The following is a 72,089-nucleotide window of genomic DNA, read 5'->3' as shown; positions in this document are numbered from 1 at the left end:
ATCTGTCACAGATCTGCCCAAGCCTGTGTGCTGTCCACGTTCTTCATATTTATTTACAGTTGTAACAGCCGACTCCTTACTACTAAGACTATTGTTTGGCTCACGCTGAGGTTTCTTGCTCTAATAACAAGCCGTACTCCTTACAAGTTGTCTTATTTTTTCCCGACTCGACGAAATAACTAGAAAACAGTAAACGGATATGTAAAAATGATATATTGGAAAATGAAAAGACAAACAAATATTAAATAATATTTAAATGTGCACGCAAATCACCACTATCCCAAAAACACCAGTGCCTACCGTAGATACTTGCGTATAAGTCAAAAAATTTATGCCTTAAAATTCATTCAAAAAAACAGAATCGACTTATCCGCAGGGCAACACAATTGTCCATAGAATTTGAGTAATGACATTGTACACTCAACGCTTCACGGTGTTAAGTCACCGGTCATCTGCCGTTTCCCATGGTCTTTGAAATAATTATAAGCCAGCAATACTATTGCTGATTAGCTAGTTTTTTTCTAAATTCATTAAATAATTCTTTAAACTGTGAAATACTTGAATTTGAGCATTAGCTTTTGCAGGTTTTGGATAACAAACATACCATTAGCTGTCACGTGCAACCAGATTTGGAATCAAAAGAACCAAGGCAACGCACGCTATCAATGCGATGCAAGCGCAGCCCGCGATTCAAAAAATTTCTCTGCCTACCTGTTTGTCTCGTCTGACAGTAGCTGAAAAGCATCATCAGGAGAGAGCAGCCTGAAGTAGTCCAGCAGCGGGTGATCTGTCGTGTCCAACAGCAAGCCATGCTGTCTTGTGAAGTCCGGTAGCTGCATCGGCTGCGCGAATGCGTTCAGCTGGCAGCCGATCAACTGGCGCGGCATTGGCTGGTGTCCGATCATGCCAGCTTCTCACTCTCTTGCTCGATTCCTGATCACTGTCAATAAAATCCGACTCTGAAAAATCAGAGTCCGACTCAGCGATAATGTGCAAAACATCGTCTGCCGAGTGTTTTCTTTTCTGCACTCGCTTCGCTCCCTTGTTACATATTGACGCCATCTTGCCTTTGTTTAAATTTGTTTACATTTAGCAACTCACGCACACGCAAGGATTAGTTGAAGAGTCAACGAGTTTAGCATTTCTCCAAGCACAGAGGGAATGCCTGTGACGTGACAGTGAGTTTTGTCGCCATTAACAGCTGATTGTCGCCCTCTATCTCTGCCTACCTGTTTGTCTCATCTGACAATAGCTGAAAAGCATCATCAGGAGAGAGCAGCCTGAAGTAGTCCAGCAGCGGGTGATCTGTCATGTCCTACAGCAAGCCATGCTGTCTTGTGAACTCCGGTAGCCAGTTCGGATCAATGTCTGGGTATTCCTCCCACGCGAACCTTGCCGTAGCTGCATCGGCTGCGCGAATGCGTTCAGCTGGCAGCCGATCAGCTGGGGCGGCATTGGCTGGTGTCCGATCAGCTGATGCCGGCTTCTCACTCTCTTGCTCGATTCCTGATCACTGTCAATAAAATCCGATTCTGAAAAATCAGAGTCCGACTCAGAGATAATGTGCAAAACATCGTCTGCCGCACGCACACTCAAGGATTAGTTGCAGAGTCAACGAGTCTAGCATTTCTCCAAGCACAGAGGGGAATGCCTGTGACATGACAGTGAGTTTGGACGCCATTAACAGCTGATTGTCGCCCTCTATCTCTGATAGCTGTCAAGTTTTACCCTCGACTTATACGCGAGGGTCATAACAAATTTCGTAATTTGCGGCTTAAACAATACACTCGACTTATCTGCGAGATCGACTAATACGTGAGTATCTACGGTAATTACTATACAAGAACACAAATATACAAATATTTACATTAACCCTCCCTTGCCCCTAAACAATAAACAAAAGCACGTAACACAAATACAAACACAGATTAGATAAACACAGCAGTTGAAAATGGGGTGAAAAATGAGTCCAAAATAAAGCCCGGTGGTTTTGAAACTGACTGTAGTGATATTGTGCTTCATCCCGACAACAAAACAACCTCACCGTGAAAAGTCCTGGCAATGGCTGGGATGAATCCGAACCCCGGGGTTTCTCGGCTCTGCCTGTCGTGATGTAGAATTGGTTGTTGACAAAGCAAGCAGTGGAATGATGCAATGATCGTCAGTGATGAGTTGATAGATAAATGGAGGGTTATATTGTCTGCTTTTCCTCTTGATTTGTCTTCTCCCTCCCTCCTCGCCTCGGCTCCTCTTTTTTAAATACAGAATGTCCCTGATGTAACAGGTGGCCCCAACAGGTGATTTCCGTCCTGGGGCTGCGGTCTCTCTCCATCATCCTTCCCCTCTGCACTTACAGGGACAACATTTAGTGACGCATATATAATGGACAGTAAAACGATGAAAACAAAACGCACTCAGCACAAACACAGAACATCTATTATTATGTAGCCCCGCTACACAGTTATGTGAGAAAGTAAGTACACCTCGTGGAAATGGTTGACTTTTGAATATATCTGAACAGGCAGATTTTTGATCTTCACACAGGCAATGCCTACAGATAAAGGTGATAGACTTGAACAAATGACACACAAAACTGATATGGTGCATCTCATAATCTAACTGAACAAAAATGCACATTTGTCTTGTGAAAAAAGTAAGAACACTGCCTACATTTATCAGCACCTCAAATCCATCACATTAATAATAATAATAATAATAATTCATACATTACAATCAGGTGTTCCAGACGAGGTGCCAATAATTAGATCCTCCATATGCAGTATGCTGCTGGACCGGACTGTCTGATTTAAACCACAGATTTTGAGAGTCTGCTGTCGCTTTCCTCTTGACGTGTGTGGTGCCATCATGCCAAGGTCAACAGAGCTCTCCAAGGCCCTAAGAAAGAAGCCTGTGGTTGCCTGTGAGTCTGCCATGGGATTTGAAAAGATGGCCACATTATCTGAAATCAATCATTTTATTGAAAACAAAATCATCCACAAGTGATGATGATTTCAAACAATTGCTCATTTGTCCAGAACTGACCAGCCCAGCAAATTCAGCCCAAGAGCTGTCCATTTGATACTAAAAGGTGTCTCCAAGAACCCCAAACATTCATCGTGGGATCTGCAGGTAACTCTTACAAAAGTTGGTGACAAAGTGCACACGAATCCAATCAAAATGAGACAAATGTGACCTGCATGTGAGGTGTGCAAGGAACAAGCCTTTGCTGTCCAAAAGCAAGATGACAGTTTGCCATTGAATATCCAGGCAAAGACCAGGCCTTCTGGAACAACGTGCTCTAGAGACCTGACTCAAAAGATGGAGTTCTTTAGCCACAGTAAGAGTTAACATGTTTGGTGCGAACCAAAGACAGCATTTCAGTAAAAAGTGGCTGAATTAAAACAATTCTCTAGAGAAGGGTGGACCAAAATTTCTCCACAGTAATGCCAAAGATGGATATTCTTTAAACCGGAAGCATCAGTTTGCACAACCAAGGGTTAAGTTTTATGGGGGCAATCACTTTTTCACATGGATGATACTTACATGTTAGTGATTTTTTTTTCCTTCAAAACATGAATTCATCATTTAAAAACTGCAGGGCCGTCTCCCCAGTCTACACGAGACCCGCCGCGACGCTCCCCAAAAGGCACACATATCGTCAGCGAAGACGTCTCTCTACACTATATTCAATTCAATTCAATTCAATTCAATTTTATTTGTCATTTAGCAGAACATCCAAGATGTGCTGCAGAACAAAAATACGATGCACAAGACATTAATAAAAACATATAGTTAAAATCAGCCTACAATAAAATACTAAAATGCTTCATTTAAAAGACGAACGGCAGTAGGAAAAAAACTGTTTTTAAACCTGGTAGTTGTACATTTCAGGCTGCGGTACCTTCTGCTTGAGGGAATGAGGGAAAAGAGTTCAGAGGCAGGATAAGTAGGGTCTCTAGAAATCCGCACAGCTCTGGCCAGACAGCGTTGTTTTGCCAAATCTTGTACATTTGGCAACGGGGCTCCAATGATCCTCTCCGCAGCCCTCACCACTTTCCTCAATGCTTTCCAGTCCGAAGCGCTGCAGCTCTCCTGCCACAGAGAGCTGCTGCTGGTTAGCACGCTCTCTATGGTCCCTCTGTAAAAAGTGGTGAGGACTGACTTACTGAGATGGGCCCTCTTTAGCCTCCGCAGAAAGATCAAGCGCTGGTGAGCTTTCTTGATGAAGGAGGAGGTGTGCAGGGACCAGGTGAGGTTGTTCGTCACATTAACTCCCAGGAACTTAGTAGACTGCACAATTTCCACAGCAGTGTTCTTAATGTAGACCGGGATGTGTATCAGCTGTTTCTTCCTGAAGTCGATCACCAGTTCTTTTGTTTTTTCAACATTCAGTATCAGATTGCTTTTATCACACCATTCCACAAATGACTTCACCTCCTCTCTGTAATCCCCTTCCCCGTCACCTCGAATGAGACCCACCACTGTTGTGTCGTCCGCATACTTAATAATTTGGTTTGTGCTGAACTTGGCACAACAATCGTGGGTCATGAGCGTGAAGAGGAGGGGACTTAGAACACACCCCTGTGGAGAACCTGTGCTCAAGGAGATGGTATCTGATTTATTCTTTCCTACCCGTACGTACTGTGGCCTATCCATTAGAAAGTCCAATATCCAGTTTTGCAGAGGTATGCCCAGTCCCAATGGGCCCAGTTTGCTGATCAAATTCTGAGGGATGATGGTATTAAAAGCCGAACTAAAATCAACAAACAACACGCGGACCATAGCGTCTCTATTCTCCAGATGTTCCAATGAAAAATGGAGTGCAATAGATATGGCATCCTCTGTGGCACAGTTGGAGCGGTAGGCGAATTGGAGTGGGTCAAATGAGGAGGGTAGGACAGAAGTAATGTGGTCTTTGATCAGCCTCTCGAAACATTTCATCACTATTGATGTTAAGGCTACAGGGCGATAGTCATTCATGGTTGTGACTATGGGTTTTTTCGGAACTGGGATGATTTCTGAGGTTTTAAAGCAAGATGGCACTATATAAAAGAAAAAGGCAAGTTTCCTTTCTTTATACCTTTTTGTCCTTTTTATCCCAAACAAATGCCTTTCTCTTAACACTGCAGAGGACACTAAACAAATTTTCTTTAATTGCTGGTAATGCCAGTAAGGCACATTACCACAAGGAGCCTGCAGCTTCCCACACGTTTTTCAATGTGACATCATAAGAACATTCATGGCCTTTGTGACACAAAGAGGTTGTCATGGTTTGTGGTGTCAGATAGAACCTGCTACGGCCTAATAGTTTTAAGGTTCTAAGGTTCTTTGCCCAGTGGCATATGCGCTCTGAATGACAAATAGGACCTCCAAAAGAGGCCCCTGGAACTTGTCCCAAAGATTCAAGTGACCTGGGAGGTTTGAATGAAAACAGATTGGTAAGAAATTGAGAGGATGAGAGATTGCAAGACCAAAATGGACGACCCAAAGCGGTCCGCTCTTCACCAGCCTGCTCATTAGGAGTTCCCTGCCAAAGTAGGTGGGGCACAGGTCAGTAAACATGGTGGATATATAGTTGGATGGCAGAAAGAGGAGGGATCTTCGGACCGGAACCGGAAATGAGGTCATTGGGCTGCAACTTCTTGGGAGGTGGAACCAGAAGTGATGTCTTCTGGTGTAGAACTGTGACGTCTTCATGGGAGCCATGGTGAAATTTCCCGCATTTGGTCTGCGGGGAGACAAGATAAATGATTAATGCTCTCTGCCACCCCCTGGTCTGATCAGGAATTACCTTCTTTTGAGCCCTTTAGCTGCCTCCCATGTGCACATGTGTGACGACCCCTGTAATTGATCACTTTTAGGTGTATTTAATGAAACAGACTGCACAACAGGTCAGCAGTCATGATTGGACGTACATGTAGCATGGGACTGTGGACGGTCTATAGTTGAAAAGTTGAATACACAATTGGAACCAGTATGCGTAGTAAAAGGCCCACAGGAGCAGAGAGGAGTTGCGAGCAAATGCTGATAACACATTGCCACATCCACCACACCACCTGGATTGGGACCCGAGTGCAGTGGGTGACACAGTGTGAGGTTTTATATGGTGGCTGGAGTTTCAATCCTGCCACCAACTTCCAAGTTTTCCCTGCAAGTCGGAGGACCTGCTTCCCGGGCTGGATGCACATTAATGTCATACCCAGGACGAAGTAATTCTTAAGGGCCTTGCACAAGGACCCACCGCAGTAGAGTCATTTCTGGCGTGCACAGGATTCGAACCAGCAACCTTCCAATTGCTGACACAAACCCCCAGCCTCAGAGCCACCACTCCACCCTACAGGAGCAGGAGCTTTAATTTTGATAAAATGGTCCCCTCAAAAGTAATTTTTCCAAAGACACCAGACTGAAAAGTCACTGGTGATGGACAGAATCCCCCTAGATGAACAGATGGCTCCAGGTACTGATATTTGGGGGTAGGAAACCTGCAGCGTATTACTGAGGGCCTTTGAAGCCTTTAAAAGGGTGCAGGGATGCTGGACTGCCTGAGGCCACCAGAGAAAGCTCTGGTGAGGTGGGACGCGTGCAGGACTTCAGAGGTTGGAGCTGAGAGGTGAGTTGGGTCAGAGACTTGACTGGCAGGGAGACAGAGAAAGAATAGCAGGTGAGTGGAATGGCGTCATAGTAGTGCTGAGGCGCAGTAGAAGGAGGACACAACCACAGAACTCCTAGTCGGAGATCAGTCCATGTGTAGTCAAGGCAGAAGGGCAGCTAGGGGCTTTTTTTTTTGTTTGATTACTTTGTGTTCTCTCTTAAGTCATCCCTCCCTTTCATGTTTTGGTTTGAGTAAACAATTATATTTGAGGTTTTTCTGGACTTTCATTATTCGTCAGGGTTTCTTCTCACAATACGCATACCAAAATCCATCATCTCAGCCTTTTGGCTGGCTCATTAAAACGCTGTTTGTTTGGCCCTTTAGTTTTCCTATTTTTCTGTCTTGTAAAGCTTCACCAGATATTGTCCATCCATCATCCATTATCCAACCTGCTATATCCTAACTACAGGGTCACGGGGGTCTGCTGGAGCCAATTCCTGCCAATATACGGCGCAAGGCAGGAAACAAACCCCAGGCAGGGCGCCAGCCCATCACAGGGCACACACACACACACACACACACACACACGCACACACACACACACACACACCAAGGACAATTTAGGATCGCCAGTGCACCTAACCTGCATGTCTTTGGACTATGGGAAGAAACCCATGGAGACACGGGGAGAACATGCAAACTCCACGCAGGGAGGGTCTCCTAACCCGGGTCTCCTAACTGCAAGGCAGCAGCGCTACCACTGCGCCACTGTGCCGCCCACCAGATAATTTGTGTTCACATAATGACACAAGTCACGTAATGACACAGATCTTGCTGTAAATGGACAGAAGCTCCACCATTTGGGGAGAGGGCTCATTCAGAGGAGTAGTAAGCCATGTCACCAGTTAAAGCACCCACATCCAATGAAGTGTCTAAGCATGCCATATGTAAGAACTTCTTCCAATGAACCTTTGCCCCAAACTGACCTGGTCACCTCAGCCTTTACATTACATTAGAGGCTCATCCTCTGACCCTGAGAGACTGAAGAGACAATGTGGTAAGATGGGCATTTCTCAGTTGGGGAGCCCAGTCTAGTGAGAGACGTCCTCCCAGGGCCATGTGTTCCCCCAGTACGCTCGGTGGCAACATCACTTTGATGGAGCTCCGATTTGGACACTGACATGGCTTCACGGGTGGTGTAGTATCAACAGGCAACAACCCTGTTGGAGCCCATGGGTGTTGCTGCCAGGGGGATTCCCATTTGTCTTGTGGAGGTTTCACCCAACCCAGACGTTCTGGAGGCCCCTTCTGCTTTAGCCAGATGATTTAGAGTTGGGAGCTGGGAAGGATAAAACTCGTGTGTAGAGGAGGAGATGGAGGATGGACGGTAATCATGCAGCGTTAGTTTGTGTGCTTATTTGGTCTTTCTGTAGCGTCTTTGACTTGTGGAAGACATCATTCTGACAAGAACGTGTGTCCTGGTCAGATGTGTCGGCGATTTTTGGGTGCAAAATACCCCGTATAGATCAGACCCCATATGTTTTTTAATAGATAAATCCTCATTAATCTATGAATGTCTTGTTCTTTGTGGATGTGTATGTCATGTCATCAGTTAAATTTTGTTCATTTTCATTTCTGAGTTAAAACTGGTCAGTGATGACCGATTGTAATTCCCATGATCAATGGCTAACTGTCTGGCATGCACTCCATAACCACAACTGCAAACAAACGTTTGCTCAGCACAAATCCCAATATCAGCTTTTAAAGCTGAGCCACACCACAAGGAAGGACAGTCTCAGGAGGTGGATCCTCATGAACAGGGTGGTGGAGCGGTGTCATTATGAGAAGGTAAAAAAATCAATTATTAATGTCCACAATCCAAAAACAGGTAGACGTCCACAAAACCAAGGCAAACAAAGCTATCAAAGGCTGTAGACAAACACCAGAATCCAAAAGGTGGGCAAAAAGGTTAAAAGAGACAAAGCACAGAGGCAAAGACAGACTGCAGTTTGGCATAGTTGGAGAAACCTCAGGTAACTAAGTGCAATGCCAGAGCAGAGCGCTCCCTTTTGCATTTCTCTCACTGCCATTGCACGACTGCAATGTCATTACAGATGGAAGGGGGTGAAGGTTAACTACACAGAAAAGGAGGAGTTGGGTGCTGCCTGTTCACAAAGGCCTCAAAAACAAAACTCAGGTCTGCACTCCGACACAAGCTTGAACTCAAAGCGTAGGTCTAAACAGCCCAGCCCCAAACTCAAGAATCAGGCCTATGGCCTCCACCAGCCCATTAGTGGGGCGAAGGCTTTAAAGGCAAAAAGATCCACAACAAGAGATCAGGAAATGGTAAAAATGTCTGGCACACTGTAACAAAGTGAAGTTTCTTTAATACTTACAAATTCATTCAGAAATCAAAATGTATACAAAGGAGAAAACAGGCAAGAGGAAACAAAAAGTAAATGAAAATACTCATTCCTTATGCAGTGTGTGGCGCTGACGTGTCACCTGTCGTGTGGTGGGTGCAGCAATGCTCTGTAATCAGCGCCCGCTCCCATCCTCTCTCTCTCTCTCTTTTATGGAATGAGGTGGGCATTCTCTTCTAATGCGGGTGGTACTCAGTCCTTATGAAATGAAGTGGGCACTCTATTCTAATGATAAGGGTATTCATTTCTTATTGAGTGTGCTGGGATTTTCTTCTAATACTGGGGGTGCTCTTTTCTAATAGAATAATATAGCCATTCTCTTCTGATGCCGTGAGATACTCGTTCCTTATGGAGTGAGGTGGGCATTCTCTTCTAATGGTGTGGGGTACTCAGTCCTTATGAAATGATGTGGGCATTCTATTTTAATGCTAAGGGTATTCATTTCTTATAAAGTATGGTGGGCGTTTTCTTCTAATCCTGGGGGTATTCTTTCCTAATGGAGTGGTGTGGGCATTCTCTTCTAATGCTTGGAGCATATTCAGTCCTTATGGTGTGAAGTGGGCATTCTCTTCTAATGTTGGGGGATACTCGATCCTTATGGAGTGAGGTGGGCATTTTCTTCTAATGCTGGGGTGGTACTCAGTCCTTAGGGAGTGATGGGGGTACGCTTCCCTTGCAATGAGGATGTTAACATTGTTGGATATTTTGCCTAACTATATGCATGACTTTTCAACGAGCACCAGACCAAAAGTTCCCTTGCATCAGATTCTTCAGATATTCCCACTCTTAAGGTCCTTCTGTCACACTTTGTGCAGTGAGTCAACAGAGGAAATGAAACTTCAGGGAGCGAGAAGCCCTGGATTGCATCATGAGAAGCCAGGGCTGAAGTCAACAGAGTTGATCCTCTGGCGGTGTAAACAGGAAATGAAAGCAACGATAAATATCGAAGGCTGTGCCAATTATTTGACATTCCAAGAAATGGCTTGGATCCAAGAGTAAAAGCTGACCCCCTCGAAGTTTTGAAACAATTACTTTTTCAAGGCAACGTCAGAGGAATTCTTTTGAACTGCTATTTACATTAGGAGGGAATTGAAAAATGAGAGACATCAGGATATGGCTGAGTAAAAATAACTGAAAGGCACAGCTGTGGCATTTAGAAATTATTGGAATCTGAGTCTGAAGAGCACAATAGGGAGATCAAAGAGTGATCCATAGTCTTGGATGGACTGGCATCCTGGCCTAGATGGACCCCCATCCCTTTGCCTGGCCGGGAGGCTGATACAGTGGATGGTCTTTACTAAGAGGCTGCTATCGTGGGTCAGCGTGACCAAGGATTTAACAGGACTGGTATCTTGGCAGGGATGGATGGGATGGTTAGCGTTCCCTTTCCGGATTGAGATGCCAGTACGAATGAGGGACAGTGGGAGTCAGCCTAAGATACTCACATCGTTGTTCAGTCCGCCGGATTTCAGCATCTCTTCTGGAGAGCTCCTGTCTGGACAGCCACAGGACACTGGAAGTTCTCCCGGTTCGAGATTAACAAAGAGCTTTCCATGTTGCCCAAGGGTCATAGTTAGGAAAAGGGAGACAAAGCTTACCTGGGAGTAGATGAGGAAATTGAACTGCGGTTGTACTGACTTTGAAAAGATGAAGCCAGTTGAGAGCCATTTTCTTTACAATATAAACATCCTTTGAATCCCCGGATTTGAGTCAGAGTAGCTGGGTTTGGGGGTCTGTGACGGCACACATTGATCACGCCATGCAGAACGTATGTATCTTTGTTATTATTATTATTATTAATGATATCCAACATTACCAAAAAGGAAGGTTCACCCCACAGGACCATTGCTACTCTTGATTACCTCCTGACTGAGAATAATTAATGAAGAGGAGTGAGAACAGAGTTAGCATTGGAGGACAATGACACCCATAACAGTCATTATTGGTAGAACTGCAAGTATAACCACAATGCATCACTGCGGAGACATCTTCAGAGATCTGGTATGGAGTGGAGTTTGCAAGTTCTGTCCAAGTTTGTTTGTTTGTTGTTTCTTTTCTCAGGTTTAACTAAAAAAGATGTGCAGGTTGGGTGCATTGGTGGGAGTACCCAGAAGTGTGCCATATGATGGGCTGGCACCACTTCCACTTTCACTTTCGCTTTCTGTCAGGTGTCTGATGATGCTGGAATGCGCTCAGCTCTAGCGTGCTTGGAAATCATCCCTGTGAAATCCCAACTGGACGACAGTAATATCGGAATGCAACAGGGAGATGTGCAGGGTCATCAAATATGAAGACCGTTTTCTAACCCGTCTCTCCACAAGACACTCGAGCTATGTGCAGGAAACCGGCGACTTAGTGGAGAAAATTAGGAACATCACACCTGGACTGCTCACAGCAGGTGCCCCTGTCATAATGGGAGGTCTTCTGCACGTGGACCAGCAGGTCACATCTCCATTGTTTAGTTTTATTTTGATCTTGGTTTTGGTTAAAGACTCGTTTTTTTTTTCCATGACGCCATTGGAGGTATCAGGTGACCTCGACTGTCACATATGATGACGTTATGATGGTAACACTACAATGTGCGACATACATATACTGTACAGTATATAAAGGCTCACTCCCAACTGGCCCAAGTGCTCTGCTGATTTCTCGACTCTTGTATAAATCATTGATTTTAGACTTTCATCTCACTCCTCGGTCCACTAATGGTCTGTTCCTGACTTCTTGGTTACGACTCTACTTCTTGCCCATGACTACTTCTTGTTTTTTTTTTATCATCTGGTCTTTTCTTGCTCACAATTCATTTGTCCCTGAACATCACCAATATAGAGACAATGAGGACTCAGATGGGGACTGAGTAAGCCCCTAATTACGACACTCCTGTGGATCAGCCAAAGGATGAAGGACTTTTAGGTTATGTCCACACTGCCAAGTCTTGATTTGAAAATCTTTGTCCACACTGGTGTTTTCACATCGTTTAAGAAAATATCTCTGCCCACATTACCAGGACTAAATACAGTACGTGTATGACTTAGACCTTTGCCTAAACTGCAGAACAGGAAGAGGAAGTGTTCTCCATGACAGACATTTTATTTGCAGCTCACATTTACATATGGAGAACAGCAATGGTGAATGTCAAAAAACAGAATGCTTTGTTTGGACTGACGACAGGGTGGAATTGTTATTGTGAGTAACGCCCGAGTATAAGGCAGGCAAAGTGGCTGAGAAAATGACACGAGCTGAATCCAATCAGAGAATGGCGATGTAATCAGCACAAACCAATCACAGAGTGATTTGAATTTGAGTTTTCAAAACTCTCCGCTTTCACTCATTCACGCTGCAGTGCTGAGTCGGCCTTTTCAGAGCAGGGGTTAAAAACTCTGGGGTAGTGTAAGCAAAAGGCAAAAATGAGACTAATGCCTGCATTGTTTAACTAACATGTTGTAGTGTGGATGTAGCCTCAGTGCAGCCATCAAGTATACTTACAGAGTGAAGGGAACAGCCATGGGACAGGAGAGTCGCACCTTCATAAGCAAACCTCCACGCAGGGAGAGTCTTCTAGAAGGGTGAAAAGCAGCAAACCCACCACTACGGATGTAAGGATGATATTTGGGGCACTTAGACACATAGCATACATGACTTCCGAAACCATTGTGCATACAGCCCACCAGTCAATCAGAGTAAAGTCCACCATCAACAGTACGTAAGTTAACACATTACAATGTTAACTCGGCCAAAAAACTTGAAGGACTACTTGGTTTGGAGTAAACCATCTCAGCTAAACTCAACGGGAAGGCAGGGAATGGGACATTTCCAATAAAAAGTAGTCTAAAAAACAAAACAACCAAGACAATGCACACCATTCAACAAAAATTAAGGAAAATCAATACATACTCACCGGCCTCTTTATTAGGTACACCTGCTAGTACCCGGTTGGACCCTCTTTTGTCTTCAGAACTGCCCTAATTCTTCATGGCACAAATTCAACAAAGTGCTGGAAACGTTCCTTGGATTCTGGTCCATATTGACATGATAGCACCACACAGTAGGATGCAGATTTGTCGGCGGCACATCTATGATGCGAATATCCTGTTCCACCACATCTCAAAGGTGCTCAGTTGGATTGAGATCTGGTGACTGTGGAGGCCATTTGAGTACAATGAGCTTATTGTCATGTTCAAGAAATCAGTTTGAGATGATCTGAGCTTTGTGACATGGCTTGTTATCCTGCTGGATACACTGCGGTCATAAAGTGATGGACATGGTCAGCAACAATACCCAGGTAGGCTGTGACATTTAAATGATGCGTAGTTGATACTAAGGGGCCCAAAGTGTGCCAAGAAAATATCCCCCACACCATTATACCACCAGCAGCAGCCTGAACTCCATGATTTCATGTTGTTGACGCCAAATTCTTACCCTACCATCCGAAAGTCACAGTAGAAATTGAGACTCATCAGACCAGGCAACATTTTTCTAATCTTCTATTGTCCACTTTTGGTGAGCCCATGCAAATTATAGCCTCAGTTGCCTGTTCTTAGCTGATAGAAGTGTCACCCAGTGTGGTCTCCTGCTGCTGGAGCCCACCTACTTCAAGTTTCGATGTGTTGTGCTTTCAGAGATGCTCTTCTGCACACTTGGGTTGTAACGAGTGTTTATTTGAGTTACTGTTGACTTTCTATCAGCTCAAATCAGTCTGGCCATTCTCCTTTGACCTCTGGCATCAACAAGGCATTTTTCGCCCAGAAAATTGCCACTCACTGGATATTTTCCTTTTTTCAAACCATTCCCTTCAAACCCTAGAGATGGTTGTCCGTGAAAATCCCAGTAAATCAGCAGTTTTTGAAATACTCGGAGCAGTCTGTCTGAGACCAACAACAATGCCATGTTCAAAGTCACTTCAGTCCCCTTTCTTCTTCATTCTGATGCTCGGTTTGAACTTCAGCAGGTCGTCTTCACAATGTCTACAGGCCGAAATGCATTGGGTTGCTTCCATGTGATTGGCTGATGAGATATTTGCATTAACAAGCAATTGAACAGGTGTACCTAATAAAGAGGCCGCTGAGTGTAAATGACATATACTGTAAAAAAAATGGAATATGACTTATACAGGGGAAACTAGTAGCTTGTAAGTTCTTCTCAAAGGTCTCTTGATGGCCTCCCTCTTGTCTTCTTATGCACAGATTTCGAGCTCTGCCACACTTTTTCCATTTCTCAATGACTGATTTCACTGGATATTCAGCGACTTGGGCATTTTCTGCTCTCAATCTCATGTTCCTTTGTGCTCATTGTGTAGGGTTAGGCCGCCATGCTGACCCAGCACAAGTTGGGCCTTCAGAGGCTTTTAGACTCTACGACCAACTGAAACCCCAAACAGGTGACCTAATTCTGGGACCTCTAAATCCAATTGGCTGACGCAGGGATTAAAGGGGTAAATATTTATGTGGTCAATTGTTTTCTGTTTTATATTTGTCATTAATTTAGACCACTTTGGTTTCATGTGCACGCTAAAGAGTCTTTTTCTGTTGATCAGTGTCAAAAGAGTGAGATTAAATGCATTGTGATTCAATGTTGTCTAACAATAAAATGTGAAAGGGTCCAAGGTCCTGCTCTTGGTGCTGTACATATCAGCTAAATTCCTACCTTCAGTCCTTCCTGATTCTTATGGTGACGCTTTCTCACTGACTGATGCGTAGAAAATCCCAAGTATGGGAGAGTTGAGGTGAGATTTCTAAGCAGCAAGATAGAGAGGATCTGGGAAGTGTGAAGACAGTGTGGAATTTGAACCTTCCATAGAACGGAGGTTGCCAGTCACACTCCAGGGCCTCACCATGATCTTGTCTGGGCTTGCGTCTGCCTTCCCAAGATGCTGACTCGTTTATGTGCCCCGAGGAAGCCAAGTGAGGGGGATCGTTTTACTCGCGGCTCAGCACAAAACCACATGTCTGGCAGCCAGGTTCTCCTGGACCTTAGCCACCACCACATTTGAGGTCATGAGCCTCCTGTCGTGGTAAAGGACCCTATCGCTGGCTCAAGAAGGGGACCACAGCTGGGGGAAATTCCAGAATCATTAGTCCTGATGTGCATTGGTGAAGCTTTCTGTGGACACTAAGAATAATGCATCCTGGGAAAATATATGGAATTGCTTTGAACTGTGTAAGTAAAGCAAAACAAATTTAGACATAGCGGGCTGCACCGGACCCACCCTGTCACTCGTGAATGCTAAAGCTGGGTGTAGAAATAGAGGGTGATGTGTCAGCAAGGGAAGGAAAAAAGAGTCTGGAAAGACTTAGGCCATCTTAAAAATAAACACAAATATAAATAAAAATAAAGGTAATAAGATCTTGAAGGGGACCAGCTGCCAACCTACACCTGTCAACTGGAATATCACCCTGCAGCTATCAAAGTCAGTGTTGTTATTGCACGTCTGCTATTAACTAAGAATACCAGCAATCAGCCGGTAACAAAACGTCTCAGCTGTCACCTTCAAGTAGTTATGTACCATTCTTTAATGTTTTTAATCCGCTACAGGATCAAGGTGGGTATGTGAGCCAAACCCAAAAACAGCCTTGGTAGAATGGTGGCCCATCAGTCATGCACACCACGTTCAGTTTGCTGTCACCAATCATTCAAGTCTGTGTTGTGTGACCAGAGGGGACACATGAAGACCACATGTTAAATACAATTTTATACGTTGTGGACACCAGAGGGCGCTCCAGCTCCCCAAACTCCCAACACAAACAGGCCCCGTAACAAGGTAAAAGCACAGAGTCTTTTATTGTGGGAAAACTCTTCTTAGCAAGCGTTTCCCACCACCACAGCCATAAGTACAATAAAGCACTGTATGACGCACAACTCTTTGTCTTCCTTTCTCAGTCTCTGCCTCAGCCTCCTCCACTCCTCCTCCTCACAAGCATTGCCCATTTTCCTCCCAACTGAGGCAGGCAGCTCCTTTTATCTTCCACCTGGGAGTAGCTCCGGTCTTCTGCACATGTGGTCTGAAAGCACTTCCGGGTGAGAGGAAAACCCATGACTTAGGGCTCCCCAGTCCCTCTAGCACGCCCTGGCGGCACCCACGGAACCCAACAAGGCTGAGTTGAAGAACTCCATGTCCCATGCTGCCCTGAGGGAATCCGAGACACCACTGCAACTTAGGGGGGCTTCCATCTAGGACAGGGGTCCTCAATCACAGTCCTGGAGGGCCGCAGTGGCTGCAGGTTTTTGTTCTAACCCGGTTGCTTAATTAGAAAGCAATTCTTGCCAATAATTTAATTTCATGGCTTGTTAGTTGCTTTAACTCTGCCATGTCAGGTCTTTCTCATATCCTAGATTTTCTTCCCCTTTCTAAGCATATCATCCAAATGACTTGAAGGCTAAAATGGATGAGTAATTCTCAGTCCTTCACTTTTTTCTCTTCACTTTCCTTCCAAGTATTTAATTAAACCAACTTGTATACGATAAATATACACAGGTGTAAATGGTAACAAGCTAAATAGTGAAATGCTGGTCTCTTTTGTCATTTGCATGTTATTACTAATTAGGAGCAATTGAAAACCAAGACTACAGCTGTTTAAGACTAAAATAAACAGTAAGGGTTCAAAATCTTAACAAGCAAAACAACTAAAGTGAAGCAGAAGTGTTACCTGAGCAATGAGTGCTTCTTATAAAACAAATGGGTTGGAGCAAAAACCTGCCGCCACTGCGGCCCTCCAGGACCGCGATTGAGGACCCCTGATCTAGCACTCCGGGGGAGATAATGCCCTGTGCACACTCTCACCCTCTGTTCTTCCATTCTGAGCTAATTCCTCACAACGTCCTGACTCTTTTGGGGGCCAGCCTTCTATTTGTACATTTGTAAAGAGTCCAAAAGTGACACCGTTTATCATCCTTCAAATACCAAGCCAGCCAATCATTAAACACATGCGTGTTCCCAGTTTCCCAAGACTGTGATCCTCTTCTTAGTAATTTGGAGCTGCAAAGCCCACAAGTGAGCTGTCTTTGTTCTACTGACCCTCTCTTTGTCAAATTTCTTTCTTTCTGGGGTGAAAACCACAGCAGACATCCCTTGATAGATGGAGACACTTGTGGTACGACAGAACCTCCCCATCCTCTGAAGACATAACATCTGAGTGAGTCAACAATGCACAAAGGAGACCTTAATACCCAGGGATCTTCTCTCTGAACCTAAAAATCGCTGTTCTAGCCCATCATGAAACGCCAGACGTTAAGCTGGTAGGCACAAGGACTGACACATTTCTTCTTTGTCCTGACAGACATTAGTCCTGCATCCACAGGGTTGGAGATAAAAGGCAAATCATTGGCTACAGGGTACTAACCTGAGGTTGTGATTGGAGCATTTTTGGAATGAATGTTCTGATGTGGCCCTCAGACTTATAAGAGAGATGCTATCAGGAGGAGGTGAGCAAAGCTGGAGCTGAGAAGAGCTGCAGATGGAGTGTGTTTGTGTGTGTGATGAGAGAGAAGATCACAATGATTGAGCAAAGTATTTGCTCTTGAGGTTTTCTGTCTCGACTAACACTTTGAGAGTTGCGAGTGACTTTGCCTGGTGGTTCGTTTTAAACCTTGAAGCCACTTGGCTTGGTTTGAATCAACACTTTCATTATTCTTAAGATGAAGTACAATTGGATGAAGACGTTTGTCATGACGCTCATTGCTCTTTATTGAGTCCAATGAGAAGTCAAGCAAATGACGCCTTTTATTGGCTAACCGAGCAGATTACAATATGCAGCCTTTCGAGGAAACTCAGGCCCCTTCTTCAGGCAGGTTTTAATCAAATTAATTAATCAAACCAATGGTGTCCAACCGAAATGTCTGCTCCTGATGTTTTCTTTATATTTCATCTTATCATCTTCTTGGCCTTTATTTTTTTTTACTTATTACCTCTGTGATTCCCCCCACCCATTTTCTTCTTGACCAGAAGGATCCATTGTCTGGTTTCAAAACCACTCAGAGTTCTTCACCTCAATTCCTTTGAAAGTTTCTCTCTCTTCATTTGAATTGATACTGAGGATTACGCAGAACAGGACGACAACTCGCTCGTTTTTTTGCTTTCCATGACACGTCTCGTGGTTCTTCCCCCTCTTTACTGCTCCCATAGGCTCCTCGTGATCTCAACGTGGTTCATACAAGCTTCTCACTTGACAGGACACCACACACTGCAGCCTCTCCTGGTTTCCCTTCTTGGATTTTCAGATTATTAACAGTCCCTGAATGTGCTTGTGTATGAAAAGTCGACACCAGACGATGTCCCAGAGTGCCTTTCCAGTATTGTTGTAGTCCAGCTGGCAGGAAGACAGGCTGGTGAAATATTTTGAGGCCTGACTGGAGAATGGGGCCAAAAATGAGAGAAAATAAACCCAAATGAACAGGAAGTCCTATGGCTGGTGTGATATAAATATGCCACATCCGAGTCGGAGCCGGAAAAGCAGCAACGCCCTGCCATTGAAAAAATAAAACAAGTAAATCCATCACTTGGCACTCACCCCCCCACCCCAAAAAAATGTCGATCTTAAAATTTAGAAAAACACAGAAGAGTAAAAGGGGCTTGAAGCAAACGTTTCTGATTTTGTTCATTCGTGAACTTTGCACATTTTGATGTCAGCAGAATTCATTTTTCTTTCTCATTTTTAATTAGGTGATCCAGAAGAAAAAAACCAAAATCTCATTGACAGCACAAATTGCTCCGGCCATCCCATCCTAAAGGTCACCCTGATAGCTTCGGCTCCTTCTTCTCCTAATCGCGAGCTCCACCACCACCAACTTGCGCTTTCCTTCCTATCACGTCGCCATGTCTAAACTTCCGTGCCCTCCCAGGCTCATATGCATTGATTCAGGCCCTCATCTAGTCACACAGACCCTGATGGACGTTGGGGAGCAGGACCTAAGGAAGTTCAGACGCGTGCTACAAGGAGGTATTTTCAGGGCTCCTTGGAGAGTGTTGTGTGTACTCCTGACTGACAGAGGGCACAATTGCTGACAGGATGAAGAACCGTGGCAGAATGCCCCTTACGCTGCTTCTGATGGAGCTCTGCAGGTTGACCAGGGTGACATTGTCGAGCCTTCTTTGTGTCCCTGACTCTGGAGAGCCCGGCTGGTACTCAGAGTGACGTTGGCCATCTGGGCTAACCTAAGAGTGCTGATATCTGTCATAAAATCAGAAAGACCGTTACTGTCCCACATACATTAATATCACATAACAAAGTCAGGATCAGCTACGGGGGCTGACAAGTTACATTATTTATGAGGTTAATCAAACACATCCTGCCCTGGCACTGCCACCCCACTGCGTTAAAAGAATACGACTGGAATCCTGAGTGTAGAAATGTCCTGCCTGCTCCCTCAGACCTTGGCCTCGTCAGTTTATACATTCACCATCTTGGCCTTTCTCATGTGAGCCTTTTGTGTTTGCAGCCCAATCCAGAGAGTCTTATATTCTTCCTTAATCTCTACTCTCTGCGTGGAGGGACGCCATTTTGTTTTGTTGTTGCCGGCCCACAGTGTTTCAGACGTCAGTTAAATGGTGGGTTTAAAGGCCACTCATCTCCGAGACTGCAGATCACTTCCTAAACAAAAGACTTGCTGCGATTCTTTGTTTTCATTCTCTGAGGCACTCAACTGATTTAGGGAAGCTTAGCTGAAGTTCTCCACCACATCTGTTTTGACCTTCTTCTCCCACGCTTCTCCTGTCTCCAATGTTCATCACATTTGTGATTCCTCTTGGTCAGCCATTTTCCGTAGTGTTTGTTATGTAAATTTATTTTCTGATAAACCTGCGGACCACACAAAAGGCTCTGACAAATAGAATAATGAAGGGTGAGCCCTGGAATCTGTCATTTAATGTCACTTCAGTGTCCCTAATCCCACGCACCCAAAAGCTTATCTCACTGATACAGATGTATGTAAAATGTTAAACACACATTGTGTAAATGAGGTCAAAGACAACATGATATATAAATACAGCAACAGCAATCACAGTCACATCCCCTACTGTATAAAAACACCAAAGAGTCCCCAATGACGAGTCCTGGCCTGGGCTGAGATATGATGGCTTTTTCGATCCTCCTTTAAAATGGATTCGCGCCAACCTGAAAATGAACAGCTCACCAGTTCTGTGACTAACCTGGGGCATTGGGCTGGTGGCATCTCCTACCATCGCTGCTCCCAAGAAGCTCAGCTTCATCCTCTCCTCTGCTGCTCTGAGATATGCTGAGACCTCGTGAAGTATCCATAGGTGTTGGGGAGGGTCGTAGGGTCCAATGGCTGCGGGGCATCTGTTGGTGAAGAGAGATTCACTGATCTTGACTTTGCTGATGATGCTGTGATCTTCGTGGAATCAGTAGAGGCTCTAATCGGGGCTCTTGAGAGACTGAGCGAGGTGTTTGGGCTTGCAAGTGTCCTGATAAAAAACAAAATCCAGGCCTTTAATGACCTCTTGGGCACAGCCATCAGCAGTGTGTCTGTTTGCAGAGAGAGTGTCAACCTCATTGAAAGGTTTACTTACCTTGGCAGTGACATTCATGTCTCTGGTGACTCTTCCTCTGAAATCAGTAGATGGATTGGGAGAGCATGGGGGGTCATAAGGTCGCTGGAAAGGGGTGTGTGGCTTTCCTGATATCTCTCTAAAAGAATGAAGGTCCAAGTCCCGGTGCTTCCTGTCTTGTGAGACATGGACACTATCCAGTGTCCTGAGGTGAAGACTGGACTCCTTCGGTACTGTGTTTCTTCAGAGAATCCTTGGGTACCGTTGGTTTGACTTTGTGTCGAGTGAGCAGTTACTCATGAAGTCCCGAATGAGGCACATTATCTGCATTGTGAGGGAGCGTCAGTTACGTCTACCACCTTGTGACGCGATTCCCTGAGGGTGATCCGGCTTGTAAGATCCTCTGATTGTTGAGGACCTGAGTGGCTGGACTAGGCCAAGGGGACACCCACGTAACACCTGGCTGTGACAGATAGAGGGTCATTTACAGAGGGTGGGACTGGACTGCGTATCTGCCTGGGGTGTTGCCAACCAAGATCCTGAGCCGTTTCGTCGTGTGGTGGGTGTAGCAATGCCCTATATCACTGCATGGTCCCCAACCTGACCTGACCTGATCAACTTAACGATGTAACCTAATAAGTAATGAAACAAAAAAAGCAAACAGAAGTTTTTGAAAGGTCAAAGTTTTGACCCACCTCAGGATACTTCTTATGAAGAACTAAACTGGTTAAAAAGAAATAATTAGTTAAATAGATGGTTCTAAAATACACATTGTCCATCACATATGCTAACAAAGTTCCTTCAGAGCCATGTGAAGGTCAGCTCAGAAGCGCCAGGTTGCTCGTTGTTCATGTGTTCTCCTCATTCCTATAGGAGATGAGGCGCGGGAGGAACAATGACATCACATCAGGGGTTACCCCACCCCTTCCAGCCAGTCCATATCTGGAGTCAAACCCAGAAGTCGTCACCAGCCACAAAAGTGCATTTTATCAAGCCTAAATGGCAATATAACTGGATGGTGCAGCCAGCCCCATTGTTTTTGGTTTATTACAAATTACTTCTTTAAGTTGTAAGTTACTAACAGGATTCCAGATGACTCCAACCTTTCAGTTTGTTGTCTCTGCTTTCACTGTATAAAAATAATGAATAAAGTATTAACCAAAAGCATGTGTTGTTTCACTTCAAAATATTTCAATAATAAACTCCACATTATCAAATTTTACTTTAAAATGTTATTTTCTTGTAATGAATTTGCAGTAAAACATAAAAAGTTTTCCTTTACGTAAAATTTGTAAAACTGTGGTGTTTCTCAACCAGTGAAATTCATGAGATGGAAAAAAGGAAGAGAGGCGTTCTGTTCCTGTCTGGGAATATTTTCACATGCTGATTCGACATACATCTGCCTGTCTTCACGTTAAAATTCCTCTAGTTAATACAGAGAACCATTACTGGACTAACTTCCTGTCATGTGGACACCTTTTTTGAACGGTGAGACATGTGTTGTTATTGTTCTGGTAGTTTGATGTTCGCTTTGCCAGTCTGGTGATCACAATCCTAAAGATGTGTAGGAGACAGAAGCGATACTCCCTACATTCCTCCACTGAGTCTGGAGAATGGATATCCTCAACCTCCTCTGCAGGAATCAAGATACATGAACAGCCGGTTGCTAGGTAACAGCAAAGGAGTGGGCTTCCTGTGTAGTGAAGTTTCATGTAATGAAATTGCAGTAATTGGCATGAGGATACATTTTAGTGCAGCTTGGGATGGGAAATATACAGTATTACAGTATATACAGAAATATATTACAGTATATACAGAAATATATTGTCTGACCCATTGATTGCATTGTAGGTGGAAAAAATAAAGTGTGAGTTCGACTTAAGAGGCTGACTCACTAAAAAATACCACAGAGTGAAGTGTAGCCAACTAATGTCTGTTTCTTGAGTTGGGGAGATGTCTTCCACATTTACATTTGGTCCTCTTAATACATGGGAGCTGGTACAAATGGAAGACGTGCCATTCCATTTAATAACTAAAACACTGAACCCTATCAGACAGCCAAGCTACTTCTGGATGGTGGCGAACATTAAATAGTATTCAAAAGAAAGCTGGAAAGGAAAGTCAAAGAGAAGAGCTAAAGGGACTCTCCCACTGACAGGACTTTACAGTTTGTAATGGATGGCACACATGGGCTGGCATCCCGGCCAGGGTTGAGCAGGGATCCTTACCCAGGTGGAAGGCCAGTGTAATGGAAGGACTAGAAGAGATGATGTCTGCTGAATATTTTCTTCCCTTGAAGAAACGCATCCCAGGACTTCAGTACCCATTTGGATACACACAAGGCATGCTGGGAGTTGGAGTCCCAGAGTACAGTCCTGTTGAGTTCCGTGGGTGTCGCCAGGGGGTGCTGCAGGGGTTTACAATCCCAACTTCATGGGATTTCCACCAGACCTGGAAGTGCTTCCAATGGACCGTGTCCTAGCACTGGAAGTGCTCCTGGGTCTGAGCTGCTCCACCCCACCTCGGCGATTCAGAGTTGGGTGGCAGCAGGCGACACTCATCAGGAAATAGTCTATTTATTCTGGAGAGTTTTAGCTGGCGTTTGTATTGAAAAGTGTTGGTCAAAAATAAAAACATTTTATTTGGGTGACATCGTGTCTGTGGTTTGGAGCTCCCTGGTGCCCCCTTGAGGCTACAAGTAGCAGGTTTCTCCTTCTGTTTTTGTGTTGCTCCAGGTCTTATTCTTTTCCCCATACTGAGGGACTGTGTGGTACTATTTGCTGTGAAAGGTACTGCATTAAAATTCAATTGTTTTCTGTTTCCACAATTGTAACATATAAAGTCCCAGAGGAGTTCTGGGTAACCCGTGTTAGAGAGGTGCTGCTGTCCAGAGACTCTACTGACGCCAAAGTTTGTGGCTGGTATCGCAGTTAGGACTGGGAGAAAATGGCAGGCTGAAGCACTGCTGCGGCACAAACCTCTATTGGGAGTACTGGTACCTGGACGAGCTGGGCTTGGTGGTCCTAAAACCACAACACAATAAAGCACAAGGCAAGGAGAGACACTGACTGATCCAGGAAGAGGTACGAGCAGAAGTGGAAGATGAACACTCGAGTGGGCTGGTGGAAATGTAACAGCAGGGCGCATGGACCTAGTGGGAGCAAGAGATGAGTGAGTGAGGTCACTGGGGGCTGAGCCATATCGGATCAAGTTCCTGATTCAATCCATCCTAGCCCATCAAACCTCTGCTACTGGGGTGCCAGAAGAGGGGATCTCTGGAGCCCATTTTGAGCTGCTGTCTGAAGTCCCTGGAAGGATGGCAGTATCGATGGTGACACGATCTGGTGCCGAGGGCAGTAGCAGAGTCCATCTGTTCACGGATCAACAACAGCAAAAAGCAAGTACCAGCCAAAGAAGCCATGCCATTTGTCAAGGCAGGGGAGAACTCACAGCCACAACATAACACCTCATGTGGGCTGCAGGCACCAGCATGGGACTGGCAGCTGAAGGTCCACCTAGGGAGCCTGCCAAGATTTCCAAGCAACATCACAGTAACCGCTCTCAAGCCATTGGTCAGCAAAACAAGTGGTCCTGCTGGGGCTTTATTGTGTCTGTGGTTTGGGGCTCTCTGGTGCCCCCTAGTATAGCGTCACAGTGTGGGGACTCTTTTGCTGTGTCTCAGGACCTGGAAAGCTTGCCGTTATCGAAGGAACCCTGAATTCGGCACTTCTTAATGTCTGCCCATCTGTCTGGGACCTGAAGCTGAAGTGTCATTAGGGATGCCGCTGGACAAAAGCAGGTCTATAAACGAAAGGCACAGAAGAAACAAAACGCATGTTTTTGAGGTGGCCTAGTCAACGTCCTGACTTGAACCCAACACAGACGATGTGGCAGGACCTGAAATGAAATGTCCACACTCACAAACCTAGCAACGCGTCTGAATGAACGCAATTCTGAAATTCCTCAACAGCGACGTGCAAGACTGATCTAAAAACCATAGGAATTGTGGGAGAGCTGTGACTATTATTAGAAAATTATGGGGGCAAATACGTTTACACTGGAGTAACAGAGTAATTTTGTTCCTTGAATAAAGAACATCATGATTTAAAAACTGTGCAGTACATCTTACTGCAGGTTCCCTTTCTCTAATATTGCATTTTGTCTAAAGGCCTGAGGCTGCTCATTGGGTAAAATACACAGAAGTGGATGCCATGAGGAAGGGGGCCAATACTTTCTCACATTGTGTTTTTTTTTTGTTTTCCAGATTTGGAAGTAAGAAGGGGGGGCGGGCAGCACTTTCTCACATTTGGTTTTATTCAAACTTGGCTATGTGACAATAAGCACAGCCACATAGCCCACCTGCTGCCAGCTCAAGACACATCAGTGCCAGTGGGCCAGTGCCAGTGTCAGTCTGTAAGGCTGGCATTGACCTCCTATAAGAAATTGGGGGTGGGGAGGTCACAAGTGTACATTGTAGCCCACTGCTGTTGGTGGTGGTGGACGGACAGATGGAGGAACGGTCCAGAAGCTGCCCAGCCAGGTCTTCACCTCCTGGCCTCATTCATTTGGCACTCCAGCAGAGCTGCCGTCAAAATGGCCCACCAGATTTAATTTACCCATAAAGCAAATTTGACATGAGTCTTCCAAATCATCGAAACCTTTGGTATGACCACGAGTCCTGCAGCCCACGATGGCATTGGCAGGCCATACACAACCACAAGGTTACCAAGAAAACACAATGAAAAATGAAGGCCATTTGTTTATTCAGGAAGGCAGTATCACCTCGCTGCTCATCCTTCTTCAGGGGGCCACACCTAACAAACACAACCCTACGCTGAGGGGCATGAAAAAAAGATTTATTTCTCAACAATTCATTAAAAGCGACTTTGACGGTGCATTTCTGCCAGCCGCAGCACACACCGCCCTGCCTCTCTTTATCGGAGTCATTTATCTCAAGTTCCTTCTGCTCAAGCAGAGCCCGTCTGTAAATAGTTTTTCAGCTTTGTGCCAGCAGCACATATAAGCGGAGCAAAGGTCGCGGCAGAAAGCCATCCTGGAGGTGGCGGGCCTGTCAAGTCCTACCGCGGCCTAGCGCTCGCTTACAAAGCCAGGTGCCATTGCAGTCGTCATTTACCTTTTCCTTCAGCTTTTCTGAAGCTTTTTTCATAGCAGCTCACAATAATTAAAAGGTTTTGAGGCTGGGGATGTAGAAAAAAAAAACACAATTAAACAGCAAAAGGCAAACATCAATTGACAGACCAACAGAGAATTTCAAGAGCGGGCTTATCTGCCTTGACTAGATAATGAACGCAATTAGCCGCTGAGAAGTGTGGCAAGATAAATGGGGACACATCAAGAAAAGACCATCTTTGTTCTTCCACGTCGATTTCTTCCTCCATTTTTTTCTTTCTCACTTGCAATATCTGTGGCTTCAAGTTCATTCATTAGAAGCACTTGCAGTAAAGAAATAGCCTGAGAATAAAGGCTTCAAGTTTAAAACGGACAGGGAGAGAAAGAAAAGAAAGAAAAACACATGCAGAGAGAAATTTTAGAATCTCTCGGCTTATACTGTGAAGAATTCAGCCAGGGACCCAAAGTTCAGAGCATTTAGGCTGCGTCTGCTCGCTCCTTTGAAGCGGTTTTGTAACATTCCTTCAGCGTTTGAACTGGGCGCCGGCTTCACTGGAGCAACACTGCCCTCCTGTGGCCACACTGGCTTATTGCAAACCCTTTATTTCATATGTCGCCCGGTCAGGTTCCGTTTCCCTTACCGTGAGGCATTAACCGGCTATGCAATGATGCGCGTATTTAGGGGCTTGCATCGTTTTGGGGAGTGAATTTCCCCCTAGGGACAGATAAAGATCTATCCATCTATCTTTTATATATAGTCCCTTTCCTCCATGTTTTATATAGTGCCTTACATGTCTATCTATTGTATTCTGCCTTTCACATCTACAGTGCATCCGGAAAGTATTCACAGCGCATCACTTTTTCCACATCTAGTTATGTTACAGCCTTATTCCAAAATGGATTAAATTCACTTTTCCTCAGAATTCTACACACAACACCCCATAATGACAACGTGAAAAAAGTTTACTTGAGGTTTTTGCAAATTTATTACAAATAAAAAAACTGAGAAAGCACATGTACATAAGTATTCACAGTCTTTGCCATGAAGCTCAAAATTGAGCTCAGGTGCATCCTGTTTCCCCTGATCATCCTTGAGATGTTTCTGCAGCTTAATTGGAGTCCACCTGTGGTAAATTCAGTTGATTGGACATGATTTGGAAAGGCACACACCTGTCTATATAAGGTCCCACAGTTGACAGTTCATGTCAGAGCACAAACCAAGCATGAAGTCAAAGGAATTGTCTTGAGGCACAAATCTGGGGAAGGTTACAGAAAAATTTCTGCTGCTTTGAAGGTCGCAATGAGCACAGTGGCCTCCATCATCCATAAGTGGAAGAAGTTTGAAACCACCAGGACTCTTCCTAGAGCTGGCCGGCCATCTAAACTGAGCGATCGGGGGAGAAGGGCCTTAGTCAGGGAGGTGACCAAGAACCCAATGGTCACTCTGTCAGAGCTCCAGAGGTCCTCTGTGGAAAGAGAAGAACCTTCCAGAAGGACAACCATCTCTGCAGCAATCCACCAATCAGGCCTGTATGGTAGAGTGGCCAGACGGAAGCCACTCCTTAGTAAAAGGCACATGGCAGCCCACCTGGAGTTTGCCAAAGGGCACCTGAAGGACTATCAGACCATGAGAAAGAAAATTCTCTGGTCTGATGAGACAAAGATTGAACTCTGTGGTGTGAATGCCAGGCGCCACATTTGGGGGAAACCAAGCACCGCTCATCACCAGGCCAACACCATCCCTACAGTGAAGCATGGTGGTGGCAGCATCATGCTGTGGGGATGTTTTTCAGCAGCAGGGACTGGGAGACTAGTCAGGATAAAGGGAAAGATGACTGCAGCAATGTACAGAGACATCCTGGATAAAAACCTGCTCCAGAGCACTCTTGACCTCAGACTGGGGCGACGGTTCATCTTTCAGCAGGACAACGACCCTAAGCACACAGCCAAGATATCAAAGGAGTGGCTTCAGGACAACTCTGTGAATGTCCTTGAGTGGCCCAGCCAGAGCCCAGACTTGAATCTGATTGAACATCTCTGGAGAGATCTTAAAATGGCTGTGCACCGATGCTTCCCATCCAACCTGATGGAGCTTGAGAGGTGCTGCAAAGAGGAATGGGCGAAACTGGCCAAGGACAGGTGTGCCAAGCTTGTGGCATCATATTCAACGAGACTTGAGGCTGTAATTGCTACCAAAGGTGCATCAACAAAGTATTGAGCAAAGGCTGTGAATACTTATGTACATGGGATTTCTCAGTTTTATTTGTAATAAATTTGCAAAAACCTCAAGTAAACTTTTTTCACGTTGTCATTATGGGGTGTTGTGTGTAGAATTCTGAGGGAAAAAATGAATTTAATCCATTTTGGAATAAGGCTGTAACATAACAAAATGTGGAAAAAGTGATGCGCTGTGAATACTTTCCGGATGCACTGTATCTATATGTTTTATATAGTGCCTTACATATTAATCTATATATCACTATTTTATATAGTGCCTTTCACACCTATCTGTTTTGTATAGTGCCTTACATATTAATCTATATATCACTATTTTATATAATGCCTTTCACATCTATCTGTTTTATATAGTGCCTTTACATTCCTATACTTTAACGGTACCAGTATACTGTAAACCCCAAATGAGACGCCCCTCCATTATGTCACCAGCATTCGGGCAGGCCAGCTATGCACCACAGGATGAGTAGCACAGGCGAATGGCTATCCTATGTGACAACACCCCACGCCATCTCACCTTCAGTTCTCACAGTGTTCTCCAGATTACACTCGTCCATGTCATTGTTGTGTGAAAGTGGTGGTCAACACTGGCAAAAAAGAAGCAGGACTCACCGCTGATGAAGATGGCCGAGTGTCAGGTCACCCCAGACCCCAGGCTACTCTTATTTAACTTCACCCCATCCAGTGTTGATATAAATCCGATTCATGCCCTCCAGTGGCAATGCACAGCATGACAGACACGCCTGACCCCATCGATTCCCTACATTACCATCCTGATCCCTGAAGCCGATTGCTCCCGAGTGAAACTTTTTGCCTGTGAAGATACTGTATAATGGTGTTAAGTTTTTAAACAGGTGCAGCTCTCCTTTCTAATCAGAAGGCTGCTGTACTAAAATGAATTGATGTCAAACATGGAGAAACTTGGAAAGGCAGGTCAATTGCATGCCAGCAAACTGTCACTTTCCAGCAAGCTCTGCATATCCACATTACACTTCATGTCAGGACAAAGTGAGCTGAGATCATCTTGAGGCCATGTCACAATGGACGACTTTTCTAGTGATTTTCTGTTGCAACCTTCAATTACGTAATCCTAGGAACCCGAAGTCAGTCGTTGGTGCGCTCCTTTTAAGTTGGTGGCGTAGTGTGATATGATCAGTCCAAGTAGTCCACAACTCATAACACAAACACTTTACAGTGATGTGATATTATTTGAAATCAATACTAACACCAAAATGCCTTCACACATCTTATAAGAACACAAGAAATGTGACAAACGAGTGGAGACCATTCAGTCCTTCAAGCCAGTTTGTTTAGCTCATAGCTAAGCTGTCCCAACATCTCACCCTGACTCTTCTTAAAGACTTCTGCTTCAACTCCACATCTCGGTAGTTTGTTCAGAGTCCCACCACTCTTTGTGTAAAGAGCTGCTTCCTGTCTTCAGTCCTAAATGCACTCGCCCTTAATGTCCACTGATGTCCTCGAGTATGTGAGTCACCGTTAAACTGAAGGAATTCTGCTGGGTCTCCTTTATCAACGCCTTTGAGGCTTTAAAATATCTGGATGAGGTCCCCCGGCAGTCTCTTCTCCCTGAGACTGAACAGGTTTAATTCTCGGAGTCTGTCACAGTGGGACACGTCCTCAAGTCCTGGGACCCCCCTGTCTACTCTCCTCTGCAGTTTCAGGTGCTGCTCTGTCTATCATGTAGTGTGGTGACCAGAAGTGCACCCTGACCCCCAGCAGGGGTCTTCAAAGTGCATTATACAGTCGGAGCGTAACATCCCTTGATTTATGTTCATTAGTTTTTGTGGTATAACCTAACATTTTATTTGCTGTTAAATTGCTTCTGTACATTGATTGGTCAATGAAAATGTTGAGTCAACATGAACCCCTACATCCTTTCCAGAGGTCTCAGTGTCTCCCATCTTGTGTTTATAACTGATGTTCCTTTTGTCCACGTGTAGCACTTTGCACTTTTCTACATTAAACTGCACGTTCCCTGTGTTCTCCCAGCGCTGAAGCTTGTCTGGGTAATTTTGAATTCTTTTTGCAGCCCCCGCAGTGTCTGCCATTTTTCTAAGTTTAGTGTCAACTTTGAACTTCACAAGTTTACTAACTACACTAGAATCAGTGTCATTAATATAAAAAAAACACACCAATTAGAGACCTCCGAGAGACGTCACCGAGGACCCCACGCCACACGGTGCCTTCTCCTCTTCTCTGAACTCTTCGTCTTGTGCTGGTTTACCAGCTTTAGGTCCAGTTTTGTAGGTTACCTCTAACGCCTAAAGCTTCTAACTTCATGATTCAGGGTCAGTGTCTGACCATATCAAAAGCTTTATGAAAGTCTAAGTTAATTCTGTTGTATGCTTTGCTTTTGTCAGCTACTGCAGCTGCCTGTTGAAAAACAATCCAAAAGGTTGGTTAGGCAAGACCTTCATTTTGACGTGGATTACTAATTATTTGATATTCCCCAGTAGTGACATCAAGTAACAAGACATCAAGAAATTAAACACTTCTACTTGAGTAAGGACCGTTTGGCCAAACAGGGCCAAAGCTTTCCTACCTGAGAACAAGACAACAGACACTTCTTTCTTTCTTTCTTGTTCTACCCCTTCAGTGCTATTAGAAGCCCCAAAATTAGCTGCTGTGGTGTCAGAGAGAAAAGAGAAAAACCAAAAGTTTACAAAAAAAAAAAAATACCAACAAGGCATTGCTGTTGGATTATTAAAATTATTACATTTTGCCTGGACGCCACAGTATAATGTTAATGGACAGCACCCAAAGAAAAAGTCCTAACATTCACCCAGCGGCCACACTTTTTCAGTTTGTGACCCGGTATGAGAATCTATGAAGGCCAGGATGTCATAAAATCCTGTAAGGTGACACAACAATTAAGCAGTCTGCAGAATGACTTCCATGCCCAGAAATTAAGACATCAGACTTTAGGCCAAAAGATGTACAACGATAGAGTGAGCTCAAAAACAAAACAAATAAAACATGGAAATAATCAGGCTTGAGAAAGTCACTCTATAAAGTAACGGTGGGTTCCTCGTTAACTGAATCAGCAGTGTCGGTACTGGAAGACAGGAGCAACCACAGGTTCCAGTTCAAACCAGACTCCTAAATTAGAAACCAGTCCTCGGCAATAGCTGATCTGATTGAACTTTAGGGCTCATTAGAGCCTTCATCCTGCCATGTCAGGTCATTCTTATATCACTGATGTTGTCATCCTAATGACTTGATAAGTAATTCTCAATCCTTCACTTTTTCCTCTTTGGTTTACTTAAAGTATTTAATTACACCAAACAGTTTACGATAAATACAAACAGGGGGTAAATGGAAACGGGTCACATAAAGAACTGCAGTTTCATTTGTCATGTGCATCTTATTATCAACTAGCTGTGCTACCCGGCATCACCCAGGAAATTTCATAAGGCAATGTACTTCATTTATAGTGCCTTTGCAGTACAATATAACTGACTATATGCTTTTCTGTGTACATTATTTGTAATCTTTTAGCCAGGGCTATGATTACCAGCAGGCAGTATGGCATAGTAGTTAAAGCTTTGGACCTCAAACCCTGTGGTTGTGGGTTCAAATCCTGCTCTGGATGCTGTGTGACCTTGAGCAAACTACTTCACCTGCCTGTACTTCAGCTGGAAAAAGAAATGAAACTCATTGTAAGTTGCCCTGGATACGGTTATAAACTAATAATATCATTAAGGCACTGGAGTCGCTTTCTCTTAAACATGCTATATACAATTGCACATGAGTAAAACATTTCTGCATTAGATCAATTTCTTATTTTCTTAGTGACTTGGCTTTTGTTGATGGTCATTGGAAAAACACAATTTTTACAGGAATGTGTATTCTTTCGAATTTAAACGGGTAACCTGTTGTGTTTCCTTTAAGCTGTGCGGGCTTTTGCCCTGCCATCCAGCTGTTATCGCACCCCTCACTCCTGCACACTGGCTTAGAAGAGCCACGCAGCTGTTAGCGCTCCTTTCACCCTTTGCTAATGCACCCGCAGGTCTCAAAACTTCACTAGTGAGTTGGTGCTTCACTGCGGCCAACACACACAGGTCACACGTGCGAGAGTGCTTCGCAGGATCGACACTTCACGGGGATCCACTCACTTATTCATGTAAAGAGTGCTTCACACAAGGAGGTCGACGGTGCAGAACAGATAACCAAGAGGAGTGCCGGTACTGAGCAGCAAAAAACAGGGCTTGCTAACTATTGGAATTTGCCAACTTGTCTCTTCTTCCTGTCCAGGACACCAACCCGTCTTTAGCCATCTGTTCACCCTTTCAGTTAGTGTTGCTATTCGTGTGGCCAGTCAATCACTCCTGCTACATCCTTCATTTGTATAAAACCCACTCTTAGCACAGCACAAGGCATGTAAGGCATATATTAATAAATACCAACCAAAAAAAAAAAGTTATCAGATTTCAATCAAACCCATTAAGGCATTTTTAAGATTTGAGTATTTCACTTTTCTGTCATAGGATGCTCTTTTATCCCTGTATTTTAAATATGTATCAAAATGTCCTTTCTTAGCAGGTGCCTACTGCCCTAGAAAGGGCATCCTAACTAAACAAACAATAGTGTTTTAGTTGCTGAGCAAGTCAGTCAACTTTGCATTATACACATGTACAGTATATAAGGAGACATTAAAAATCAGAATGTAGCTGTGTAATTCTAAAATAGGCAACTAAGGATAGGGAATCATAACAAGCAAGGAAATTAAAATGAAGCACAAAAACATTGAGCAGTAAGACTTCTCGCTAAGAAAGTGGGATGAAACAAAAACTTGCAGACCTGACTGCCTAAAACTGATAAGGTTATTGGAAGAAAAAGGCTCCTAATGGGCCCGGTTGGCACATGTTCTAGAAGTATGGACATTTGAGGACCGACTTTTTTTTTTCTTTTTAAATTTTATCTCAACCATCTGTAAAGTCGAACACAAGGATAAGTATGTGAGCAGCCAGTGGCAAGAGAAGACTCAATTTGACTCATTGGCCTAATTCTCTATTTTCAGGTATGGCTAAGTCTTCACAGCACGGTTCGGCAAAATGCCATTTGGGAGGTATGAATGGGTGCTTGATTCAGTTCCACAACTTTCTCTACATCCCTGTGTGCTCAACCCCATTCCAACGTAAATACAATAATCTAAAGGATTATTATTCCTCACAATTCATTTCTGGCCTAAAGGAACACCCTAGGAATCAACTGCAATGTTGCTGATGTGTCAGCAGTAATCAGACACCTGAACCTCAAGCAAAGAGAACATTTATCAAAAGACAATGCTCATGTGGAAAACGAAAGCAGCATTCATCAGCTCAGCCTGCCAGGTCCAGACCCTTTTCCAGTCAACAATGATTCCCTACATAGTCTACCTCCCAAGTTTTTGGCGTTAACCTCTAAAATTCTGCGTTCACGGCTGTCACCTACTTTTAAAGAAATGTTCGTGGTCTCGCACTCCATGGATCAGAGCCACAAACCCAATCCTCCATGAACTTGTGCGTGAGTTCATGGAAAATGCACAGTGGCATTTTGACATTTCTGGGCAGGGACTCAAATCTTTATATTTTGCTCCTGGTGAACAAAGTCTTTTTTTTTTTTAAGTTAGAAACTCTGGCAGGGGTTCCTGCCTGCATTGCCTTGCCAAGAGAATGAAAAAGCAGCTGCAGACCGGGGATAAAAATAATTAGACCTCTGTTCACCATCCAAGGAGTGGTTCCAGCTCGGCTTCTGCGAACTTCTCACGAAATGTTATGAACTTTACACATGATTATACAGCATCGCCGTGCATTTACTCACTTCGGACAAGCCAGACTTTGTTTTTATAATAACGTCGCTCTCTTCCCTGCCAAACTACATTTTTTGTTGAATAAACAACAAATGTTCGAAGTCAAAGGAGAAACTGGCAGCCTTTGTGCAATGAGCTCAGCTTCTCCCACGTATCTGTCCAGTTTCAGACAGTCCACGCACTCCAGATGCCTTCACACGTGCGGACAGGCACAGGTGTTGCCATAACTCGTGTGTTTTCTGAGACATGGCGGTTAAATTAACAAACCATGACTATGAAACTGAACAGCCATGTCCAACCCAGAACAATACACCTACAAACTCACCATGTATGCAAAGCTGCCCTAAAACAAACAAGTTTGCAAATTAAATACAAAATATATAAATTAACTTTGGGGAAAAAAAGCAGCACTGACCATTGTCGCCACAAAATGCTTTAGATTCTAATCGCTTGAGGCCTTTAACATTACATATGAAGGTGAATTTGGAACCATAAGAACAGTTTAATGTATAACAATAAAGAAACCAATCCTACCCAAACACCAAAATGAATGAGCCCGATGTGGTAATGAGATTGGCACAAAGACTGCACAGAAATTCAAAGTGAAAGCTCTGCTGCCTCACTCCTTCCTGTCTTTAAATTTATCCTGGTAATTTTGGATAACTGCCTACAATCTATTCCTCCTATGGGACTAAAATCAGCATTTTGTAAGACTTGCATCACACAATTACGGCAGACTCAGAAGAACAGCTCAAAACCTACTACATATATTCATGTCCCACTCCATTGCTAAATTACATCCGAGGCACCTTTCATCAACCATAACCCACTAATCATGAGATACAGAGATTTAAACGTCAACAAATTGTATCCTTCAATAATTTTCACTGAACATTGGTTATCCAGGTCTCAGAATCATGGGCAGCTCACTTGCGGTGTCATTACCAAAGCTCCATCAAATTCCCAGTGACCCCGGTTCAACTGCAGACTCAGTTACTATCATCTAGAATTTGGACATTTACCCCTTTTCTCCAGATATTCTGGTTCCTTAAGACACACACATTCAGACATTTTTGCTCCAATATGTACACGGGTGAGGTCATGTAACTGGTGAGAAACAGGACAAGGTAGTGCTGCATCATTGAGGTTTCTATGCTCCACTTAGGCGCAAAAGGGAAAATAAAAAGTGAGTAAGACTCTGCCCCAAGACACACTGGTGATCCAGTTCAGCACATACTGCTGGGATAGGCCCCAGCTCCAAAGAACATGATCATGTAATATAACAGTTCAAATAATTGATTAATGCAGGAGTTCCCAAGTTCAGTCCCGGTGTACCACTGAGACTGCAGGCTTTAATTCAAGCCAGTTTAACAAATCAGTGGGGCACTTGTGTGTCTCACTGATCCAATTGTTTAGCTGGCCTTTTTTCCCCATTTGTAATTCAGCATTCAGAAAAGTTCTCTTGTACTATATTTACATTTAGACGAAATTCTAAAAATGTATTTTGTCATAGATTTTAAGCACTTAACTTTTTTTTTTTTACCATTTCTATTTCAATAGTGTTGGCTCTTTAAATTGTATTGTATACTGAGTGCCGCATTTGACACCATTTGATCACAATATTTTTAGAAATCGCCTTAGTCAATGGGTGGGCCTCTCTGGCAGTGTCTTAAATTGGTTTGAATCCTACATGGCAGGTATAAAATTCTTTGTTAGTTGTGGTAATTACAACTCAAAGACGCATGATATTCTATATGGTGCTCCATAAGGCTCTATCCTGGGTCCGCTGCTCTTTTCGATCTACATGCTTCCGTTAGGTCAGATTAACTCGGGGCATAACATGAGTTACCACAGCTATGCTGATGACACGCAACTGTACTTAGTGAAACAAGAGGTGGGGTCGTCAGGCGCTAACACAATGTCTTACTTGTATTTCTAAATGGATGAATAGTAATTTTCTCAAGCTAAATAAAGAGAAAACAGAAATTTTAGTGATTGGCAATAATGGATATAATGAGGTTATTAGAAACAAACTTGATGCATTAGGATTAAACGTCAAGACGGAGGTAAAGAATTTAGGGGTAACTGTTGACTGTAACCTGAATTTTAAAATCGCATATTAAATCAGATCAGTAGAACAGCATTTTTTCCACTTAAGAAACATGGCAAAAGTTAGACCTCTTATATCATTGAAAGATGATGAGAAATTAGTTCACGCTTTTGTTTTCAGTCGACTAGATTACTGTAACGCACCCCTATCAGGACTACCCAAAAAAAAAGACAAATTGTTTGCAACTAGTGCAGAATGCAACTGCTAGAATCCTAACTAGGAAAAGAAAATCCAAGCACATTTCTTCACTTTTGATGTCACTACACTGGTTACCTGCGTCATTCAGAACTGACTTTAAAATACTGCTTATTGTTTGCAAAGCCTTAAATAATCTCGCTCCGTCTTATATATTGGAATGCCTGACACCTTACCTGTATATTCCAAATCGCAACCTTAGATCCTCAAACGAGTGTCTGCTTAGAATTCCAAGAGCTAAACTTAAAAGAAGTGGTGAGGTGGCCTTCTGCTGTTATGCACCTCAAATCTGGAATAGCCTGCCAGTAGGAATTCGCCAGGCTAATACAGTGGAGCACTTTTAAAAAAAACGGCTAAAAACACATTACTTTAACATGGCTTTCTCATAACTTCAATTTAGTTTAATCCTGATGCTCTGTATATTCAATTAATTATCATAACTATTTATGGTGGCTCTAAAATCCGTACTAACACTTACACTCTCTTCTGTTTGCGATCTGCACCACCACCTAATCAAAGCACCATGATGTTCCTACATTGATGGATTAAAAGCCAGAAGTCTACATGACCATCATCATCAAGTCCTTCCATGAGAACCCTAAATACAACGAGGACTGTTTCATTTATGTTAGGCAGAATGCCCAGAGGGGGCTGGGTGGTCTCATGGCCTGGAACCCCTGTAGATTTTATTTTTTTTCTCCAACTGTCTGGAGTTTTTTTGTTTTTTCTGTCCTCCATGGAAATCAGACCTTACTCTTATTCTGTTAATTAGTGTTGTCTTATTTTAATTCTTACTTTTGTCTTTTTTTCTTTTTTCTTCATCATGTAAAGCACTTTGAGCTACATTATTTGCATGAAAATGTGCTATATAAATAAATGCTGTTGTTGCATCAAAATAAACACTGTTCAATTAGTGATGAGCAGTGCAGACACAGGTTCAGATGAAACTGAACGTTAAAGCAGAGCTGCTTCTTCAACATTGTATTTGTGTGCTTATTAAAAAATAAAAGACTTAACTAAGGGGTCCTCAGGTTCAGACCACCTTAACTGCATGAGTTCATCCCAAGCACCTTCTACTTTTAACTGTAACCCTGCCTTTTTTAAACAAGTTGTTACTTTCCCAGTATTCTGCCTGTGAGTCAATCCAGAAATTAAAAAATGGTTTTGCCTAATTTTTAAGGGGAGAGCAGCAAGCATGTGTGTGTGTGTGACATTATTGCTCGGTTTCTTGTTTTTTGACATTTTGCTTTTTATGTTTTGATCATTTAAGTCATTTTTTTATTAGTCAGCTCACATTTCAATTTCATACTGAAGTGGCTGCTTCCCTGTCATATTCAGTATCATTAGCACAGTGTCTGAACAGCGCATTATTAATCATCAGTATTTGGATACAATTAAGGGAGAAAACAAAATAGGAAAAGGGCAATTAAAAAGAATATAGTAAAAGAAATTTAACAAAGTTATGGCAAAACATGCAAAGTTCTGAATTTTGTTTACATGTAAACACACTACCTCCTATTTCTGAATACAAAAATAGAAGAAAAAGACTAAACAATTATATCATTCAGTCAGACTGAACCATTTATTTGTGAAACTGGGTTGGAATGAAAACCTGCAGGCACAGCGGGAACTTGGAAAACCTTGGACAAATTGATGAATAAAGAGCTACCACTAAATACTCAAGAATATGAACACAAGCTGGTTTTGTATCGAGGGCAAAAGAACTTTCATATCAAGGGAATCGTGTGAAGAAAGAAGAGATTTTTTTCATAACGTTTCCACTAAGGGTGCAGCTCTGAATCTGTGCTCAAATAGTCATTATTTAGTAAACAACAAATAGGTCACTAATAACAGAAAAAAGTGGAACCATAGTTATAATATTTATTAAAAAAGGAAACTGATACCTCTTTGAATGACAGACAAGATTTTTAAATGCACAGACACATTAGTGATTACCACTAAAGTCACATAATTCTTTTTTTTTTCAATCATATATACAATTTTACAGTTCTGTGTCAGATTTTCAGATACAACTTCTATTGAGGGGGTGAACATTTGACAAATGTATTAGTATCAAAATACAGGCAAGTGAGAATAATAAATAAAACTGAACCTAAAAAAAAATTGAGAGATCATGAGACTAGGGTCATTTACTTAGCATCTTCTGCTTAGGAAGTGGTCTGCCTTCTTTGTGCCACTGGCTCCGACAGAGCTGGGACAGGCGGATGAGAGAATCACCATGGCTTTTCACTCTCCACCTACTCAATGTCATCTTCCACCAGACTCTGTGCACTGACAATACGCTGAAAATGGAGAAAAGGTAAATGAAAATAGTAAATCACCACCTACAGTATATAAAGCAAAAGCTTTCAAATAGCATTCAAAAGTTAAGGCAGCAGGAACTTGACAACAAACTATGTATCAAAAATATAGCGGATATTTTAGGAGATCTCTAGATTAGCAAAACTTGAATTTCAGGGACTAATTAAAATAAAAACAGACTCATGGGTACAGCTAGAAAATGCACATCTTTCAAATTTTGCAACCACACACTTTAAACTGTCATTTTAGAAATGGTAGATCTACATGTGGAGCTTATAAAGGTGTGGTTGAAGGATTTTCAACGCCTGTACCATTTTCAGCCCACATTCATAATGCATTGTGCTACTGAAGTGACTTATCACCAGAATGGATAATTGGCCGGGATAAGTAACATTCTTCAAAACTGCAATTCTACTGTGGTAAACTGCTCATTAAAGACTGTGGGTGGAGACAGAAAACAATACAACTCCAAAAAGCTACATGAAGCAATGAGTCATGGGCTTAGGAAATACAAAAATACAGAGAGAATCTACACGATGTGCTTCTTAAAGGCAGAATATTTAAGAATAAATCCCAATACTTTGGAATGTTGGACCAGGACTGACAAATACAGAAACCTTGACTCACAAACAAAATAAAAAACTACAAGCCCATCGGTCTTCTTCTTAAAATATATGTTTATGTAAAACCCTATACACAATATACAAATGCATTTTTAAGGTACTCCGCTAAAAAGTGATAGAGACCGGTAGTCATATGGTCCAAAATTGTCAGAAGAGCTGGAAATTTCTGGGCAAAGGATGGCCTGGTCTGTCCAGCATAGTGTTTTGCTGCTGAAGCCCACACAAAGCAAAGTTTATACAAGATGACAAATGTATTTTCAGCAGAGATTACAAACTCAATGGAAAACATTGCACATTCCACATAAATACTTTGCATAAGAAACTAAAATTATTATTGGACATACCAACTGAAATCTAAAACAACATTATAAAAATTTTTGAAAAGTGGGTCAGAAACATTCCAGAATGTCCTCTTCTGTTTAAATGACACGGATACTGAAGGCAGCAATCATACTGACAGCAGTGCAGAACACAAACAAGGCCTACAAAGAAATGGTTCAATTTATGGAATAAAAGCTACCCACCTTGTTTGGGTACTGTATGTGGTAGAAATAAACTGGCAGAATGTAACAAAAAAGCAGACATCTTCTGCAGAGTTTATTATGAGCTGCATGTACCTTACAGAAGTGATTGCACGTTCAAATTTTCCGATTCATTAATTTAAAAAACCATAAATCAAGAATGTCTATTGTTGAGTCTAAAGCTTTGTTTATAAGTATAGAAGTTTAACCATTCTGGAAATTAAAACTATACGAGTAGTTTTTTTTCCAGAAATTCAATTTTTTTTTTTAAAGTTTTGGTTACTGCAGCTTAAGAGAAACTGTCATTTCCAAAGTTTACATTTACAACCACATTTGATTTCTTAATTTTTCAGTTGTGGACAGGTTTCTTGATTCTAACAGTGGCTCAAAGCCACACCTTGTCTAGCTCACAGCCACTGATGAACAGCCATAAATAATATATCTGGCTCACAGGTTTTATGGTTTAGGAGCCAATGGATGGTCTGTTCAGCATTTTGGCTTAATTTAAGCATAAACCAAAGCACTTATCCCATTGCTTTACAGTCATTAATAAATATGACATATACAATTGCATGTGCAACAATCCTTGAGCACAATATTTCTATAAATTTGCTAGCCTTTTTCATATTTATTAGGGTTAACTCTTCTTCCATTAAGGTAAATCACACACTGCCAATTCAGGTTGACAGTGAGAGAACACGACATGATTAATATACAGACTAACTTAAACTCTAACCAGTTCCAAGTCCAAAATGTACAGATAAATGTGAACTGGGCAGGTATAAATTGGTATTTTAGAGGGAAAAACTGGTTCATAGTACATATGAATGTATAAATTGTAAAAATAACCCCAAAAGTAATTCATTTCAAGCAGTTTGGGCTGGCATTTTTAACATCAGGATTCTGGCAGCATGCTGGCTAGGGAATCCATTCCCAGGCTCCCGGACATTTTTCATTCCCGCATTCTCAGGAATGAAACTGCTGTAATTCCCAGGAAAACGGGAATGGCCAAGCTCGCATATATAGCGTGTAAAAGTGTAAGAATCGATCAAATAATTAAGGTGGCGCCATTGCTGCAGCTTGCACTTCATCAGACAACAACTTTGAACAGCAACTTGAAATTGCAACGCGTCAGTCTATTGCATCCACATTATCTGTGCCAAGAAACTTGCCATCACAGAATGATGGCAAGAAACTGGATGCATCAGTAAAAGCTGAAAAGGCGGTGTTTCACAGCAATGGCAAGCGCGGGCGTTGTTTAGAAAAAGTATCAGTATCTGATGACTGTGCTGCCTACTTCTGTGGAGGCAGAGCGTGCTTTCTTAGCGACTGGCGTACTCTGCATGAAGGTGAGCTCTAGCCTGGACGACTGCACGCTGGACATGTTGTGCTTTCTACACTCTTATTACTGCAACTAACTGGATACATGTACTTATATGACAGCAAGAACTGCTTGTAGATAAGGTTAGTCTTATTTGTGTCAACATATTGCAGTAGTTTTATTAAAAATAAGTGTCGGTCGTTCTAAAACCGTTCACATGTGAGATGCCCGTGCACTGTGTAATCCCAGGGAGCCCGGGATTCCCGATTCCTGGGAATGGATAAACCCATCTGGGAATAGATTCCCTAATGCTGGCAATACATAAAAGAGTGATGACACAAAAATGTCAGTAAAATGTCGGAGTAAAACTGCAAAAGCACTCTGAAGATAAATGTATTGACAAAATTTAGCAAGCCTGATTACAATACTTGCAATAAGGGTTAGGCACTCAAAGAACAGAAATGTGACATGACAAAAATTCTGTAATCCATCTTTGAGGTGTTTAATACTGTGAAGAGTGTTTTGTAAAAAACACGGCCATTTCAAACCACATTTTTTCTTTTTTAAATTACAGGCAAGAATGGGTCATATGGAAAAACCTTGCTCATCACTTCCCAAAACCATTCTCATAAAAAGGTACTGTATTTAACGAGCTGCAGAGAAAAGTGAAAGACAGCTCTGTACAAGCTATGCTGCATTGACAAAGATAATTGTGGGCGGCAAGGATTGCTTATGAACCAATCGGTGCTTGATTGGGCCCCATACTAAAGCTCAACTAAATGGACTGTCTTCATGTTTAATGAACTTCCATGCACTCTCCTTCTGTCCAGTTCATTGGTTTTGAAATAATGGACTTTGCCCAGGTTTTCTTTAGGCTGTTATTCTACATTACTGCTCTGAATTGTTATTTGTACATTTGTATAATTGTACTAATCACCAGTAGTTACGTCTTTATGGCTATTTATAGAGAAAGCTGTACAACACAAGCACACACATTAGGTTACACAGTGTAAGTCAGGTTTCACAAGCATCAGCAAGCTCCCAACTCTGCTAGCTTGCCTTGGACATCAGAGCCAAATTTTTACTTTTTATGAGTCCTTAATAAGGAAATGCAGAGCCTCAAGAGAAAGAAGCTAGATGCACAGTAACTGGGTAATAAAGCGACAAAGAGACAGAAGGAATATGGAAATATTGCTTTTTAAAGTAACAATGCAATATTTATAATTATTGCAGTAAAAATATGTTACCAAAAGTAATACTATGCTTTTCTGACCTCTGCTTGAAATGAGGCAGACGTAAAGAGAGCTTGACATACAGGGGGCAAAGACAGCAAATGAAACACATTTTTCATTTTTTTTTTTTTCAAATAAATATTTCAGACATTTTTATTAATGATAAATTTCCTACACATTTTTGGCTGCGTATCATATCAAAATGGCTGTTTCACAATTGAAAAATGTACTGTGTGGCCAAGGGGCAGAGTTTAAAGGGAGCCCGGGGCGCCCGAAGCCACCAAAAGATGCATCTTTAGTCAGGGGTTTCCAGACAGTGATCCATGAAGTCTTTTCTACTGGTCCACAAGAAATTAATATCTATTGTTTTATTATACTCTTTATGCTGTCAAACTACACATTTATATTTTATGCAGCTCGTTTGCATATTAAATTATTTAGAAATTGTAATACAGGGTGCTGCTTTGAAGTGTCATCAAGAAGGCATAATAATTAAGATTGGCTTATTTTATACTATAGTGACAGGCTGCTGCTGTGCTCGCTGATGCCAAGTGCCGATGGATTATTGCTCTTTAGGTAGCTTGCTCGCCATTGTGGCTCTAGTTGGAATTCCTGTGCGAATTTGATAGGCTTACTGTTTGTATCGGCTCCTCTACAGCTCACACTGAAAACTGCTCATTTACTTGACAGAATGCCAGCTCATACTATGACTCATCCTTTGGCAATGTAAAAAACAAACTTTTTCTTCTTTCAGCACATGAAAGTGCATTTTTTGTGCTTGCACACAGCAAAATATTGGCATGAGCGGGTTCTGGGCCTAGAATTTATTAACTAATGCTGGCCCATGAAACGTGCAGTTTTCATACAAAGAAAAACTAATGAATTGTTGTAACACATTACATTTTATAATAACTCTAGCAGATTTAGTTACTTTGTTTTACAAGTACAGTAATCCCTTATTATATCGTGCTTCGACCTTCGCGGCTTCACTCTATCGCGGATTTTATATGTAAGCATATTTAAATATATATCGCAGATTTTTTGCTGGTTCGCGGATTTCTGCGGACAATGGGTCTTTTAATTTCTGGTACATGCTTCCTCAGTTGGTTTGCCCAGTTGATTTCATACAAGGTACGCTATTGGCAGATGGCTGAGAAGCTACCCAACCAGAGCGCGTATTGCGTATTAAATAAAACTCCTCAAATATATTGTGAGCACGGGGGCTGTTCGCACCCTTAGAAGATACGGCCACTCCTCAAAAAACACTGAAAGATCACCTTCACATTGCTCTCTTTCTTGCAGCTGGTTTGTCAAGCGACATGCTTCCCCCACAGTGCTTCGCATACTTAAAAGCTCAAACAGCACGTATTGATTTTTGATTGTTTGCCTTTCTGTCTCTCTCTCTCTTGCTTTGACATTCTCTGCTCCTGACGGAGGGGGTGTGAGCAGGGGAGCTGTTCGCACCCCTAGACGATATGGATGCTCATCTAAAAATGCTGAAAGATTATCTTCACGTTGCTCCCTTTCTTGCAGCTGGTTTGTCAAGCGACATGCTTCCCGCACGGTGCTTCGCAATACGTGCTCGAACGGCACGTATTGATTTTTAATTGTTTGTCAGAGAGAGAGAGAGAGAGAGAGAGAGAGAGAGACAGAGAAAAACATTCTCTGCTCCTGACGGAGGGGGTGTGAGCAGGAGGGCTGTTCGCACCCCTAGACGATACGGACGCTCCTCTTAAAAAAATGCTGAAAGGCTACCTTTACATGGCTCCCTTCCTAGCAGCTGCGTTGTCCGGCGGTGCTTCGCATACTTAAAAGCCCAAACAGCCCTATTGATTTCTGATTGTTTGCTTTTATCTCTCTCTCTGACATTCTCTGCAACTGACGCGCGCTCCTTTGAAGAGGAAGATATGTTTGCATTCTTTTAATTGTGAGACGGAACTGTCATCTCTGTCTTGTTATGGAGCACAGTTTAAACTTTTGAAAAAGAGACAAATGTTTTTTTGCAGTGTTTGAATAAAGTTCCTGTCTCTCTACAACCTCCTGTGTTTCTGTGCAAATCTGTGACCTTTATATGACAATATAAAAATAACCATATAAACATATGGTTTCTACTTCGTGGATTTTCACCTTTTGCGGGGGGTTCCGGAACGCAACCCCCGTGATCGAGAAGGGATTACTGTAATGAGTAATGTAACTAAGCTACTTTTAAAAGCAACATTCCCCAACATCACTGATCTGACAAACAGCAATGAGGATGCTGTGCAGCAATCCAAAGACTTGAACTGTTTGGAATACTGACTGACAAGCGCTGCCAAGTTGCAGGGTGTGGATTGTCAAGTCTTTATTGCTCTTTCACTTTGGCACATGCAATTATAGAGTATTGACATTCTAAATGTTACAAGATTAACTTTAACTGTCCCCTACACCAGCTTGCATATTCCTTTCCTCACCTGCCAAGAACTGTATATTAGTCAAGTCAGTGGGTGAAAAGGATGCTCCAATAGAGTTTCATAGTAGAATAACAGAATAAAGTGTGGATTATACACCCAAGTTCTGCTAAAGGTAAAAGAGTTGGACGTTGCATTTCCACATTAAAAAGAATCAACATATTATCAAACAGTGGTTTACGTTTTAAAGTAGAGGAATCTTTCCACAATAAAACACTGCCATACAAACATTAAGAAACACTACCCAATCTTCAATTAACATTTTCACAACCAACAATAAATTAAGCGAAGAGAACACTAGTGGAATACTTTAAGGTGGTTTCTTTTCCAGTTTCAGTTAATAGGGTATATATTAAAAATGCCTAATAAACTGTGGCAAAGGCAAAGTCTTTACAAATGACATGGGTAGAAAAAAGGAACGAACAGTTGTCCTACTTTAGCATCAATTAAACAGAAAACCCAGACTTCCCAGACTTTAGGAAAATTTAATGTTGCAGCTAAAAACCAAACAATTGTAGGTTTAGTTTTCTTTACAGCTATCAGCTTTGTGTTTGCCTTGTGAGAGGATGTGAGGGAACCTTTCAGCTCTCCCACTAAGGATAAAACTCACTTGCACTTACTCTTGCATTCATCCTTGTCCAGGCAGCTACTGTGCAAGCTGTCTGGGGGTTTCTAAGAATGCACAGAATGAGGAGTACTACCACTGCACACTTTTGCATGACAGTCAACTTTCAATGGCCTAAGAAAAAGCAAATGAACTGTATACACACTGAGTGCCACTGCTCTGTCATGGTCAGCTAGACACAGAAGAGATGAACACCTACAGAGAGATCATGGCTGTTAATGAAGAGTAACAAGAGTAGAGGAGTTACACACCTGACTGATGGTTGGAAGTTTGGTCAGAAGCATCTGGAACACTGGAGGAGGCAGCGTTTGCTGAAGGACATGCAGTAATTGTTGAGGTTGGCCACAAACAGCTATGGCATTTGTCAAGTGGTCGACTCCCTTCTCATAGTCACCTGTGCAAAGCAAATTAAACCACAAATTAATTAAAAAAAAAAAAAAATCACAACAGTACTTACAGACCAACAAGAACAACAGGCAGGATCAGCAGATATAACCATCATCCTATTCTGGAACTGAAGATATATTTGTGCCATTTGCGTGCTTTCCTGCTAACTTGTAGCAGTGCTAGTTAAAATGGACTACACTTCAGAGCAGCTCCTGTAGCACTGAGCCACTAGGAATATTAGGCGCTGTATTTCAAAGAAAGTCATAAAAAGCCAGCAGGATTGAGACTGTCCCCACCCCAAAACTGGATTTCAATTAGATCACGCGGTAGATTACAATTTTCACTGGATTTGTTTTCTTGTCCCGTGTCTCCTTGTCCATGTGGATTTGTCTGGGTTGGAAAACATCTGCTCCAAACTTCTACAAAATCTTCATTAAACACGCTGCTCACTTTGGATCTTGTTTTACTCACCACCATCATTCACATTTTTGAAACTGAACTGTGTAGAGTGTTTATAGTTTGTCATTTAGTACTTAGTGTTTCATCTGTTTCGTTAGTAGCAGTGTTTAATCAGTTAGTGCCACTGTGAGTATTCTGGGTGGGTTTTAAGCATATGTGATACTTAATTGTTCATGCTTAATTTTTTTTTTTTCTTTAAATGTTGAATGAACCGCTTTTGTGTGTCTCTGTGTGAGTTTGTGAGCCAAGTGAAGGCTGGGTGCATTCCTAGGATCCCCAAAAATAAAACAAACAAAACATTATAGAACAATGTGAATGTGAGCACTTCATGGCTGCTACAAAGTTTTTAGTGTTAAACACAGAAAGCTGTGTGTGGAGCTAACCTAGGTCTACAAAATCCTTTAAAGACACCTATAAACCTGAGATAGGGGGAGACAAAAAATTCAGTTTATACACAGAAACCTAAAATTAGGGCACTAAGGTAGATACCAATAAGTCATTCTTCAAACAAATTCTTTGTGCTTGTGGGAAGCTGGTACAAACTATCAAATCATGCAGGTGAAATAGAAGTTCAATACTATAGATTTTAAAAAAATACCTTGACGAAATATTGGTACAAAATTAGTTAACCAAAAGAGCATGACAGAATGGCAGCCTCTCGTTTGTCAGATTTTAACAGTTTGGCAGTGCACTAGTTTTACCAGTCCATCACTAGAAAACAAGAAACAGAGCGCTGGAAAGATTTAATAACATTCTTTTGTCAATAGTAGCAGCATTAAATAAAAGCACGTGGGCCTAACTATTTTTGGATACTTAAAAATATTTTTTAAATTTTGTTTCAAAGAAATTAACAAGTGGCATGGTAAAAAAAAAAAAAAAAAAAAAAAAAAAAAAGACACCAGCATATCTTAAGCACATACAAGGGATTACTAACAGTAGCTTGTAAGCAAATGATAAATGGATTTGACGCTGTCTGTGTACAACTGTGGTGCTTAGTGCTGATCTTGGGTTGACTGTTGCTCTGGAAGGAATGAGGTTTTGGGCAAAGTTTAGGGTCGAGCTGAATTGCTGTCCATTACCTGCATATCATGTCTTAAAGAAGCAATACCTTTGCATTTACTGAAAGACATTTGTCACCTGTCCCACACCTTTATGTCACAAAGGGAGTGGAGGACAGATAACATAACCATATAAAACTGGAGTCTGATCAAACACCAACCACTGTGTCATGTCCTCTATGGTTGTCAACAAGCTGAAAAAGCATTTTGAAAGAACTGTTTATTATGCACTTTGAAAGATATTTTTATTTCTGTTTGCTGGCAGGCTACAACCCTTTAGACTGCTTTACCAGTAGGACATGCATACATATTATAAGAATCAAAAGAAGTGTTATTTACCAATCTACTGCCTGCGGAGAGTACTAAACAAGTTTGTAATTAACTTGTACTTTATTTTAAAAGCTGTGCTGGAGGAGGACAGAAAGGAAACAAAAGTGGAATTTATATAAAAAGCAAGGACAAGTAAGTGAAGCAGTGGATGGCTTCTACCATCATTCTAATGAAGACCTCTGTACTCTCTTGGTAATGTTAGGGATGTTAAGGGCCAAGTTGCTGTCACTATATCACTTTGACAGAAGTAACTTCATTATTACTGCATCAGTATTATTTTTATTCACCTTAATGCTGTGGTGTCATCATAAAACTTAATGTGACCCCTTGTCTCCCCTACCTCCCCAGTGCATTAAAGTGGAAAACGGTCAGTTGCTGATTGAACAGTGTAAGGAATTTCAGGTGCTTAAAATCTGAATGAAATAAGGTTGTTGCCCATTCTCCCACCTACGGTATATCAGACTATGTGTGGGTTGCGAGTTACTGTTGCATTTAATGTGAATGGGTCACAAATGGTTTGCAAAGTGGGATGCAGTGGGTTGACTGAATTGACACTGCTCTCATGATAAACAACCCACCCCTGCACGGACAAACAGCAGCAAATCTCCAAATTGGACTCCAAGCTCTAAGAATCATCCATAAATCTCCAAGGGGAACTCCAAACCCCAACACCTGCTCTGTGTTTTGAAGACATTACTAAGACAGACAAGATTCAGTAGCTGTAAAATATAAAAAAGAACTCCTGACGCATTACATTTGCAGAATGAAGGGGTGCTAAGGATTACAAAAGTCAATATTTAAAACCAGCTGAAAGGAACCAATTTGCTAAGGTCAGTGCTAGCAAAACCGTAAAATGTGTGTCTCATATCTTTAGATATTTCCAAGGCAGTGTGCAGCCCTACCAAAGCAGCATCTACAGTCTAGCCCTAGAAACTTTCTACTTTCAACTGTTCATATCCATATCATACTACACCAAGTTCCTTTCTGCACTGGTAGCTTCTATGGAAGATGCTGGATTAAGTGTTATACAACTGGTTTAAAATATAAAAGAGCTATTCAATGGTCCGCTCGTAAAATCTAGAAGAACTTGATACGCAAATCGTGAATCAGTACTCTCAGTGTGCACGTCAAGTTCATCGTTCTCATACTGAACTGTATAAAATGTCCAGGGTATGTGTAGAATCAGAATGGATTGCAATAGTCTAGCTTTACATTTAGATGTGATCATTAATCTAAGATTCGAGATTTGGACAAAGTTTTACATTCTTGGAAGGTGTTCAGCTACAATCTAACACAGGACACAACTGCCAGTATATACTAAGATACGAGTGAAAGTGTAACGTACTCCATTCAGCTGTTTCAAAACCATCTACTGTTTGTAATTTAGAAAAAAAAAATCCAGCATTGTTGTATGCAATTTTAAAAGCAGTTTTCAATGTTTCAGTTAAAAGAATAAAGTGGGCATGCAATTCAGCATTAATCCCAGGAGGACTGACATAAAACACAGTTAGAACTCCAACTGGCTATGAAAAAGCTACAGTGCATATGACATTTACCACACATTTCCTTTGCATAAGGAGAGTGGTCTTTGTTTATAGCCTGATTTTTTGTACTAATCACATTAGAACAGTCACCAACAGCCTAATGTTTTCAAGTTTATCTATACTTTTCTTTAATGTATATTAAAAGACAGTACGGTGGCCATACCAATTTGAAATAAGGCCTAGTGTTCTTTTGTTTTACCTTTATTTACAATATAATCAAACAAAAAGAGTAAGACTGTTTACAGGAAATCACAAGCGCTGCCAAAATAGCATATACTGCTGGCTCAGTGATTCAGCCTGGTGCTGGTGGGAAAGACACCAAAAGTTACGGCGCTCAAGTCACATTTAATGCACTTTAATTAGACCCTGATGCCAAGTTCTTTATCCTTAAGATTAATGAACAACCTGTCGTACAAAACAGCAAGAAACAAGGTAAACAAGGTACAGTAGGGTAGGAAGCTTTGAACAGTTCAGTAAAACAATTTAATTCAGCATTTTAAATGAATGTAGGAATTCAGTATTCAAGCCAGGAGCCATCTTCATTATGGAAATGACAGACTTTTTTGTGTAGAATTGTTCATGGTATATAGGCTCAGACCACTTGTGTTAGTTTCTACCTATAATACAGTAACAGAAATAATTGAACCATGCATCACCCAAACATAGCCCAGTGATATATGACTGGAATTCATCCTACTTAACAGGTCTACTTACAGCTACATAAAAAAAATATATATGGAGAGAAAGTCTTCTTTCTCAAAAGCTTCAGGTTATGTAGTACTGAGAAGCGCCTTAATAACAGAAGACAAAAAAAGTAGGATTCTATACAAGACTGAAAAACACGCAGGTCATGTGCACAACAAATTCAGACTTGAAGAAGTGCCACACATATTTCAGCTTATATTTCAACTATTACACCTACTCAAAGCACTCGCACACCACTTCAGTTCCCAGTTTGTGTGACTCCTTTTATTCCTGTGTCCATGTACGTTTCTTTCACATGACAAAAAGCTGGAGAACAGGAATGAAAATGTATGTTATCCTTAACACTATTACTGTTCTTTCTATCCAGTGGTCGTTCCATTTAGCCCAGTACACGTCTGGATTTAGCTTAGTTTAGAACAAATTAAAGCTTTCCCAGGCATGCTCTGCACATAATGCACTACACTGGTGGGGTGGGGTGACTGTGGTCCTTAATGGGTGCAGTCACCTAAGGCTTTTGCTCCATTTAATTTAATTGTCATTTTGTTAATTGAATACCTTGTATGATATAACTTGCTTTCTCTAGCTCTTGACCAGCCATCTCAGAATTAACAGCAATAAGGATTAAAGCACAAGAAAATATAGAAGGCAACTCTGCATTGTAGCCACCAGAGGGCACAGTTACACTATTTGCTTTAAATCAACTGCACACAAACAACTTAAATGCTTGATGATATCAAGTAATCAACTGCCTTTAAACACTAGTGCAAATCTAGATGGATTTAATATCTCTGTGTCAAAAAGAACATGTGAAGTTAGGTCAGTACTGAGGGAGATAAATCGTGCACAGACAGAAGACATGGCAAGAACATAGAACAATAAGCAATTAAAGGTTGTTAAAAGCTACTTTTGGAGAGGAGAACATCTGTTACTGAAAATCATCATCTATAAAGCATGTTTACACTGTACTGGACTCAGATACATTGCTTTGACATTACAATCTGATATATGTATGTCCACTCTTAGCAAGTCTGATGGATTTATACAAGTCCTGCACATTTATTCCAACGCTGCTTCATGGTGCAATCTGCACAGTGGGAGCTACTGCTTTAAGATGTTTCCCCTATGGTCCCTTGATATCTGAATATACATTTATATGACCATTATTGTCACATGTGCGGAGAACAGTGAAATTTTTACTTGCATGTGCTAATCAACAGGCAATTTGGGTGTTTTTTTTTTTTTTAGCTCTAGTGTTTACTCAGACTTGATTCCAGGCACTCACATGTAGCAGGCTCACAGAAAATCTGAGGTAAAGAAGGAAGCACAGATGTACACCAGTATATGCATGTTGCACATTACGTGAATAATCTGGTCAGACAGAGGCAAAAGGTAGGAAAACAATTCACAGAAAAAAATAAATTTTAAAAGTTGTTTTAGTTCTCAAAATGTTATCTTTCTGTGCTCTTACTAACCTATGTTCATGCTGCACAAAGTTACAGGAAAATAGGGTCAATATACAGATGCATAAAAAACACACACACAACTCCTCCATGGAAGGGAATTGAAACTTCTGGTCTGTATTTATATCAGCTCACAAAAATATTTATCTGGATTATAAGCATTCATAGTATATTCCACTCTGGACCAAATGCCAAACTAAAGAAGAATATGTTCATACACAAACGAGCATTGAACTAAAGACCAGTCATTCACGGGTCACAAGTCTAGCCCAGTAACACCTTATTCATTGACTACCATTGTGCTTCAAGTGATATCAACAATAAGTGTGCACTGAGAGACATGTAAAACTAAAGAAAAGTGAACTATTTGTAGGAAGAGAATATATGTCTCAGACTTGTGCATATCCCAGAGGCTTCAACAAGCAGGACAATTCACCTCTGCAGTTTTACAGACACCCAGTAAACAATCCCAAAGTACTCTAGTTGTGGATATAACTATAAATTTAAACAACTAAAGGCAAGTGTACAATTAAAATACTCAAAATTTATGTCCAAGTGTGTTTCATTTGTGCTCATAGTGTTTTCTGGAAGCAGAAGTAAAAATAAATGTGTTTGGGACATTGTGAGCATCAGACTGGATGACTTGTGGATTATATAACATGAGTAAATAGGAGGTATTTTTTCTTGGTTGCTTTAGATATTGTTTGCGGAAGTCCAGCATTGGTCACCATAGACACTTTTTAACCTAGATTACAAGCATTCACACTATGTACCTTGCTGGATCAAATGCCACCATTAGTATCCGATTTGGAGAGAATTTTGTAACTGATTTTCCTTTTACTTACAAAGACAATTGTTACTTAAAAATGTAATTTTTTAGCAAATCTCATTTGGGAGTACAGACTGCAATAGGAAGCAAGCTGCTTAGGTCTGCCCCTCACCACTCCATAAAACTGCCATAAAAAAGCCAAAGTGGCTGTTAGGAGTCAAAGCTCAACTCCTCAATAGGTGAGCACTCAAGTTGAATTTATTGGTTAAAAGACCTGTGAGAAAATCTAGAATCTGTACATCAACAACACTATAAACAACAAAATAATGTGTGCCACCCCTAAAATCGCTGCGGCACAATTATTGATTAATTCTGTTCATCTCTCATTCTCTTTATTTTTTTTACATGAACTCTACTGGGCAAATTATTAACAAAGAAAAACTAACACTAAGCCAAATGTAAACAATCACCAGAGAAACAGTTTTATATTTAAACAAAGTACAGTGGAACCTCGGTTTGCGAGTAACTTGGTTTACGAGTGTTTTGCAAGACGAGCAAAAATTTTTAATAAATTTTCACTTGATAAACGAGCGAGGTCTTGCAGTACGAGTAGTTTGTCTGCTAAGTGTCATGTGATCACAACTGAGCTGATGGTTCTTCTCTCTCTCTCTCTCTCACTGCGGGATTGTGGGCAATCGTCTCCTATTCTCCGTCTGAGTCGGGTGCCTCACTCATATAGTCAACATCCGTACGAGCGTATAGTGTTTACTACAGCATTAGCATTGTGACTGTGTGCGCGCGCTCGTGTGTGTGTGTGTGTGTGTGTGCTGTGACGTGCGAGTCCCCGTCTTGCACCCTAAAACACGAAGCCGAGTCTCAGTACTTTAGCAACACAAGCTTTATTCAGCTTGAAACAGCAACAGCGCGGTTATTTATACACAGACACAGCAGTCAGGCAGGGCCCTGCACATTTATAATGTTCCTTGTTCCTTGTATCGCCCATTGACAGCAGGCACTTATAGCATGTCCGCGATCTTTTCGGATTCACTTTTACGGAGAACTGCTACAGCGCTGGGACACTGCGATTGCTTTGGGACGCTCTTCCACGTGTCGTCCCGTTGGGTGCAATCCCACAAAAGTTTAGAAACTCACTCACACCAGCCATAATTCTTTTCAAAGGTAAAGTGCAAGTTAATTTGTTTTATGTATTTTTACTTTAGATTTTGTATTAATCATTTTTATATGAATAGTTTTGGGTTGTGGAACAAATCCTCTGAGTTTCCATTATTTCTTATGGGGAAATTCACTTTGATATACGAGTGCTTTGGACTACGAGCACGTTTCCGGAACGAATTATGCTTGTAAACCGAGGTTCCACTGTACTCTGAATTTAATTCAGGGTTATTAATGAATTAACTTGGCCTTGTGCTATATAATGTTAAACTGCAGTTTGAGAGAGTAAATATCAGAAGACACCATAGCCAAAGCGAAAACTACACAGCAAGAAGTTTATACTATTTTATAAGAGAAACAATATATCAGAACTACTTCTGCAACAGCAAAACAATGCAACCCAAGTGTCAGGATAAGTCTACAGAACACCATCTTATTGAACGTCACATTTTTCCAACTGAAGTAAATTCTGCTGTTTACTGATCATTAGTCTAGACTGAGCTGGAAGTAAAACATACAAAAGGTAAATAATATAAAAACATAAGATTTGGTTTGAACATACAAATTAAAATTGGCAACAAGACCTCTTCCGTTCCTTTGAGAGCTTATTGTCTTTTTTCAGCTAATATGAATCACCTTTAAAATTTTAGTATTAAGTCACCAGCCAGCTTCAGTAAAACTGGAGGAGCAAACAGCAACAAAATTAACAACGGCACATTTTTTGAGCTAATTACCAACTATTCATACACTCAATTTGCAGACTGCTTCCAGAGTTCTTACAGGAACATTCCAATTAAGCTATAAAGCTGCAGTGCATTTTTTAACCAAAAGCATCTCACCTTGAGCCAACAGTTCCTCTCCTAGCTGAATTTCTTCAAGGAAAAACTTCTGAACAGCTTCACCATCTTTAAGGTCTGGCAGCTGGAAATGGGGCAGTAAAATAAAGAATAAGAGCAGCAAAAAAACAAAACACATAATAAAGCACATTCACATCATTAGGACAATCCCTCTTGTGACATATCTTGTGGAATTTATACAGTATGCTAATCTACTGTATCTTTCTACAGTACATAGACCATCACCAGTCCAAAAATATGATGTGAAATTGAACCAAGCTCTAAACATTTCAGTACATTTCTCAGGGAGTATTATTTTGCAAATAACTACTATAGCTAAATTTCAGACTTTTTTTTGGCCTGCTACCCAACTTCATGACTTTTACATACAGTAACTTAATATCAGTGTTTATCCTTTGTAGGAAATGACAGGTCAAAACTAGTGAAAGATAACTCCACTCTGAAAAAGAACAAGGCTGTTAAGCCCAGACTTAATACTCATGATGAAAAACTTTAACGATTAATTAGGTTTTGCCACAAACTTTCTTTAGCAGAACAAATTGTGAAATTAACCTAAAATTCCTTCAGATATCTACAGTATGTTCAGTCTACAAACATAAAACACAGACAAAATGGCAAATTAAAATAATATATGTGGTGGTAGAGGAAGAATGCCTAAGATGCTTTAAAGCACGTGTGGGCAAAGTCAGTCCTGGAAGGCTGCAGTGGCTGCAGGTTTTTGTTCCACCCCAGTTGCTTAATTAAAAAACAATCCTTCCGAATAATTTAATTTCATGGCTTCTTAGTGCTTTAACTCTGCCATGTCAAGTCATTCTCATATCCTAGATTTTCTTCCCCATTCTAAGGATCATCCAAATGATTTAAAGTCTAAAACAGATAAGTAATTCTCAGTGCTTCAGTTTTTTCTCTTCACTTTCCTTCCAAGTATTTAATTAAACAAAATAGTGCATGATAAATACACACAGCTGTGAATAGAAACAAGCTAAATGGAGAAATGCTGGTTTCTTTTGTCATTTGCATCTTATTGCTAATAGGGAACAACTAAAAACAACACTACAGCTGTTTAAGACTAAAATAAGCAATAAGGGTTCAAAATCTTAACGAGCGAGACAACTAAAATGAAGCAGAAGTGTTACTTGAGCAATAAGTGCTTCTTATTAGGCAACTGGATTGGAACAAAAACCTGCAGCCACTGCGGCCCTCCAGGAATGACTTTGCCCACCCCTGCTCTAAAGAATATCATATATTAAGGCCTAAGGTTTCTATTTTTCTGCACCATTTTGTTTAGAATTAGGTTTATTTGGCTTGTCAGAATATTCCAACATAATAATGCCGGTTTTGTCATGGCCTAAAATTAAACGGTTGACAAGGTGAAAAATGTTCATGAATCAGCAGAAGAATAAAAAAGTTAACCATACAACTATTTTAATTTATGCACATTTGTCACATTCTGGGTTCAGAAAATGGAAGCGTGGATGGATTCAGGTAATTATAGATTAACAACCATTTTCAGTGAAGACTGCGTCATATAAAAACGGCAAACAATGTGCATTCTGTATCAATACTCTCAATTACTTAAACTGGCTCATTCCAGGGTGTTCTAACTGGTGCAGTGAATCAGTTATTACTACGGTACTAGTAAGCCAGCGAATCGGATATCCAAGAATTGCAATCAGTTTCTGTTCCGTCCGATATCTGGACGGATGACATATCATGGAGGGTGGGTGCGTCTGGGGACATGTCATTTAATTACATACGCATATCTGTAGTAAAGCGGTCTCGTTTTGTGGAGACGTGATTCCGTTGCCTTCGCTGACACCGACCGCTGGCAGAGTGGAGCACAGCAAGTTCAGCCCTGCGTCCATATCCGGTTTACGCCGTGTGATGCGTTGCAGCGCGGCAATGCGCGTGCGCCTCGATGTGCCCAGCGTCCTGCGTCCATATCCGGTTTACAACCTTCGGTTAGTAAGATGGATGATAGTATAGTACAGCTAGCATTAAAGTAGAAAATTAATACTCTAATGGAACAACTGAACATATATTCATGGTTGCACTCTTCCCATGTAAAACAGCTAACAAATAACAAGTGCACAGCATGCAACTTTGATTTGTTTTTGAGAACTAAATTGGCAAATGTCAAATCTGTCCTCACGTTAAGTGCTCTGGGCTCATTTTTGTCATTTCATACTAAAGCTTGGTTGTATAAAATACTGACACTTAAATTGTCACATGAACACAGAAAAGTCTGATTGTAAGTTTATACTTAAAATTTTGCTTTTCATCCGAACTCCTACTCTGCAAAGAGGTCTTTTTTCAACTTAAATTATCTATTTACATATAATTCATGGCCTCAAAGGTCAGTTTAACTTTATCTTTAATAAATCTGAAAGTTTAAAGCAAGATTAATTTATCTGAAAAGAACTGGAAAAACAGTAAAGGGTTTTGATATTTGCATTGTAGAAGCCTCACTATCTCTTTTCCAAATTTAGATTTTCTAACTGACCAAGATGCACTTTTTGTCAGAGTTCTGTGTCGTTTACTGCATACTCTAATAATAATACAATTTATTTATGTAGTGATTATCCCATCCTTAAGGCACTTACAGGTATATTTAACATTGGATACAAATGTTTCCTGAGTAGAACATTAAAACAGACAAGATACAGGATACACAAAACATTAAGTAGAATAAAAAGATAATAAGTCAGTAAAATACTAAATTCAATACTAAAACATAAGCCTAGCAAATAACATTTGTGATATAACACACACACACACAAACACAAATTATACTGAGCATCTAGACAGAGAGAAAGACTAAAAGAGGGGGCAGAATGTCAGGTCAAGTTAAACTCCTTCCTAAACAGATGAGTTTTAAGTTGAAATGCATCCAAATGCACTCAAATGTTGTACAAAAATACCTTATGAAACAACCTTTTGGTGGTCAAAAGTACTTCTCTATTTTATCACATTTATTGCCGACTTTAAGAACTTTATGGAAGCACCCTTAAATAGTTTCAGTTCTTCAATAAATCAACAATAACATCTAAAACCAGAAAACCTTTTTACCACTTCCTGATGGCTTCCCACACAGTTCTGTTGATTTAGGCCACCAATACCTACCACTCAAGAAAGTGATGAAATACTGCACCCTGCCAGTTCAAGTTACAAGTTATTTTTATGATGATTACTACTAGCCACTTCTGCACAGAAACAGGTCAGATTTATTTTGTGTGGTAAAATAACATGAATGCTTATTAGGAAATAAAAGGCAAGTACTAACTCACTAAATGTGTTTTTTTTTTTTTGTTTTTTTTTTTAAATTGAGCATTTAAAAGTACTGATGACTACAGGGCAATCTTGTAACTCCCTGTTGATCAGAAATACCCATTTGTAATTTTTATTCGGACAACATGGTCTGATTTTTAGAATGAGAAATACTCAAATACATCATTGCTCATGAAAAAATAAATGATTTTGCAGAAATGTGAATTCAAGCTGGACTGTTAGGGCAAACGATAAGCACCATCACAGCACCTTCTCTTGTTACCATACAAGGGTCAAGCTGCAGTCAGGTAAAACAGTTGACATGAGATGCTGCTGCACAGCTGTAGACCATTACCACATGACAGCTACTGCTTTGAATGCTTGGGTTTATCTAGATTATGTTAAAGGAATCATCTTTGAAGTAAAACCTTAAAAATACTTCATTAGTTCACATCTATATTTCAATTAGAGGCATCATATTCTTAAAGCTAAGAGATACAAATGTTTATACATTTAGCAGGTTAAAAAAAGTGGTCAAGAAATGTACATTTTTAATTCTGACAAATGTCTTCAGTAAATTCAACCATAACAAGAAATATTTAAAGTGTATTTAAAAATGTAACTGCCATAATCGTGTGTGTTTGAGGTTGACAAGTTAACCTGTCCCATTACTTCCCTTGGCATTGGGTCCAATTAAAACCCATTCTGTTTATAAACATCTATTACCATGGCAGGGGTCCAAACTGACTATCAGATGGCACAAAACTTGAATGAGTTCTATTCAAGATTTGAAACACAGGATTTTGCTTCAGAACTACGTCAGCAAAAAAAAAAAACTGAGGACTGGAGCCAGAAGTCAGCTCTTCTTTGACCAGAATGATGTCAAATTTTGACAAAAATCAAAACAAAAAAAAAAAAAAAGCTTGGGTCCAGATGGAATAAGTGGCCATCTGCTTCATTACTGTGCAGAGGAGCTCTCTCTAATATTCCACGCCATATCTTTTTATTTTATTTTATTTACAACAAGCGCCCAGCCTATGGAAACCACCAACTGTTATTTCTTTGGCAAAAACTGCACATCCCAAAGCATTAAGTGACTTTAAGATAGTGGCATTAACTTCTCATATCAGGAAATCCTTTGAGAAGTTAATTAAGAAACAACTACTTCTGGACCCTCAACAATTTGCATACAGAGTAAAGATGGGTGTAGAACAAGCCACAGCAACACAAATTTACTGTATGCGCACTTGGAAGGATTAAAAAAAAAAAAAAATGCAAGATTGCCATTTATAGACTTTTCGCCAGATTAACAAATTTTATCTAAGAAACTGATTGATCAATTCTGTTTGGACCCTAACTTGGTGGGGTGAAATCTGGAATTTTTAACAAACAGAACAGAAAGAGTGAGTGAGTGTCAATGGCTGTTTCTCCAATACCCCAATTACATCTGTGGGCACGCCGCAAGGTTGCTGTTCATTCCTTCTTTTGTTTATCCTGTACACAAATCAGTGCGGGAGTTTAGACAATGATAGGCTGAAAGCATGGTCCAATAGCGAGATGCCTAACCCACTACATGACAGACCACCAGGACTGGGACACGAGTGCAGCGGGTGACACCTCAGCACCACACTGGAACAGTGTGAGGATAGACATATCCTGAAATTTGCGAACGACTGTCATGGTTAGTCTTCTATAAGATAAGGATGACAGCTATGGACCTACTCTCAATTATTTTGTACAATGGTGTGATTGCTCGAATTTATGACTACATATTTCTAAGTAAAAGATCTGGTTGTAGATTTCAGGAGCTCTCCACCATCCATTGTCTCGACTTTTATTAAAGTGGAGACAGTGGAGATGGTAGAGCAACACAAATATCTGGGAACAATAATTGACAAACTAAAAATTCATTACTGAATTAACTGTTAGATTTTCTTTTATCTATAGGCTTGGCAATCTCAGCAATAACGAATATAAATCATCTTAACAACATTATAAAAATGTGCAGTAAAATTATTGGTTTACAGCTGACCTCTATCACTGAAATATATTGCAAACAGGTTAGAAAGAAAGCCAACTAAATTCTATTAGATGGCAGCCATCCTCTTTTCTATAAATTGTAGCCATTACCATCAGGTTGCAGATTTAGGTTTCCAAAGGTAAACAGCAACAGGATTAAGAACTCTTATTCCTACAGCTATACGTATGTTAAATTCTGTTACGTGTGGGGTTGCTGCTAAATGTTAAATTCTGTGTTATTTTATGTATTGTTGATAGTAATTATGCTTCTTTGTATTGAGTTTGAGAGTGTGTGCGTGTATGCAATAATGTTGGTTGTCAAATGTTGTGCCTTTGTTCATCTATTGGATCTCTAACAATGTCTCCTGTTTTTGTACTTTTCTGCTGCAAACAAATTTCCCGAGATAATAAAGTCTACCTAAAACCTATCTAATTCCCTCACCTTCATCACTGAACACCTCCTCATCTATTAATTCTTTGTGCTCTATTGCTCTCCCTTCCATAACCTTTTCCTTTGTGCAAAACTTAAGAATCTTTTCAATGTTCTCTCTTTTACTGAATCTCCACGTTTTTAAATTTTGTCCTGTTGTTTCTAACTCTGCTTTATATTGTGCTCCATCAATCATGTCTCACTTCCAGACCATGCAATATTACACAGAAACTGCATAATTTACAAACTTTTCTATTTAAGCCAATGTCACATTTGTGACTTTTTATCATGAGGAATATCAGATTCATTGACCAAAGTTACCAATGGCTGCAATGTGTTAAATTACAAGACTGAAAACCGCAGCCTACATCACATTAACCAACTGAACACCGACCTCCCAGCATATTTGGGCTTTCCCCATTTCCCGACAGTCAACAGCAGGCTGCCTGATGGACATGGCACTGCTCGAAGGGTTAACAAATGCAGCAAGTTCAGCTGCAATCTCTGCTCTTTATTTTTTTCCTTTCTGTTATGGTATATATAATACAAGACATCAGACAGATGAGTTTCTCACCTGTTTTTGAGATTCAAAACACACATGACCCCTTACCATGTTAGTGCATTTTATTCATCGTACTTCCAGATGAGTATTCAATGGTCTATTTGGCTGTCAGCTCTCCTGCATTTGCAATATGCTCCACTGACTAACAAGATAATCAAACATGTTTGACTTCATACAAGCCAGTCCTAGAATAGTTGGTCTCAGTCATTAGATATGTCATATTAGACAATCGGTTCCATGAACAAGTACTGCCAACTGCCTCCAACTGGCTAAGATTATCTAAATGAAGGCTATAATTAAAAATTGCTGGAAAAGTCATATAATGTGACATGGACTTCAGTGGCACAGAGGTGAAACTACCATGCTTAACTAGTCCTTGATACCATCAGCTACCCTTGTGGAAGAATAATTTTAGGGTAACGTTGCATTCATCGTTAAGAAATAGCATAAAGGGTTAATAAATGTCAGAAACAATATAAAGATCAGTGAACAAAATGTACACTGAAATATAAGAATTGGTTTAGAAAAAATACTGAGAAAGGTTGATTTAATATACAAAATGTACTGAAGGATAACTAAGAAATCAGCAAATGTCCTATAAACCAGTGCTCCGCAACCGGTGTGCCTGGAGCCGATACAGGTGTGACGCGGTCAAATCAGACAATTTTCTAACTAAATAATATTTCAACGGTCCTCCTTAGAAACACAATAACGAGAATATGTGCAATGAAATATTCGCGTAAATAGCCTTTTAAAGGTTTCATAATTTTATGTGTCATTTCTCTGAAATAATAAATCCCATCGCCTGTCGCCTAAGACGTAGGCCCTACGTAGTCGCCAGACAACTCCGTAGTACGCTTTGATAGGCAGAGCGCTCTGTGCCCTCACCTAGATTCAATTCAAGCCGACGTATTAGTCGTGCTACGTCGCATTCACTCGTCTTGCGACAGTAGTTATCACTCATTACTATTAGTTGTGTTGCTGAATTGTGTACGGTTAACGTTCTTCGTGTGATTCATATTTAGTTTTATACCCCTTTAAATATGGATAAATTTTTACTTGGAAAAGATTCGTCTTCACGTACAGATGATGAAGAACCCAGCACAAGTGTTACAAAAAAAACCTGAAAATTGTGAAAAGGGAGTACAACGAAGACTACATTCGATATGGATTCTCGTGCTGTGGTGACGAAACGGCTCCAAAGCCACAATGCATCATTTGCGGCGATCAGCTATCAAACGAGGCAATGGCACCCAGTAAACTAAATGGCCATCTAAATTCAAACCATCCCAGTTACTCCAAAAAAGACAAACAACTCTTGTGTTAATTAAAAATGAAAAGCGGTCATGCTTAAAAGATCTTGACCAAGAACTTCGTGTTGCGCTGTCAAATATTGAGCCGAATATAAAACTTCTGTGTTCATTGAAACAAGCGCAGGTATCACATTAATCAGTCATTATGTTATAATTATTAAGATTGCATAAATATAGTATAGTTTTTATGTATGTATACTTATAATAAATGTATACATATAATAAAAAATGAAAATTTATTGTAAAATGTGTGTATTAAATTAATATCTATATATCAGTGGCGTAGCTGGAGTTCATGTTGTCTGGGGCGGTGAAAAATTTGACGCCCCAAAGCTGATAGAAATTTTTTTTTGCGCCTCCTCAAGGAACAAAAAAAAAAAAAGGAAAGTACCGTAGTTTGGACGCCCCTAAATAGCATGGCGCTCGGAGCGGACCCCCCCCCCCCCAGCTACGCCACTGCTATATATTTTGGCTTTTGATGTGCCACAGAATTCTAGGAAGAACTTTGGTGTGTCGTAGGTGAGAAACGGTTGCGGAGCACTGCTATAAACAACGAGAATGGACAGTTGCATAGCCAGAGGGCTTATGTCAGCTACATTTTCTTTATAATTGAAACACTGAAGATTTAAAAAGTTCACATTCTGCCTCTCTTTTTTTCCCCTTCACTGCTTTCTGCACATACTACTTGTGTATTTGACTTTAACAAAGAGTTAAAGAGTAACAAAGAGTTATGTCATTTATTATTATTAATACTTATTTGCTTGGAACCTTTATCCAAAGCAACCTACAACTGGTTACATTTCATTCTGGATTATCCAAATGAAGCAGAGGCAGGTGAATAACTTGCTCATGGTCATGCAGAATTAGCACCAGGACTTGAACCTACAACCTCAGGGTCTCAAATCTGATGTCTTAGCCATTAAGTTAAACTGCCTGCCTACCTTGCTGTTTATTACTCAGAGTTATAGGGCCCTTTTGAAGCTGGCATTAGCAAGTGTTTTGTATGCAGAGAGACCTGATGTCAGCCACCCTGAGCAAAATTCAAACTTACTTTAGCTTAATGTATGTGGTCACCATATGTAGACAGAAGATACATCTACATTAACACTTGTGTTAAACACGGTAACTGTGTTTCTGAGTAAAAATGATTATCTGATCACAAATGTATTTATACTTTTTTTTGAAAAGTGGTCCAATGCTATCGGATCACTAAAAACACATGGTAATATCAGGTGGTATGGGGACCACAGAAATAAATTAACAGACTTTAGCGAGGTAAGCCATTAATAGATGAAGAGAAGAGTATACACACCCTGGAGAGACCAGCCTTTTCCTTGGCCTGTTTCTGCTTTCTCCTACCTGAATACAAGGGAGGGGGGGGGGGGGTTGTTGGGTTATGGGAAAAAGAAGGAAAAAAAAAAACAGAAAAGTTAAATATAGGTGACAAAGATTAAACCAGTCAGTCTTAACCTCTCCTTTCACAAGTTCTTTAGGAACAAGTAACACTGATAAGTGCGGTTGCCTCAAAGATCCAGTACTATGGGGTTCAAATCCCTTGCCTGGTAGCTGTGTGTAGATCTTTCACATTCTCCCCTCATCTGTGAGGGCTTTCCTAACGTTAGAGTGTTGGCATGAATGGACACGGCAATGTACCACAACTCTATTTAAGGTTAGTGCCCATCTTTCTTTTGATGATGTAGTCACAGGCTCCAGTTTTTCCATGACACTGGTTTAAAAGGGATTTTGTGAATGTTATGCTATAAGAAGTAATTTTTTTATTTATTTATTTTTTTAGGTACAAATACTTAGAATTTCTATTATACATTTCTTATCACTCGCATGCAGGATGATACGAATAGGGAACAAAACAAAAAAAAAAAAAATTTTTTTCTTGTTGCCCTAGTTCAGGTGCCAAATCTATATTAAGGAGAACAACGCAAGTAAGATGTGGTTACATGTACATAAATCAAGCTCCCAAACTGAACAAACAAAACCAAAGGGTGAGGAGTCCCTCTGCTTTACTGGAGCAAAGTTCCCCTTCAAAATCTCCCAGAGTTCGAACCACGCACACTAATCTACTTAGAATTAGAAACAAAAACTACAAAGACGTATAAACCCAGGATTAAGACAAATAACTCAGCAGGCATGAATAGATAAACAGAATCTACCAGTAAATCCCTCCCATTAGCCTTGGGCAGCAGTAATCTTATAAACAAAGGTCAGTTTACTTAATCGACTGTAACAGCCCTAACACTTGTGTCATCTTTTCATATAAAAGGACTTTGGCTCCCACAACTACATGGGCACATTACTATTGTATATTTGGCTGACTACCCAAGATTTTGATAAAGAACATTTATTTACAGCTATTTTTTTTTTTTTTCTTTTAAATATAAATAGTTCAAGCACAGGTGGGTTTACTGAACTGCTTAGCATCAAGCAGCCAAATGCAAGAGGGAATAGAGTCTGCAACCCTGCAGTATAATGTCCGATGTCAACCATGACACAACATGAGACATTTTGCTTTGATGGCAAAGTCTCAAATCAATGGTGACAAACAAACATACATGCTACTTTAAGGTTAAGTGACTTAAAGGATAAGATTAACATAGTCAAAACAAAAGAATTCTTTAGATGGATGGCTTATTTTCTGGGCAAGCAAAAGCACTCGGCAGCAGTAGGGAGAGCCAGTGAGTGACAACAATTGACGTGATTTAGGCATTTGGGAAGAACAGTTACCATCACAAGCACAAGTCTAGCTTACAAAGGAAGAGATCTCATGACATGGCAATGAAATGTCCTCCTACAAAAAAGGTTTTTGTTCATTATGCGTAATCAGCAGATCAGTATATGAATTGCTAATCACTAATGTAACTGCAAACAATCTATAACAGGAATGCCAAGTCTCTTTTAGATCTGTGGTAACATCCCTGTCTTGTAATTTGTGCAACACAAGTACAAATTCAGCTGGGATATGAACACGGAGAGATTAACAATCCCACAGAACCTGGAGTTTCTACAATAGACTTGCTAAGTGGAAGTCTGTTAATGCAGCAGGTCTTAACTGGAGTAAACTTGCCAGGGAGACGCCAAGATGACTGAATTACAATACTGCAGGAAAATCTCTAAAAATAAAGCTACAGTACGGGGTCTCAAACTTAAGACCCACAGGCTGGATCCAGACTGGAGATATTTTTTAAAGAGACTTACTTTATTAATATTCAAGCCACATTACACCTGGCCTGCAATCTCAAAAACTCCTTAAAGTGCATTTCATATATGGATGGTATCTATATATAGATGTGCTTGATTACATTAATATCATGCATTAAAATGCAACTCCAGTCCTCACGTTATGTGTAGGTAGATAGCCGACAGACTCCACATAAGTACAGCAATTCAGGGTTTAGTGGTCACTCGTATTTATCTGTTCAGTACAGTGTACTGCAGCTACTAACGTGCTGAACAGATAACCAAGAAAAAGGGGACTCAAACCATTTTCCATAGGAACCTGCCATAAGCCAGGTGAACCGATAAGCAAGCAAAGAGCAACTTGATGGATTCATTTTTGAAGGATCTGTGAAAAACATGAAAATAACTGCTATACTGGTGGAACTTTGTATACCTGGAATCGATGGCCAACATTGCAAAGTTTTCTTGAAATCAGTAATTTTGGTTAAAGAAATTCTAAATGACAATGGTCACTTATATAATCATAAGTAGTTTATTAATAAATAACATCTGTTAATCTTGATGAATACTTTACTGTAATAAACACAATTCCCAGAGAAATACGGACTCTTAAATTGTGGTGACAATCCAATAGAAACATTTAAAGAATTTACAGCTTGTATTAAATTATGAGAAAACGATACTGAGTTAGGGATGCAATAATCAATGTTAAGGTTGTTATCACAGGATAAGCACATGCTTGCTATTACAACATAATGGAAATCTGTAGTTAGAAAACAGATTGATTGGGGGGTGTGGGGTGTGTGTGTTTGGGAATGTGGATGATAGTTAGCCCTGTATAACCAATAATAAAAGTTAAAGGATTAAAAGGTATTGTTCATGTTGATATTTCTTCACAAAAATGCTATATCTGTATTCAAATTCTAACAAAAACATGGAAATGAATCAAAATAAAACCAACCACATGGCAAGAAAACATTACCGCATTTTGGTCTGCCAGTGAGAAACTACCCTCTGAGGAGGTGAAAGGTTGCTGTGCTGGCAAGACAGAGAGCTGAGCGACAACAGACAAAAATCGAAGAATTTAAAATGGCCAAATCTCATAATATTCACATGTATACTGACAGGTATAAACTATTTTACAATGTGTATGTAAGTGCCAGACGCAGATCAATGCTTAACAATTGTCTTAGCTTGATAAATGGATGGGTGTGGTCAATTTTTAAGCCTTTACATTTTAGTCTATGGGGTAAAGAAGGAAAGTGCCAGGGCAGGCAGTTTTTTTAATTCATATATAAAGCAATTTCTTTTAGAACACAATTTCCGTATGGCAAATGGATATATAGCATGTTTGGGAAGAAGCAACTTTGACTAGAAGAAAAACAATCCTATCCTTTAAGGAAATTACATACAAGGTAAATCATCAAATATGCCTGTAAAGGCTCTAGATTTATTATGGTTACATCCCACTGTCAAAATGTTGGGACAGTGAGAGATATTTAAAAAAAAAAAAAAACACACACCACACCAATGTGGACATTAGTTTTGAAGATTTGTAATTATATCCACAAAATTATGTAGTCTTCTATACATTCTGTGAAATTTTTAAAATGGATGTAAAACTGTGTTTATAGACTACTTCAGAAAGTAAAATAAAAATCTGACAACACTGGAGACTTTATATTTATTAAAATAGTTTAACCTTTTTTCATACACTGTACTTGTCTTTTATTCTGCACTCCAAAATAATAATTTGTACATGTTGCTTTGCACCTCGTTAAGTGATAACACTTCAGTTTGAAATGCTGTAAAGTCGTGGGTAAGACAAATGAATTAAACCTGGTATTACGTTTTAAACATTTTTACATAAAGGTTTAATTAATAAGCTTTAACATTAATAAATACAACTGCACAGCACCTCAATTGCTCCAAATATAGGTAGTTTAAAATAAAACGCGTTTTCGGTTTTAGCAGCCAAAAGCTGATGCCTTGTTGTCAGGCCTGGCAGCCACTTTTATGAGTTAGTGTTGAGCCCTGCAGTCCCTCCATGTTGATACAGCAACTTTTACAAAAAACACAGGCAAAAGAATCAAGGATTCTTTTGGATGCAATTGAAGATCATCCAAATACAAATGCCAAAGATAAATACTCCAGGAAGATGAAACATCAGACTGCTGTCTACCCGAGCTGAAAAATAGAAATACTGTACACACAGGGAGTTGACAGACAGTAACAGGCAGTGAACAACATAAGAGAATCAGTGACTGCGCCAAGGGTTAAGTACCAGTATTAACTGCTGAACGTGGAGCATTAAATGGTGAGAAGAAAAAACAAAAAACAAAAAATCAGCATATAAAACGAGTACACATAAGTAATGAGGCAAAAGGTTGGTCAGCAGGAAAGGCCTGAATGTTAATACTGGCACAAGACCAACTCAAATTGAAAGTAGCATACACTTGTACATTCAGAGTGTGCCTACTATGTGGTGCAGGTAAACACAGCCATAGTTTGTGCAAGTTCTTTTTGTGTTTGATATCTAGCTATTCTAAATAAACACCACCATTAATGTCCAGCTGTCCTTCAAGGACCATGTTGCTACAGTTTCCCGGTCTTGTTTCTTCACTCAGTGCAACAACCACAAGCTCAGACTGTATCGGACGGCGTATGAAGCACAACTCCTTGTCCAGGCCTTGTCACGTCAGAACAACTCTCCACTAGCAGTAGTAGTACCAGCATGTGTCACCAAGCCACTACAGATGATTCAAATTGCACCGGCACAATGGGTGTTCAATCAGCCGAGGTGGACACAGGTCACTCCTTTTTTCAGATCATTACATTGGCTCCCTGTAACATCACACATTAAGTTCAACTCCATGATGTTTGCATACAGAGTTGTCAGTGGGTCAGCCCCGATCTAAATGGAGACTCTTGTAAGGTCCTGTGCTTCTTCTCAACCACTCAAGTCTGCTGATGCCACCTCTGCCCGATATTAAATCTCAGTCCATACTTTTTTTTTTTTTTTAATGTGAAGCTCCTATCTAGTGAGACGAGTTGCCCACCTCCATTCGAAATTCTAACTTGCTGAATGAGATTAACCATTTGAAGATTTTTTTTTTGGTTTATTTCTGACCGACTAATATTTGAGGGTAGGTTTTCATAACTTTGTGATACAACTCTTTTACCCAAATAGTCTCCAGATTGACGTTTACTCGATTACATTAAAGTCTTTTCTAGGTCGCTCCGGATAAAAGCGTCTACTAAGCGAATAAAAGTAAACGTGCCCCGTCCGACTGGGTGCATGCACTGCTGCCGGGTTTGGCTCCCATCGCCTCTAATCTTACATTGTTACAACAGCGGGAGTCTCACGTTTGTCAGCGTTACTCCTGCGGACCCCAGCAGCGGTGTGCTTCACAAGGTAACAACACATTAAGCCCCTTATGTGGGGGGTACTGAGCTCAGCCTCCAAACGCCTGTTAAAATTAACGCTCGCTAACTGCAGTCACGCCTCGGACTCTCCATGAAGGCCTCGTCGATTTAACAGACGTATCCGAAAAGGCTGCTGAGTGCCGCCCTGCTGAAACCCCCTCCTCCGCCCAAATCACAACCCTCTAGCCCCCTAACTCACGCTCCCGCAGTCTGTTCTTGAAGTTGGGGTCGCTCCGTCTCTTCCTATCGAAGTAAATGCAGTAGCCGATGATGAGGGCGCCGCACACGCCAGCTGCGATGGCGCTTGTCTTGCCTCCCATGATCATTTCTCGCCGTCTCCTTCAAGCAGACCACGCTAAAACGTGCCCTGCCCGGACCCTCGCTAGCAGAAGGCGCCTTCTTGCAGGATTAACTTCCTCAGAGGAGAAGGCGTTTGACCCCGACGTGCAACACGCTTTTCCTCATAGAGAAAAGGACCCTCCGCTTCATCGGGTGACATCATCAGTAGGTGACACAGGCTTCCTTGCAATGCCTGTTGTGTAGAGCTACTAGCGTGCGTGCTTTACGTAGAAAACTCCTTTAATATGTACATAGTTGATCGTTTATATGTCATTTTTATTACCCCAAACAGTTCTATTTTAACCATCGTTTACACTGAGAACAAGGCATGCGGATGGAAACGCGCGTGCGCGAGGAGAGAACTGATGGGGTAAACCCCTTGATGGCACCATAGAAATTGGCTCCCTTGCGTGTTTTAGTTTGTAATGTTTCTCGTTATCCTTTTAGAAATTGCTTTGTTATGTGGTGTCATTTTAACAAAATAAAAATAATTGTAATAGTTAAATATTTGTAAGCACTAAATAGTCCTTAACAAACCACTTAAGGCCATGACACATTGACGGAGTTCCGAGCGTTTTTCAGTTGTATCTTTCAATTACACAATCTTGGGGAGTTGGAGACTAGCGAGACTAGTGATGGGCATTTTGATTCAGTTTATGTGAATCGATTGCTTTGATTATTTTTAGGGATTGCTTATACTGTACCACAGGTGTCGAACTCCAGGCCTGGAGGGCCGCAGTGGCTGCAGGTTTTCTTACTAACCCTTTTCCTAATCAGTGTCCAGTTTTCACTGCTAGTTGACTTCTTTTCACTCTATTTTAATAGCCATGTTTTTAATGATTAAGTCTTCTGAATTGATTCTTTTCTTCATTAAATGACAGCTAAACAGAAATGACATGAAAAAAGCCAACAAATGACCCGCTAAATTGGGGCTTCAAACTCCAACTAATTTCACTCCAACCAGTTCCTTAATGAGAAGCTGGTTGTTTTTCTTATATTTTTATTTTATTAATTTTCATTGTAATCATTCCATAGAAACAGATCAATTTATAACACAACAAATTTGAAGACAAATCAAACCCCACCCCTGAGAAGGAGAGCTTAGCTAAAGGAAAATTGCTTAAGGCTTTTTAATAAGGCAACATTAAACAAAAGAAAGGGAGAAGTAAATATGAGAAGCTGGTTGTTGCTGTTAATTAAACCCGTTATTCAATTTCATGGCTTGTTGCTGCTCTCATTCTGTCACAGCAGACATTTCCAAAACTGTTGCTATTCTATTATTTTTTTGGTGACCTGAGAGATCAGCCTTACTGAGACCTTCACCTTTCTTTATTTTCACATTTTGTTTGATGGGTACAGGTGAGCTGGTCATGTGAAGGCTTGTTTTGTGTCTCATTACTGTCCGGCTGCTAATTAAGGAAAAAAACAACTAAGGGGGCTGAGTCAAGCTAATTAAAACTAAGGCTAAAGAAGTTAATTAGCACCAAAAACTGGTTACTAATTAAGAGGATGGTTAGAATGAAAACCTGCAGCCACTGTGGCCCTCCAGGACCGGAGTTCGACACCCCTGCATCATATTACAGGTATACGCTAATTTGCACATTAATTTTATTCATATATATATATATTGCTCAAAAAATTAAAGGAACACTTTTTTATCAGAGTATAGCATCAAGTCAATGAAACTTCTGGGCTATTGATCTGGTCAGTTAAGTAGCAGAGGGGGTTGTTCATCCGTTTCAGCTGCTTTGGTGTTAATGAAATTAACAACAGGTGAACTAGAGGGGCAACAATGAGATGACCCCAAAAACAGGAATGGTTTAACAGGTGGAGGCCACCAACATTTTTCCCCTCCTCATCTTCTCGGACTGTTTTTCACTAGTTTTACATTTGACTACAGTCAGTGTCACTACTGGTAGCATGAGGCAATACCTGGATCCTACAGAGGTTGCACAGGTAGTCCAACTTCTCCAGGATAGCACATTGCCAGAAAATTTGCCGTGTCTCCCAGCACCGTCTCAAGGGCATGGAGGAGATTCCAGGAGACAGGCAGTTACTCTAGGAGAGCTGGACAGGGCCCCTCGTAAAAGGTCCCTAACCCATCAGCAGGACCGGTATCTCTTCCTTTGGGCAAGGAGGAACAGGATGAGCACTGCCAGAGCCCTACAAAATGACCTCCAGCAGGCCACTGGTATGAATGACTCTGACCAAACAATAAGAAACATACTTCATGAGGGTGGCCTGAGGGCCCGACGTCCTCTAGTGTGCCCTGTGCTCACTGCCCGACACCATGGAGCTTGATTGGCATTTGCCATAGAATACCAGAACTGGCAGGTCCACCACTGGTGCCCTGTGCTTTACACAGGTGAGAGCAGGTTCACCCTGAGCACATGTGACAAACGTGAAAGGGCCTGGAGAAGCCATGGAGAACGTTATGCTGTCTGTAACATTATTCAGCATGACCGGTTTGGTGGTGGGTCACTGATGGTCTGGGGAGGCATATCCATGGAGGAACACACAGACGTCTACAGGCTAGACAACGGCACCTTGACTGCAATTAGGTATCTGGATGAAATCCTTGGACCCATTGTCAGACCTTGTGCTTGTGTAGTGGGTCCTGGGTTCCTCCTGGTGCACGACAATGCCTGGCCTCATGTGGCGAGAGTATGCAGGCAGTTCCTGGAGGATGAAGGAATTGATACCATTGACTGGCCCCCACACTCGCCTGACCTAAATCCAATAGAACACCCCTGGGACACTATGTTTTGGTCCATCCAACGCCACCAGGTTACACCTCAGACTGTCCAGGAGCTCAGTGATGCTCTGGTCCAGATATGGGAGAAGATCCCCCAGGACACCATCCGTCATCTCATTAGGAGCATGCAGACCCTAACCTGATGTTGTCAGGCATGCATACAAGCACGTGGGGGTTATACAAATTACTGGGTACGATTCTGACTTGCTGCAATGAAAATGGACTAGCCTGCCGCATCATTTTTTCACTTTAATTTTCGGATTGTCTTTGAATTCAGCCCTCTGTAGGTTGATAATTTTCATTTCCATCAAACAATGTGGCATCCTTTCGTTCCTAACACATTACCCAGTCCATAGCAGTAGAGATATCCAGCAGGATTTTTTTTACCCATTGACATCTGATGTGTTTTCAAAGTGTTCCTTTAATTTTTTTGAGCAGTTTATATATGAACATGTGTGTATATACATATATGTTACTGCTTATTGTTTATATTTAAGTACCTATAAATGATTAATTATATATAAATAACAAGTTCATTATATATTCAGCATGATAAATCAGATGCCATTGCCTAGCTGTTTCCATACACAAAACACGGTAACACATTTATGACACATAATTAAAATAAGACATTATAGAGAATCAGAAGAGAGTCATTCACAAATGAAATGAGAATTGTTATTGATTAGTGACTCGTTCACGAATCATATGAACCGAAACTCATGAGTTAGATGGTTCTTGTGCATGTGCTTTACATATTATCACAGTACACACTCGATGTTCTCATCCTCCTGTGCAGTTGTGCATCTGGGACTTTCTTCTTCTTCTTCTAACCTGGTTAGATTCAGTTTGGCCTGTTCTGTTAAGACAGCAATAAATGCTTCATTTCACAAAGCAACAACAGACTGATGTGTTTCTTGAGGAAACAGTTTCCTTTTGGACATATTTAAACCCAG

The 72,089-nt window shown here is 41.1% G+C and overlaps 1 protein-coding gene across 1 annotated transcript; it reads right to left on the bottom strand.

Annotated features, from left to right (window-relative positions):
• Positions 1-37,845: 37,845 nt before the first annotated feature.
• Positions 37,846-68,537, bottom strand: tomm20a (translocase of outer mitochondrial membrane 20). Its single transcript, XM_028820920.2, has 5 exons — positions 68,239-68,537; positions 62,734-62,780; positions 53,813-53,894; positions 45,340-45,482; positions 37,846-38,300 (listed from the first exon to the last, which is right to left on the bottom strand). The coding sequence occupies exons 1-5, from the start codon at positions 68,363-68,365 to the stop codon at positions 38,256-38,258; spliced, it is 444 nt and encodes a 147-aa protein (XP_028676753.1). The 5' UTR covers positions 68,366-68,537; the 3' UTR covers positions 37,846-38,255.
• Positions 68,538-72,089: the final 3,552 nt, after the last annotated feature.

The sequence above is a fragment of the Erpetoichthys calabaricus genome, chromosome 15 (genome assembly GCF_900747795.2).
Source record: "Erpetoichthys calabaricus chromosome 15, fErpCal1.3, whole genome shotgun sequence".
In the NCBI taxonomy this organism is placed as follows: domain Eukaryota; kingdom Metazoa; phylum Chordata; class Cladistia; order Polypteriformes; family Polypteridae; genus Erpetoichthys; species Erpetoichthys calabaricus.
Note: the sequence above shows the minus strand (reverse complement) of the source record. Positions and strands in the feature narration are given on the sequence as shown.

Excerpts from the sequence above, each read along its gene's own strand:
- tomm20a (XM_028820920.2), bottom strand. The coding sequence starts at position 68,365 with ATGATCATGGGAGGCAAGACAAGCGCCATCGCAGCTGGCGTGTGCGGC. Across the intron at positions 62,781-68,238 it reads CAAGAACAGACTGCGGGAGC|GTAGGAGAAAGCAGAAACAG; the intron begins GTGAGTTAGGGG and ends CCTTGTATTCAG. Across the intron at positions 38,301-45,339 it reads AACTTCCAACCATCAGTCAG|CGTATTGTCAGTGCACAGAG; the intron begins GTGTGTAACTCC and ends CTCCATTTTCAG.